The sequence below is a fragment of the Humulus lupulus genome, chromosome 1 (assembly GCF_963169125.1).
Source record: "Humulus lupulus chromosome 1, drHumLupu1.1, whole genome shotgun sequence".
NCBI classification, from domain to species: Eukaryota; Viridiplantae; Streptophyta; class Magnoliopsida; order Rosales; family Cannabaceae; genus Humulus; species Humulus lupulus.
Window position 1 is genome coordinate 120,229,430 of NC_084793.1, and position 72,089 is coordinate 120,301,518.

The following is a 72,089-nucleotide window of genomic DNA, read 5'->3' on the forward strand; positions in this document are numbered from 1 at the left end:
TCAGCCTTGATCTGTTGATATGTCAAGCACTTAGCCACATACTCCACTACATCCTTCTTCATCCTCGGCCACCAATACAACGATCTCACATCCTGATACATGTTCGTGGTTCCTGGATGCAAAGAATAAGGAGTAGTATGAGATTCATCCAGAATCTCTCGTCTCAAAGCAGTGTCTAACGTAACACATATTCGATCCTTGTATCTCAACAAACCCATCTCAGACACTGTGTAATCTCTGGATACTCCAACCAAAACATTTTCTCTGATCTTGATCAACTGTGGATCACCCAATTGACCCTCCTTAATTCTTTCCAACAACGTAGACTGTATCGTAATAGTGGCCATCTGGCCCACCAGCAACTCTATACTAGCTCTAGTCATATCTTCTGCTAATTATCTGACTATCAGCCTCGCACTGTAAATCTATCCCGGACCCTTCCGGCTTAAAGCATCAGCTACCACGTTGGCCTTTCCTTGATGATACAAAATCTCACAGTCATAATCTTTTACTAACTCCATCCAATGCCTTTATCTCAAATTCAAATCTTTCTACGTGAAGAAGTACTTCAAGCTCTTGTGGCCAGTGTAGATCTCACACTTTTCCCCATAAAGGTAATGCCTCCATACTTTCAAAGCAAAGACCACAGCCACCAACTCTAAATCATGAGTGAGATATCTCTCTTCATACCCCTTCAGCTGACGTGAGGCATAAGCGATCACCTTCCCTGACTGCATCAAAACATAGCCCAAACCCTGATGTGAAGCATCGTAGTATATCACAAACTTCTCCTGATCTATTGGAAGACTCAAAACTAGAGTTGTAATCAACCTCTGCTTCTGTTCCTGGAAGCTGTTCTCATACCTGTCTGACCACACAAGCTTCTGATTCTTGTGTGTCAGCTCAGTCAATGAAGTAGCAATCTTAGAGAACCCTTCCATGAAACGTCTATAATAACTTGCCAAACCAAGGAAACTCTTGACTTCAGAAGCATTCTTTGGCCTTAGCCAATCTCTGACTACCTCAATTGTAACGCCCTACTACCTTAGAGCCGTTACTAAGTGAGTTTAAAACAGAAATTGTGCATCTAATTGACTCAAGTGGTTTCTAAAACCAAAAGTGTGAATAGACCAGAGTTTAAGGCTGTACTCTTTGAAAATGTTTAGTTTCATTAAAAACGTTAATTATAAAACATCTGGGATCCCAAAATAAGGTTTACAAAATATTTACAACTCAAAATAGATTTACACTTGATCAGCTATCAAAAGAATGGTTAAATACAGCCATATACAAAATGCCCCCAACCAAAGCAGTCGGGCAGGCCGAACATGTACGCGCCGCCCCCACGCTCTCCATACTCATGGCCGGTTGACTGACTCCTTGCTTTTACCTGCCACACGGAGCACCCGTGAGCCGAAGCCCAGCAAGAAAACCCAAATAACACATAACATATGCAAAGTAAATAGCTGGCAATAATTCACTGATACATAGGAAAACCACCATAATAAACAAGTACGGCCATGCCGCTCCCAAGGCCTTACCAAAGCCTGGAGTTTCGGTTCTCACCGCGAGGATAACTCATGTATCCCTTGGGTCCCACCCTGAATATAAGCATCCCATGTGCTGTGTTACTTTCGGCCCACGGCCGCCCCGGCCTATGCCGTACCCGGCCTCTGCCGCTCGTTTCATCATAATAACACATATAGTGCATTCAAAATAAACATTCACACACATCATGGTTCATTTAAGTTTATGTATTTGCACGTAATACAATCCGGGGCCACGCCCTACAATCACACAGTGGGGCCATGCCCTAAACTCGGGTGTTACGGTTTTCTTACCTGTATCCCGTGCTTTCCAAAGTACCACGGTCACGAGCACGGTCCTTTAGCACGAGCCTCTCCGAAATCCTAGTCACAACACACATAAAACACTTTTAATACTAACCAAACCCAAAACCACTTCCCGGGACCAATCCCGCACTCTCGGGACCTCTAAAACCTTAAAACAACACCCCGGAGGCATCCCACGAACCCCCGGAGCTAAGACCTAAAATTGCCAAAAAGAGCAACCCTGAAAATTGCCTTGTGCCGCGGCACCACATCCTTGTGCCGCGGCACCCATCAGACAGAAGCTCTCTTGCCGCGGCACACAAAAGCCCTGCCGCGGCACGCCTTCGCAGACCCAGAATTCTGGGTTTTTCCTGCAATTTTCCCCGAGCTTTAACCTCCCCAAATCATCCCAAACCAAAACCTAAACCCCAAAACTCAAATCCAAACCTCATATGAACAATCTAACACCCCATAAACACTAGAATCAAATCCAAAACATCAATACACACAAGATCCACTCCTTTGATTTCAAATTCAACAACCCAAATCAAAACCCATGAAAATCTTAACTCAAGCATTAAATTCCTCAACCAACACAGAAAACAAACTTAAATAAGCATAAGATCCTTACCTCAAGAGTAGAATCCACCCTAAAAGTTCCCTTGATCTCCTTCTAAGCTTCCCACTTCAGCCCTTTTTTACACCTCTTCTTCTTTCTTCTTCTTTGCCCTAGCCTTTCTCTCCTCTTCTTTTCCTTCTCTTCTAATTTATCAAAGCCACAAGTGACCCAAATGCCCAAACCGTACCCCCCCTAAATCCCAGCTGCATAATGTCTATTTGCCTTGCCAAAAGACCAAATTACCCCTCCTTACTAATCCTTCTAAGCTAAACCTTCAAGGGTACTTAAGTCTTAACACTTTCATTTCAATTCTACCACTTCCTATCTTAAAACTTGTTACTCACAGCAGTTACAAATGGTTACCAAATTACCAATACTAATCACTCTTTCTAAACTCAACTTACAAGATTCCCGAAGTACCCCTGGGCTCCTCCCGAGCCGGGTACAACAACCCGTTGTGACTTTTAGACTAACTGGCTCACTAGGACCGTCCCGATGCGTGCATCCTGGTAAAACATCACACTCACATGGCACAATTCACATAGTATAATTATCACAGTTATGCCCTAACATGGCCAAGTTACAATCATGCTCATTTTAAGACAATCAGTTCTACATGCATACTGATTCACATAGTCATGCATCTCAAATAATCCAATAGTCATATAACGTGCAATAAATCATAATGATGCATTAAACTTAATAAAGTCACACACAAAATCCCATCATGCCCTCCAGGCACACTACTCCAGGCCCTTAAGCCTTAACACTGAATTTGGGTCGTTACAACTATCCCCTCCTCATGAGAATTTCGTCCTCGAAATTTACCTGAACAACTCGGGATGCCGCTCCCGCATATCTGATTCCAGTTCCCATGTCGCCTCTTCGACCTTGCTGTTTCTCCACAATACTTTAACCAAGGGGATGGTCTTGCTCCTCAAGACCTTGTCCTTCCTATCAAGGATCTGAATAGGCTTTTCTTCGTATGATAAGTCCCGATCCAACTCCAAGTTCTCATAGCTCAACACATGAGTAGAGTCCGAAACATACTTCCGGAGCATGGACACATGAAACACGTCATGAACTCCTGATAAAGCTGGAGGCATTGCTAACCTATAAGCCACCTCCCCAACTCGTTCTAGAACCTCAAATGGGCCAACAAACCTGGGACTCAGCTTGCCCCGAACGCCAAATCGTTTTACTCCTCTCAGGGGTGAAACCCTGAGGAATACATGATCACCAACCTGAAATTCTACGCTCCTGTGTTTCTGATCTGAATAACTCTTCTGGCGACTCTGGGAGGCGAGCATACGAGCTCTAATTTTCTCAAGTGCCTCATTGGTCCTCTGAACCATCTCAGGACCTAAATACCTTCTCTCACCTGTCTCATCCCAGTGAATCGGTGATCTGCATTTTCTACCATACAACATCTCATACGGAGCCACTCCGATAGTCGCCTGATAACTGTTATTGTACGAAAACTCAATCAGAGGGAGATACTTACTCCAAGATCCCTCAAAATCCAAGACACAAGCTCGTAACATGTCCTCCAGTATTTGAATTGTCCTCTCAGACTGTCCATCCGTCTGAGGATGATAAGCGGTACTAAACCGAAGCTGCGTGCCCATTGCCTTCTGCAGGCTCTTCCAAAACTTGGAAGTGAAAGTGGGGTCTCTGTCGGATACTATTGACCTCGGAGCCCCATGAAGTCGAACGATCTCCTTAACATAAAGCTCTGCATACTGCTCCACAGTATAAGTCGTCTTCACAGGTAAGAAGTGGGCGGACTTGGTATACCTGTCCACAATCACCCATACCGAGTCATGCTGACCCACGGTCTTTGGCAATCCTACCACAAAGTCCATGGCAATATCTTCCCATTTCCACTCGGGAATCCCAAGAGGCTGTAATAATCCTGCTGGCCTCTGGTGTTCCGCCTTAATCTGCTGACAGGTTAGGCATCTAGCCACATAGTCCACCACGTCCCTCTTCATGCCTGACCACCAATACAAAACCTTCAGGTCATGGTACATCTTCGTAGAACCTGGGTGCAAAGAGTAGGGAGTGGTATGAGACTCGTCCAAAATCTCTCGCCGAATGTCTGGATCAATCGGAACACAAATCCGTCCTTTGTACTTCAACAAACCCATCTCAGAAATAGAGAAGTCCTTAGCTGCTCCCGATAGGACGTTCTCTCTACGCTCAACTAACTGGGGGTCCTTTCCCTGTGCTTCCTTAATCCTCTCGAGGAGTGTTGACTGAAGAGTAATGTTGGCTAACCTCCCAACCACTAGCTCTATACCTGCTCTGGTCATCTCTCCTGCTAGTCTGTCAGATATCTGCCTCGAACTATACAACTGTCCTGGGCCCCTTCGGCTCAATGCGTCAGCCACCACATTAGCCTTCCCAGGATGGTATAGGATATCACAATCGTAATCCTTTACCAGCTCAAGCCACCGTCTCTGGCGCATGTTCAAGTCCTTCTGGGTAAAGAAATACTTTAGACTCTTGTGATCAGTGTATATCTCGCACCTCTCTCCATACAGATAGTGTCTCCAAATCTTAAGTGCGAATACCACTGCAGCTAATTCCAGGTCATGCGTGGGATACCTATGCTCGTACTCCTTTAATTGCCTTGATGCGTACGCTATCACTTTCCCAGCCTGCATCAACACGCATCCCAGACCCTGTCTGGAAGCGTCACAGTAGACCACAAACTTCTCATTATCTGTTGGCAGGCTCAGCACTGGTGCAGTAATCAACCGCCGCTTCAGCTCTTTGAAGCTATTCTCGCATCGATCTGTCCACACAAACTTGGTCTTCTTCCTTGTCAATTCTGTCAACGGAGTAGCAATTCTGGAGAACCCCTCTACAAACCGCCGGTAGTAACCTGCTAGTCCAAGGAAACTTCTAACTTCAGGAACATTGCTGGGTCTAGGCCAAACCCTCACTGCTTCCGTCTTACTTGGGTCGACCAGTAACCCATCCTTACTGATAATATGGCCCAAAAATGAAACTTGCGATAACCAGAACTCGCACTTACTAAACTTGGCATACAGCTTATGCCCTCTTAACCGCTGCAACACTAGACGCAGATGATGCTCATGCTCTGTCTCTGTCTGGGAGTATACTAGGATATCATCAATAAACACAATCACAAACTTATCCAAGTAATCCTTAAAAATTCTGTTCATCAAATCCATAAATGCCGCCGGGGCATTGGTTAATCCAAAGGACATAACCAGAAATTCATAATGCCCATACCGAGTCCGAAATGCAGTCTTTGGTATGTCCTCATCTCTGATCCTCAATTGATAGTAGCCTGATCGGAGATCAATCTTCGAAAACACTATACTCCCTTGAAGCTGATCAAATAAATCGTCGATCCTAGGCAATGGATATTTGTTCTTGATGGTCAGCTTATTCAACTCCCTGTAATCGATGCACATCCTGAGCGATCCATCCTTTTTCTTAACAAATAAAACTGGAGCACCCCACGGCGAGAAACTCGGTCTGACAAACCCCAAATCAAGTAGTTCCTGCAGTTGAATCTTCAATTCCTTTAATTCTGCTGGAGCCATTCTGTAAGGTGCTTTGGATACTGGCTCTGCTCCCGGAGCCAACTCAATGACGAACTCGATCTCCCGCTGTGGCGGCAACCCCGGCAGATCTGCTGGAAACAAGTCTGGAAACTCGCAGACGACTCTGGTTTCATTCGGTCCCACTGCCGCCACCTTAGAGGAATCCACTATACTTGCTAGGAATCCTATGCAACCCTCTTGCATCAGGTCTCTAGCCTTTAGTACCGAGATCACAGGTACCCGCGGTCCATCCACCGATCCCACGAACACAAAGGGTGCCTCGCCCTCCGGTTCAAAGGTCACCATTCGTCGCCTACAATCAATTGTTGCTCCATATCGCGTCAACCAATCCATCCCTAGTATTATGTCAAAATCGTCCATATCTAGTTCAATCAGGTCAACAAACAATTCTCTACCATCTACCACTACTGGTAAGGCTCTAACCCACCTCCTAGAGACTACCAGCTCTCCTGTAGGCAATACAGTCTGAAAACCCCTAGCATACAAAATACTAGGTCTACACAGCTGATCAATCACTCTAGCAGAAACAAATGAGTGCGTAGCACCAGAATCAATCAATGCAGTAAACAAGGATCCAGCGCTAAAAATCTGACCTGTGACCACTGATGGGCTGGCCTCTGCCTCAGTCTGAGTCAAGGTGAAGACCCTAGCAGGCGCGAGGCTGTCACCCTGCCTAGGCTCCTCCTTCTTAGCCTGCGGGCAATCTTTCTTCAAGTGGCTGGTGCTTCCACAAACAAAACATGCCCTGATGCCGGTACCCGCTCCAGAGGCGGACCGGCACTCGCCCTGATGCCGTCGCCTGCATCGAGGACACCATGGATAACTCCTCCAGTTGTCATTACCGCCCTGGCGGCCACCCACGGAACCGCGAACCCTCCTGTCGGAACCATAGGGAGTAAATGAGTCTGGTACTCTCCTCTTCTGCTCACTGGGGCCGCTGCCCCGACTAGGCCCAGAAGAAGAAGGCATTACCCTCCTGGTATCACGCCTAGCAGCGCTATCCTTCCAGATCTGATCCTCAGCCCTCTCAGCAGTGAGGGCCTTGTCTACCACTTGCGCATAGGTAGTCTCTGGAGCCATTGTAATACTCACGTCACGGGCGATCATTGCACCTAATCCTCGTACAAATCTGTCCCTTCTGGCCATATCAGTCGGCACAAGCTCTGGCGCAAACTTCGCCAATCTATCAAATACCAAGGCGTACTCAGTGACAGATAACCTGCCCTGAGTCAGACTGTTAAACTCATCCGCCTTCGCCGCTCGAACGGCTACGCTGTAATATTTCTCGTTGAAAAGGCTCTTGAATTCCTCCCAGGTCATAATAGCAGTATCCCTTCGCTGCCCCACCACCTCCCACCATATTCGTGCATCATGTCTAAGCATATAACTGGCACAATCAACCCTATCCCTTCCTTCAACCCTCATGAAGTCCAGGATTACCGACATTGTACTCATCCACTGCTCAGCCTGCAGTGGGTCTGCTCCCCCCTCAAAGGTAGGAGGTTGTTGTTTTCTGAATCTTTCATATAGAGGTTCCAACCTGTTCCCAGTCACAGGTTGAACCGGAGCCGGTACCACACTAGGCGGTGGTGGTATCACAGTGGCCGGTGGAGGAGCTGGTTGCCTGTACTGACTAAGCTCATCCTCTGTTTTCTTCAACCTAGCCTCCATCTCTGCTAAAATCTGTTGCCAGTTCTGAGGAGCAGGTGGAGGGTCCTGCCCCTGGTTATCATCCTCGGCCTGAATGCCGCGGAGTCTCGATGATTGGCGAGGCATTGCAACTAAATGCCTGCAATCAATGACACCGCTCATTAGGCATGATAACAAGGTCCAATTTCCACCTCTCAATCTCAACAACAACCAAGATCAATCGACCAAAGTGCCATACAAATATCATGCAGCATACAACGGGCCTTGCCCTGGCATCATGCATATGTTATTTCAATGATCATGCTCATAATAATTTAGGCAGGCACACAAAGCATTAAACACATATTCATGAATATATCAACCGATCATACCAAACTACCCTGAGTCGAGCTTTTCAATGGCAGCGTGCGTACATGTTCGGTCGATCTCCAGAACCAATAAACCTTGGCTCGCTCTGATACCAAGTTGTAACGCCCTACTACCTTAGAGCCGTTACTAAGTGAGTTTAAAACAGAAATTGTGCATCTAATTGACTCAAGTGGTTTCTAAAACCAAAAGTGTGAATAGACCAGAGTTTAAGGCTGTACTCTTTGAAAATGTTTAGTTTCATTAAAAACGTTAATTATAAAACATCTGGGATCCCAAAATAAGGTTTACAAAATATTTACAACTCAAAATAGATTTACACTTGATCAGCTATCAAAAGAATGGTTAAATACAGCCATATACAAAATGCCCCCAACCAAAGCAGTCGGGCAGGCCGAACATGTACGCGCCGCCCCCACGCTCTCCATACTCATGGCCGGTTGACTGACTCCTTGCTTTTACCTGCCACACGGAGCACCCGTGAGCCGAAGCCCAGCAAGAAAACCCAAATAACACATAACATATGCAAAGTAAATAGCTGGCAATAATTCACTGATACATAGGAAAACCACCATAATAAACAAGTACGGCCATGCCGCTCCCAAGGCCTTACCAAAGCCTGGAGTTTCGGTTCTCACCGCGAGGATAACTCATGTATCCCTTGGGTCCCACCCTGAATATAAGCATCCCATGTGCTGTGTTACTTTCGGCCCACGGCCGCCCCGGCCTATGCCGTACCCGGCCTCTGCCGCTCGTTTCATCATAATAACACATATAGTGCATTCAAAATAAACATTCACACACATCATGGTTCATTTAAGTTTATGTATTTGCACGTAATACAATCCGGGGCCACGCCCTACAATCACACAGTGGGGCCATGCCCTAAACTCGGGTGTTACGGTTTTCTTACCTGTATCCCGTGCTTTCCAAAGTACCACGGTCACGAGCACGGTCCTTTAGCACGAGCCTCTCCGAAATCCTAGTCACAACACACATAAAACACTTTTAATACTAACCAAACCCAAAACCACTTCCCGGGACCAATCCCGCACTCTCGGGACCTCTAAAACCTTAAAACAACACCCCGGAGGCATCCCACGAACCCCCGGAGCTAAGACCTAAAATTGCCAAAAAGAGCAACCCTGAAAATTGCCTTGTGCCGCGGCACCACATCCTTGTGCCGCGGCACCCATCAGACAGAAGCTCTCTTGCCGCGGCACACAAAAGCCCTGCCGCGGCACGCCTTCGCAGACCCAGAATTCTGGGTTTTTCCTGCAATTTTCCCCGAGCTTTAACCTCCCCAAATCATCCCAAACCAAAACCTAAACCCCAAAACTCAAATCCAAACCTCATATGAACAATCTAACACCCCATAAACACTAGAATCAAATCCAAAACATCAATACACACAAGATCCACTCCTTTGATTTCAAATTCAACAACCCAAATCAAAACCCATGAAAATCTTAACTCAAGCATTAAATTCCTCAACCAACACAGAAAACAAACTTAAATAAGCATAAGATCCTTACCTCAAGAGTAGAATCCACCCTAAAAGTTCCCTTGATCTCCTTCTAAGCTTCCCACTTCAGCCCTTTTTTACACCTCTTCTTCTTTCTTCTTCTTTGCCCTAGCCTTTCTCTCCTCTTCTTTTCCTTCTCTTCTAATTTATCAAAGCCACAAGTGACCCAAATGCCCAAACCGTACCCCCCTAAATCCCAGCTGCATAATGTCTATTTGCCTTGCCAAAAGACCAAATTACCCCTCCTTACTAATCCTTCTAAGCTAAACCTTCAAGGGTACTTAAGTCTTAACACTTTCATTTCAATTCTACCACTTCCTATCTTAAAACTTGTTACTCACAGCAGTTACAAATGGTTACCAAATTACCAATACTAATCACTCTTTCTAAACTCAACTTACAAGATTCCCGAAGTACCCCTGGGCTCCTCCCGAGCCGGGTACAACAACCCGTTGTGACTTTTAGACTAACTGGCTCACTAGGACCGTCCCGATGCGTGCATCCTGGTAAAACATCACACTCACATGGCACAATTCACATAGTATAATTATCACAGTTATGCCCTAACATGGCCAAGTTACAATCATGCTCATTTTAAGACAATCAGTTCTACATGCATACTGATTCACATAGTCATGCATCTCAAATAATCCAATAGTCATATAACGTGCAATAAATCATAATGATGCATTAAACTTAATAAAGTCACACACAAAATCCCATCATGCCCTCCAGGCACACTACTCCAGGCCCTTAAGCCTTAACACTGAATTTGGGTCGTTACATCAATCTTGGCTAGATCTATCTTAATCCCCTCCTCACTGACAATGTGCCTAAGGAAATTTACCTGGGATAACCAGAACTCACATTTCTTGAACTTTGCAAACAATTTGTGTTCCTTCAGTCTCTGTAGAATGAATCTCAAATGTTGCTCATGTTCTGACTTTGACTGAGAATAAACTAGGATATCATCGATGAAGACGATCACAAACTGGTCCAGATAATCCTTGAACACCCTGTTCATTAAATCCATAAAAGCAGCTGGGGCATTAGTCAATCCAAGGACATGACTAAGAACTCATAATGCCCATATCTAGTGTGAAAATCAGTCTTTGGCATGTCTCGACCCTCAACTGATGATAACCAAAACGAAGGTCTACCTTTGAGAATACCCTTTTACCTTGCATTTGATCAAACAAATCATCTATCCTTGGCAGAGGATACTTGTTCTTAATTGTTAACTTGTTCAGTTCTCTGTAATCAATGCACATCCTCAGAGAACCATCATTCTTCTTTACAAACAAAACTAGTGCACCCCAGGGTGAGAAACTAGGTCTGATAAAACCCAAATCTAACAGCTCTTGCAACTGTACTTTCAATTCTTTTAACTCAACTGGGGCCATTCTGTAAGGTGCTTTATACACTAGCTCCGTCCCTGGTGTCAGTTCTATCACAAACTCAATATCTCTGTGTGGTGGCAACCTTGGTAAATCTTCTGGAAACACGTCCAGGAATTCACAGACTAGTCTGGTCTCACTGACATGACCTGAGTGGTGTCAACCACACTGGCTAAGAATCCAATGCAACCTCCTTGAAACAGATCTCTAGCCCTCAAAACAGAAATCATAGGTATACGAGGTCCATGCACAGTGCCAATAAACACAAAAGGATCCTCACCTTCAGGCTCAAAGGTGACCATCTTCCTACTGCAATCAATGGTTGCCCCATACTTCACTAACCAATCCATACCTAGAATCATGTCAAAGTCAGTCATAACTAACTCTATCAAATCCGCTGACAAATCTCTGCCCTCCATTGTCATTGGAAAAGGTCTGACCCATCTCCTGGATACCACTAACTTCCCAGTGGGTAATAAGGTCCTGAACCCCACATCATAATAATCACATGGTCTACATAGTTTATCAATAACTCTACTAGCAACAAAAGAATGTGTAGCATCAGAATCAATCAAAAGAGAATAAGGGGTTCCAACAGTAAGAAGTTGATCTGTAACTACTGAGGGTGAAGCCTCAGCTTCTGCTTGTGTCAATGCGAACACTCGAGCTGGGGTCGAGCTGTCCGCTTTTCTGGGTTCTTCCTTTCTTGCTTTAGGGAAATCCTTCTTGAAATGTCCCACTGCCCCACATAAGAAGCAGGCCTTTGCCCTACACTCTCCCAAATGGCGCCTCTTGCACCTAGGGCACTCAGGATATGTCTTCCAGGCCTCACTACCACCTTGACGACCCCTTGAAATACCACGTGGTTGCCTGTCAGGACCTGGAGCTGGTAAGGTGTCAGGAACCTTCCTCTTCTGATCACTGGGGCCTTCACCCCTACCAGAACCCACAAATGGAGAACCTGTCCTCCTAAACTCTTTTCTGGCTGCATTGTCCTGCCAGATCTTGTTCTCTACGCTCTCAGCTGTCTGCGCCTTCTCAACCACCTGTGCATAGGTAGTAACCCCTGCCACAATGGTGATACGAACGTCCCGGGCTAATCTAGGTTGTAGCCCCCGGAGAAACCTCTCCCTTCTGGTCCCATCAGTGGGCACCAGCTCCATGGAAAACTTTGCCAATCTATCAAACTTCAGAGCATATTCAGTCACTGTCAGACTCCCCTGAAGTAATATGATGAACTCTTCAGCTTTAGCAGCCTTGATGGCATCATTATAATACTTCTCATTAAATAGAGTCTGAAACTCTTCCCAACTCAGGGCATTGATGTTTCTAGTCTGAGATATAACCTCCCACCAAATTTGGGCATCCTCCCAAAACATATACGTGGCACATGCAACTATCTCATTACCAGACACCCTCATGAAGTCAAGGATGGTGGTAATCATACTCATCCATTGCTCTACCTTAGCAAGATCTGCACTACCCTAAAAAACTGGAGGTTGTTGTTTCCTGAACCTTTCATAAAGAGGCTCCCATTTATTTCCAGCCTTAGGCAGCTGCTCAACTGTTGGCACTGGTACAGGTGGTGCCTCAGGCAAAACGTTCCCTGCAGGAACTTGTTGTAGTCTCAGAAGGCGGATTTCTTCTTCCTGCCTCAAAACTCTGGCCTGCAGGTCATTAAACAACTGCTGCCAGTGATCAAGAGCTGGCTGTGGAATCTGACTCTCGTCATTCTCTTGACCCTGCCTGTTATTCTGGCCTTGATCATCCTGGCCAGCTGATGAATCTGTCTGTCTTGGAATCATTCTTACAACTTAAACCTTTCTGCAATAGTCAATACAGCTAGTTTGGCAGTGATAACTAATCCTCTTGCTGCCTCATGGTCCAAGATCGACAGATTATCACCCACATTCCACAATTATACAGATATACAGATGGATACATGATTATAATATTTAGCATTTAACACATATAAGTTGATAATTCACCATGAACAATACTAATAAGCATGTTCTAGCAATATTAGTACTAATAAGCACGTTCTTGTTGATGATGCAGTAGTCAAGGCCCAGGCTTATCAATGTATTTCATGTAGACAGGTACAGCATTTATACGTTATTTAAGCAGTTAAATATATAACCACATAAATAGTTACCAAACCATGAGTCAAGCTTGACTTCACTGACGAGTGTACATGCCCAGCCAGTCTACAGGAACCCTAAACCTTGGCACACTCTAATACCAAGTTGTAATGCCCTGGTTACTCCAAGACAGTTACTGTGAGCTTTGAACTGTGCTTAACTCGCTAATCGAGTCATTTGGTTATAAACGTGCATCTAGGTGTTATTAACAGGCTAAGGTAAAAAATTTGATCAAAAAGGAAAGGATATATTTTATTTAAAACATAAAACTATTCATGGGCCCATAAAAGCGTTTACAAGTTATTTACAATCTAAAATGGTCATTACAGTGTAAAATTACAACTCGCCGACCTAAGCGGCAAAAATAGGGTTAACCCCTAGTTCCTCTGAGAAACTCCTTGGCCATGGTGGTCAAGCGGCCACATATGTACACATCGCCACATAAGCTCTCCACTCAAGACTGGGTGAGCTTTTCTTTCCCTTTACCTACACCACATAGCACCCGTGGGCCAAGGCTTAGCAAGAAAACTCATAACTGCATGTATATAATTTCAAATGATAATTATGATAATCATCCAGAGCTTATAGCCCTAAACAGATGAGTGACTGTTGTGTAAGTCACTAATGTGGGTTTCGTACCCTTAGCAAATGAGTGACCATGGAGTCACTAGCTTAAACCAGATGAGTGACTAATGAGTGAGTCACTAATGTAAACCAAATGAGTGACCATGGAGTCACTAATGTGGGTTCCGCACCCTTATCCATGTGACGATGCGGTCACCTGGGCCTTCTGGCCCTAGCTTTGAGTGACTAGCCATTAGACTAGACAAGCGCTTTTAGTTTCCATCGAACTTGAGGTCGGTTAAGCATTAATGCTCATGAGGAGTCATTCAATGCTTATGTTGATTAGATCTAATCTTTTTGGCTTGCGTTAAACATGCTAATATTGTTCTTGACTCTTAAGCCAATACCATATGACTAGTGCTCAGTACTACTACCAAACTTGACTAGTAAGTCACAGCTTCACAGTTAATACCGACACCATTGCTGATGCTGACTAATAAGTCAGTGCCATTCACAAGTAAGCAAGATTTTCTAAGCATTCGATATGCAATCAATGTCCACATTTAAACCCTCAACATGCCTCATGAATAACCATGCATGTCACATATAGGGTGCAGTTTTCTTACCTCTGCTTCGAGCGAGAAATAATACAAGAACGACCCTCAAGAATGATCGACCCTTTGATTCCTTAGCGGTCACCTAGTCATAACCAAATATAACCTCCATCAATAAAAATCAACCATAAAAGGTTCTTGACCTAAACCTCACTCCTGGGACCCTGAATTGTACCCAAACGGTGAGTAGATTCGATCCCAAGCCTTAGGAATTGAAACCCCGAGCCAAAAACCCTCAAAAGTGCTCAAAATAGGAATCAGGAAAAGCAAGGTAGCGCTACAGCGCTGCCCTCTAGTGCCCCAGCGCTACAAGCAGGGGAGTTTTGCCATGGCTAGCGCTGTAGCGCCGTCCTTTGGGCGTTGTAGCGTTAGGACCAGGCAGAACTGCCCTGGTTTTTCCCTCCTTTGACTCTTCCATTTCCAACCTGAAAAACATACTCCCAAACCTCATTCAAACTCCCAATTGAACCCAAATAACCACTCTACAAGTCCTAGGCATCATAACTTAAGCAATCATAGCAAAAAACTCCCATCAATCCTCAATATCTAATCTAGAAATCCAATAGAAAAACAGAGCAAAACCTGAGTTTTAATGGTTAAAAACTTACCTCAAGCTCAGTATAGAACCCTCTTCAATGGTGGAACACAACCCTAAGCCCTCAAGGTCCAATTCCTTAGCTTGGATCCTCAAATTAAGCTCAAAAACTCAAAGAGAAAAGGAGAAGAAAATGGAGTACGGGAGAAGAATAACTATGCTCTATTTTACTTAAGCTTATACAGCCTTCAAATGGCTATATCTATCCCTAGGGAGAAAAGACCATATTGCCCCTAAGCTTAATTAAAACCCTAAACATCCTCTAAGGGCAAAATCATCATTTCCCGCCTATCTCGTTAATCATAATTAACACCCTCCAATTCCCATTATTTCCAATATTCTCATATACCAATAAACCATATCCCATTACCCTTTTGTTCCCGGTAATGTTCCAATCACCAAATTACCCCGAGACTCATCCCGAGCCTCGAAATCAACCCCGTTATGACCAAACCACTAATCTACATTAAAAAATCATCTCATGCCGAATGGCTCGAACAAATCCACATTATAATGTGGCCTCATCAATAGTTCACCAACATGCATGAGAATACACAACTATGCCCTCAACGGGCCAAATTACCAAAATGCCCCTATCATGAAATGTGGACCCACATGCATGCATTTAACATCATATAATAATATAATTCACATAAACATGCATATAATCATTTAATGGCATAATAAATCAATTATGGCCCTCCCGGCCTTCTAATCCAACCATTAACCCTCATTAGGGATTTTGGGGCATTACATTAACCTATCAGCATGTAAAGGCTGAACACCAGCGACCAGCGGGGTTGTTACAGTCTTTGGGTATTCTCGAGTGGAAGTGGGAAGATATTACCATGGATTTTGTGGGTGGTTTGGCCAGGACGGTGGGGCAACATGACTCGGTGTGGGTGATAGTAGACAGGTACACCAAGTCAACTCACTTTTTACCAATGAGGTTAACCTACATTGTGGATTAATATACAAAATTGTATGTGAGGGAGATTGTATGACTGCATGGGGTTCCTAAGTCCATAGTATCGGACCGGGATCCCATATTTACCTCCAATTTTTGGGTTGGTTTACAGAAGGCTATAGGAACTCAGTTAAAGTTCAGTACAACCTTCCATGCTCAGACAAACAGACAGTCTGAGAGGACAATTTAGACATTGGAGGACATGCTTAGAGCATGTATGTTAGACTTTGAGGGGTCTTGGAGTAAGTACCTTCTATTGATTGAGTTCTCGTACAACAATAGTTATCAATCAACGATTGAAGTAGCTTCATATGAAATGTTATATGGAAGGAAGTGTAAATCGCCCATTCATTGAGATGAGATGGGAGAGATGAAGTATTTGGAACCAGAGATGGTTCAGAAGACTAATGAAACTATTGAGAAGATCCGAGCTCGAATGCTCGCTTCGCAGAGTAGACAGAAAAGCTACGACGATCCTAATCATAGGGACGTGGAGTTCCAGGTAAGGGACCACGTATTTCTGCGAGTTTTGTAGTTTAGAGGGGTAAGGAGATTTGGGAAAAAGGGCAAGTTGAGCCCTAGATTCGTAGGATCTTTTGAGATCCTGGAGAGGATCAGGCAGGTAGCCTATAGATTAGCTCTGGCACCGTCATTATCAAGAGTTCATGACATATTCCATATCTCAATGCTTCAGAAGTACGCCTTAGATACAACCTATGGGTTGGGATATGAGGATCTAGAGCTACAGATCGATTTATCATATAAGGAGTGACCAATTCATATCCTAGACAGAAAGGACAATGTTATGAGGAATAAGACGATTCCTCTAGTCAAAGTGTTTTGGAGGAATAGCAAGGTCGAGGAAGTGACTTGGGAGCCAGAGTCGGCTATGCGGGATCAATATCCTGAATTATTCAGGTAAATTTTGAAGATGAAATTTTCAGTCGAAGGGGATAATTGTAACGTCCCAAAAATGCTAATAGGATTTAGTGCCTTGATTAGTGTGCCGAGAGGGCATAATTGGATATATGTGTGATGAATTGATTAAATACATGACTATGTGGCATGCCTGATTTATATGACTATATGAATATATATATGTATTTATATGCATGTTTATGAGTATTAAATATGCATGTGGGCCCATTCTTGTTTATAAGGGCATATTTGTAATTTTGGCCTGTTGCGGGCATAAATGTGATTATATGTGCTAAATGATTGAGACCACATTATTATATTTGGAGTATTCATCTCGAGACGATCCTAGTGAGCGTATTAGCGGAATAGTCACAGCGGAGTTTAATACCCGGCTCGGGGTGAGCCTACGGGTATTCTGGGAACTTACTGAATATTTGGATATTTATCAAGTAACAGGTAAGTATTTGGTGATTAGTTGGGATTGATTGGGAATTTGTAAGGTGACTCGATGAATTAGCGCGAAACGGGGCAAATGACTGTTTTACCCTTAAGGGCAATTACGGAGCAAGGTTAATACCAGGGGTATTTTGGTCTTTTGTAGGGGGATAAGCTTGAAAGACCTTAGGAAGTGATAAGAACTTAACAAAAATTTCTCAAACACACACTCTCTATCTCTCTTTTGCACGTTCTCTCTCTCTCTCCCTGTCTTGTGCTTTAAAGCTAAAGGAAATTCTTGAAGGAAAAGCCTGGGGATTTAGCAGGGAAGTTTGGGGAAATTAAGCTAGGAACAGTCAAGGAATTGATGAGGATTAAAGCTACTAGCTGAGGTAAGATTTCAGGTTCTAAGCTATTGAATTTCTAGTTGGTTTTGATCATGTTGAGGGATACTTGAGGGGGTTCTGAATTTGGCATTTAAGGAAGATTGAACTAGTGTTTTAGGCTATATGTGTTGTTTATGAGGTGATATTGGGAATTTTGGACCTAGTTTTGGCTTGGGTATATATTTAAGGTTGAATTTTGAGGCTTGGAGTTTGGAAAAATGTAGAAAACCCAAGGATTTCTGGGTTCACGGGGGCACGCCGCGACTCTCGTGACCCAAAAGGCCCTGGGGGCTTGTTGACTCGTAGGCGCGCTGCGACCCTAGAGGGCAGGTCGCAGCCCACCTGTCTTTAGGACAAGAGGCTGGCACCTCTGACTTAAGGCACGCCGTGACCCTTAGGGCCAGGTCGCGGCCCGCCTAGGTAGCCATAGCCAAGAGTGGTTTGTAGGCTCGGGGATTTAAACCTAAGCACTCGGGACGAATTCTACTACCCGGTTTAGTAGAATTTGAGGTTCTGGAGGCTAGTATTTTATTCCAAAGCATTTAATTGGATTACATTTTTGATAGATTATCCATTGTCTCTTGTGACTACGGTTACCATTAAGGCTCAGGATTGAGGATCGTGCTCGGGACCACTCCACATCCTCCGCTTAGGACTCGAGGTAAGAAAACTACACCCGAGTTGTGAATGGGAATGAGATCCCCTGTAAATGAACATATGTGTTCTGCAACTTGTATATCTGTTATGTGTGATGTGAAAGTATGGCCTAAGGGAGTCGGTGCCGACATCTAAATACTTGTATTAAGATTGAATTATATGTTTGGTGCCTAATTTATTAATTGTACTTTGTTGTTGGTGGAACTAGTTGATCTAAAGTTTACTATGCACTTCGTTATGTATGCTTGTTGAATTTGGTTTTCTTGCTGAGCCTTTGCTCACAGGTGCTATGTGGTGCAGGTAAAGGCAAGGGAAAACTGAGCAATCCATGAGTTGGAGAACTTTGGGGGCGGAGTGTACATCGGCAGCCGCTCGACCGCCATGGCCGAGGGATTTACAGGGACTAGAACCAAAATTTGTATTTTGCCATTTAGGCTGGCTGCAGTTGTATTTATTTTTTGAGGGTTATAATCGCCATGAAAACATTAATTTTTGGATCCCATGTGTCAAACTTTTACTTTAATGAAAGTTTACAATTTTACGATCAAAATCTTTTAACCGTAATATAAATTGATTTTGTCTTATTATTATCTTTCTCTATATATACATATATATACTGTACACTTTTAACTTTTTTGTTTTGTTTTTTTAATGTTTCTTTATTTCTCTCTCTTCTCATTAACTTCAAAAATCTTTTCCGGGCATACTGCTAGTCGGTTGGGCTCAAAAGTGGTATCATCACGACATACTCTTCAAGGTGATCATTTTGATATGTGTAAAGCATATGTTTTTTGGCCGTCACTTGAGAAGATGACTAGAACAAAAGGCAATATTTTAGTTTCTTTTTTATATTGTGTTGACAAAAAAGTATCTAAATTTTAAACTTGATCAAAATTTAATATACTAAAATTTGTATTCTTATTTTACATTTAAAATATATTATATTGTATTCTAAACAACTAAAATTTATTTAAAAATATTCTAAGTAACTTTTTTAAAATAGATTCTTTAGGATATTGTTTGGTAACGTTTAAATAGAATATAAAAAAGACTTTTTTTGATAACTCACTAAGTTTTTTTGTTATTTTAAATTTGTGGCATACTAAAAAATTTAGTCATATATCAAATGGTAATCAATTGGTATCTTAAATGATTTATAAAAGTGAAAATTACATCTAATATTGATTTTTTTTTCACTACACTTTTACCATCGCGACCTACTCTTGAAGGTGATCAATTTGGTATATGATAAACATGAGTTTCTTGATGTCGCTGGAGAAGATGATGGGGATGGGGTAGTGTTTGTGTTGTGTTTGAAAATAACGTTTAAGTTTCTTTTTAGCTTTGTTTATTAAAAAAAATGGAAAAGTTTCTTAAAAATTGGAATAAGTAATTTCTGTGTTGTATTTAAAAAGTAACTATGTAGTTGCTTTTTATTTTGATCAATGAAGACTTAATAATAAAATACCGAAATGTGTATTTATTATTATAATTCGAAAGTAACTTTTAAGTTTATTTTTTTGTTTGATTAATAAAAAAACCACTATTACTCCCATATAAATTACATTAGTGACTAAAGAGTGCATTAAACTTTTCATTAAAAAAATTACATTATAGTATATTAAAAGTAACTTTTAATAATAAGCTATATAGTAATTTGTTATATTTTATTGTAACTTATTAGTTTCTAAAAAATGACTAATTGACAACGTAAAAGTATCTTAAGAAATAAGACACCATAATATAACTACAAAATGACTAATTAGTGTCTTAAGATAAAAAAGTTTCAAAAAATAAGTATTGGAGGTAACCAAAATGTATTTAAAATAAATTTTTTTCATGAAAAAAGTAACTAATTGGCAACTTATTAATATTTTAAGTAATCAAAATGTTACTTTTTTAAACCCAGAAAAACAGGAAAACCGAGATTTCGAGAAAGTTTCAAATTCAGGTATATTACTTTTAAAAACTGGTATTTTTTTTATAACATGGCAAGGTATTTTTGTAAATAAAATTTTGTAGGTGATTTTTGCTATTATTTTATAGTATAGGTATATAATTGTAAAGTTCCCTTTCTTTTTTTTTTGTTGCGCTTTCTCCAACCCAAAACCGCCCCTAACCGACCTAAGAACTCCAACACTCATCAATCCAAGTTTCCAACCAGACTTTAACAACTTTGACCAAAATATAAGTTACCCAAGTGCCAAAGAACACAAAAACAACATTAGAACGTTTAGAGACACAAAAGTTCCAATACCATCACTTTGAGTTATTGAAACTCAAGCTTTTCTTCAATTCAAAAATTCAACAGCCAAATCCAAATCCCAGAACTCAGAAATTTAGCCAAGACCCACACATTTCCTCAAGAACAAGACCAAGAAATGAAGAATAGAGAAAGGTTTCTTACCTCCTCTGAAATTTTGAAAATCCATGCTATGAGGTTGGCTTTGATGGCTGCTAACTTCAACAGCAAGCTCCAATTCTTCTTAGGGCCACCAAAAATTCAAGGCGCCAATTCTAATCTTGGCCTCTTGAAACTTTGTGTATACCTTGAGAAGAAACTAGAGCAGAGGAATATGGAGTTGAATGTGTATATCAGATAGACTTCAAACCTTGTTCAGTTTTATCTATTTTAATGGTCAGAAGACCATTTTGCCCATAGCTCAACTTATCATCAAAATTAAACCCATGGGCATTTTGGTCATTCTGCCTAAATCACCACTAATCCTAAAATTGTACCACTAATTCCCAATTAAATCATTAATCCCAATTATTCTCCCAATTATTTCCATTTACCAATAAACCTTGGTAATTTGCCCAAATTACCAAAATACCCCTAGGCTCGCCCCAAGTCAGGTATTAATCCCCGTTGTGACTTTTTGGGTAAATTGCTCAAAAGGACCGACTTATGCCAAATATCTCAAATATATCCAGATAATGATGTGGTCTCAAGCACACAACATATAAAATTACAATTATACCCTCAACGGGTCAAAATTACGAAATGCCCATTTTTAACAAAAGCGGGTCTTTAAGCACATTTAATACACGTAAACATGCATAAACAGTCATATCATAATATAACTCATATAATTTACATAATCACATAATTTCAATTGTGCTCTCCCAGCACACTAACTAAGGTACTAAATCTTATTAGAAGTTTTGGGACGTTACAAAAGGGTTCATCGCGATCTGGTTATATCCAGAATACGCATTCATGAAAGACATGAGCTCATGACCAGCCGTGGCATCCATGAGTTGATCAATTCTGGGTAAAAGGTATAGGGAAATAGTCCTTTGGGCAGACTTTGTTGAGATCGAAGAAATTGATGCAAGTCATCCACTTTCCATTAGTTTTGGAACCAAAACGGGATTTGCTATCCGTGTTGGATATTTTACCTCTCTAATGAACCTGCATTTTAAGAGACGAGTATTCCTTCCTCTAGAGCTTCTCATCTTTCCTTTCCCAACAACCTTCTTTTTTTTTTGCTTGGCAGGTATGATTCTGTCCAAATTTAGTGTGTGCATGATCATGCTTAGACTGATTCCTACCATGTCGGCATGCGACCATGTGAAGACATCAAGGTTCTTTCTTAAAACTCGATCAGATTCATTTTTTGTTTGGCACTGAGATTTTTCCCAATCTTTACAACCTTTGAGGTTGCTTCCTGGTCGAGAATTACCTCTTCTAGCTCCTCCAAGGCTTGGAGCTCAGATCAGTATTCGTCTATCCTTGGGTCAATTTATTCTCATTGTCAACCTCAAATTTTGATATCTGAGGTTCTTTCGCCCCTTCGATGACTACCATTTCCTGGGGCTCCTCGGTTTCCTCGATTACCTCAACTATCACCATGACTTGCTACCCGCGTTGTGATCTTCCCTCCATAGAAATGCTATAGAATTCCCTGGTAGCAAGTTGATCCCCTCTTATGGTGCATATACCTGTGGGTGAAGGGAACTTCATAGTCAAATTTCAAACATAAGTTATGGCCTCGAACACTATCAAGGCTGGTCGCCCTAAATCGGAGTTGTAGGCAGTCGGGCAATCTATGACAATGAACTCAAGCATCTTTGCCACAACTCGTGTTTCATCACCAATGGTTACAATGAGCATTATCGTTCTAATTGCTGCCATTCCTTCTCTTGAGAACCTGAATAGAGTTGTGGATGAGGTCTTCAAGTCTGTCACTGATAGTCCCGTCTTCTCTAGACTGGCCCTGAATAACACGTTTACGGAGCTCCCGTTATCAATCAGGATTCTCCAAACTCTCTTGTTTTTTAGATGAATGGTTATGACTAGCGGATAATTGTGCGGGAATTGGACATGACTCGTGTCCTCTTCCGTAAAAATGATAGACTGCTTGTCCATATTTTGCTGCTTTGATAAGCGATGCTCGTGAGTGAGTACCACACCATCATGGGTCTTCAACTCCTAGATATACATTTTATGTGTCCCATTTCTTGTGCCGTCCAAATGAGGTCCACCTATGAATGTGTCAATATCTCTTCCCTCAACAGGAGGGATGAGTGGGTTTTCCGGAGCTGGAAGAGTTGGTGGTGGGTTCGCTGGATTTCCTGGAGCTGGTCATGGATTCTGCATGGCCAGTTGGTTGGAAGCCACCTGATTTTGGGCGTATTGTACTAATAGTTTAGCTCGAATGAGAGTCTTGATCTCATCCTTTAGTTCACAACAATCGTCAGTATTATGGCCAATGTCATTGTGGTAATAACAGAACTTGGGCGAATCTATTTTTGCACATTGATTCCTCATGGGTTTTGGATTTTTCCACGGAAGGCGAGCATAATTTGCAAGATATATGTTTTCCCGCGTATCTGTCAAGTCGGTATATGCGGTGAATATCGAGGCATACTTCTCCTCAGATTTGTTTTTCTTGGACCCTACCTGATCACCTTCGTTGTTTCCATTCCTCTTGTTTATTGTCCCCCTCTTGGTTGTTATGGGTAGCGATCTGAATAGTAGCTACAATATTTGCTACCACTTCAACAGGCTGGGTGGGAATTTGGCTAGTTCCGGCCATTGCGGATTTGACCTCCTCAAGGTTTATCCATTCTTGAGCTTGGGCCAGGAACTCGTTTGTATTTTTCACTCATTTCCTTTGGAGTTATTTTCACAATTCATCTCCCACAGTGATTCTAGATCGCATCGCCATGAGTTTTCCATTGTCAACGACGTCTTTAGCTCGACCTACTATCTTGCTGAACCATTTTATGCAAGCTTTTAGAGACTCACCCAACTGATGTTTTATATTGGCCAAGGATTTGGCTTCAACCCGTACTTCTTTTGCAGCTTGGAACTACTTTTTAAATTCTATCAAAAACTGTTTCCAGGAGGTGATTGAATGCCTCTTAAATTTGTTAAACCACAGTTTGGCTGCCTCTGTCAGTGTGACTGGGAGCAGGACGCAGCGCAAGTCGATACTGACATTATGGGCTCTCATCAGGGTATTGAAAGTCCTAATGTGGTTTGACGGGTCGGTCATTCCATCATAGGTAGTCATGCGCAGCATCTTGAAACCTATTGGATACGGAGCTGCAGGGATATGAGGAGCAATAGATTTGAGATTCTCGTCAGAATCGCAATCATTTTGATTTCTCCCAGACAAGAGACACCACATTTGCCCTTCCATCATAGTAAGCTGCTGGAGAGTTTGATCCTGTACTACCAAGTTGTTTGGGAGTTGAATATTAGCTCCCATCCTAGGCTACGTATGATACGGGTTCTTATCCCTCCAAGCTTGAGCTTGGTTAATCAGAGCATTCTCAACATCACACATTATTGAAGGGTTTTCCCTAGCCTGATTATAATTCTGATTGTTGTTGCGAGCTTATCGTCCCTGTTGGGCGTTTAAGTGATCGCGTAGGTCGGAATGATGGTTAGAGCAAAAACTCTGAGTTGAGTTTAGATGATTTCTTATGTCGTCCTCCTGCCTTTGAGAGTGTATTGCAAACGCTCTTCGACCTCCTCTCATGATGGCTTTCAGTCCAATAACTTCCTTCTATTAAGCTCACCACCCTCTGGTGAGGTCGTTGAGCCTGGTCATTCACACGAACTCGAATTCCACTATCCCGAGAACATGAAACATAGGCAACTTTTCTGTGGGCAGAGTTTCTTCAGTTGTCTCCGCAAGCTGGTGCATTCCCCTACGCTTGCGAGAGTGTTGGGTAACGAATTGGTGATGGTGGGTGTCTTATTGGTGAGGCGATCCGCCACCCATTAGGACGCACCAATATAGGTCGCCTATCAGCCACTCCAATGTCCCCGACTGGTGGTAATGCCTCCTCATTTCTTTGCACTTGACTACCCAGTCAGACTAGAGCTCAAGGATTCAAAGGGACTTCGGTATGTTTGGAAGTAGTCCCTGCTCGCCTTGTCGGATTGGGCTGAGTTCTAGAAACATGAGTCGCCTACTCATTCCTGTGATTGTGAGTGGGCTAGTCATTCCTGGGGGTCTGTTCTGATGGCACAGAGCTCGTGGTTACAGTCAGAATAGGATGGCTTACATTAGGATGATTACGCCTGTGGGACCCACTTTTCCTCCTTCTGCATTATGATCGATTACAGAAAGGGGTAACCAAAACATTATCTTGTCAATACGCCTGTTGGTGTGAGAGAGATGGCTCCGCACCTAAGCATTCTCTAGTTCAACAAATCTGATGTAACTTGGATCGTTACAACAATGGTGGTACAATGAACTGCCAGTGTCGTGGTGATCCCCGTCCTGGTTTTGGGATTATTTTCCAGAACAATGGGGTACAAAAGTGCCTTCTCCAGCAGGGCTAATTTCACAAAATTCTCCATGGTCCCCAAGCCTTTTCGACTTGTTGTGTTTAAGTGCACCAGTTTTTAGGATGAGCCTATGAAGGAGTCAATCCAAGAATTGTGGAAAGTGTTCATTGACAGGTCCTCAAACGAGCACAGGTTCGGAGCAGGAATAGTTGTGATTACACCCTGCTGCATCATCTATTATGGTACGAGTAGTACCATTCAACCAGCTATAAAAATTGTGGACCAACATACACTTCTCTATACCATGATGCAGACACATTCTTAACAACTCTTTGAATCTCTCCCACGCATCATACAACGATTCCCCTTCTGTCTGGTAGAAATTATTAATTTCCCCTCTCAACTTTGCAGCATTTGCTGGAGGGAAAAACTTTGCTAGGAACTTCTGGGCTAAATCCTCCCATGTTGTGATAGAATTGGCTTGAAACAATATTAGCCAACTTTTTGCTCAGTCTCATAGATAAAATGTGAATAATCTTAGTCTGATTTCATCATCATTCACCCCATTCATCTTAAACATTGTTCCACAAAGTCTGTTATTAACCACCAACAATTAATCTTTAATTCTAATTGATTCAACAAATAATGAATTATGAATTTATAAAACTAAGGGAATAAAACAATAAAGCAATAAAATAGAACAATAAAGTACTCAATACTTAATATTAATTCAATGGAATAAGAATTAGGTTTGTCAACTTCATCAACTATCTACCTATGCCTCTCTAATGTGAATTTAAGAATTCCTATCTCTATTGTGATAACAGATTATAATTGTAAATTATATTCTTACTAGGACTTATAATTCTCTACAATAAGCAATCTCCTACATCTCTATTGAAAACTAACATATTGCAGGCATTGTTGCGATATTTTTATTACACGCAAGTGCACGTATCATACAAATAGTAACTCACACAGGTGAGGTCGAACCCAAGGGAATTGCAGCTAAGTACTAACCAAATTGGATTTATATTTCTATTTGGCAACAATAAAAATTGGTTTTAAAATAATAATGCAGAAAACACAACAAGAAAAACAACAAATAAAAAGAGTTTAACAATGGATGTGAAATTAGGGATATGATTTCAATTGCTTTGATTACCCAAGTGTTAATACTAGTCAACTATTCTTCTTCCTCCAATGAGATGACAGATTATAAAATCACCTAAACTCTTTTCAGATCATGAAGGTACTAAATTGCATGTCAACTACTGCATCTCTGAGATAGTACAACAAACAATTCGCATTAAGCAATAATCTAAAAGTCACATAAGTTATGCAAATACTTTCGTTTCACATCAAAACCTATGTTCATTCATTTAGAGCATTCCTAATATTCACTTTTCAAATTTCATATTAGGATCATGAATCATTCTTAAGGTGATCAATCTCAAACATGTATTAAGCACAAAGATGAACAAATCACATAAACAAGGAAGAAAGAACAATCAAATAGCATTAAACCATGGAATAATCTCAGTCAATATCCATCAAATCCCTAAATAGGAGTTTAGCTCATAATCTCAGTATTCATATCCATAATCAAACTAAACATAAACAATAACATAGAAAATTAAAGAAAAAGAGAATGAAACTAGATTGGGAATTGTCACAGATCGCCCACGCTCGCTCCAAGCTTCTTCTTCTTCTCTAGCGACTTGTTTTCTGTCTCTCCCCTTTCCAAAAATCGCGATCCCCAATTAAAAATGAAGACCTCATTCTCTCTTTTTCCCAAAATGACAAAATTGCCCTTAAAATTCTAAGGCGTACGGACGTCAGCGCCGCGGCGCCAATTCTTGTGCCGTGGCTCTACTCGGAAATTGCGAAATCTCGGGTTTCTGGAAAAGGGCTCGCCGTGGCTCTAATACGCATTAGCGCCGCGACTCTAATTCTTGCGCCGCGGCCCTAATACAATTTCAGCAAAAACTTGAATAACCCTTTAGTTTAGCATATTTTCTCCACAATTCACTCCAAATGCCCAAAACATATGCTTAACCTGAAATCAAGCAAAAACAAGCATAAATCCGCTCCAAAAACACATAAACCATTAAAAAGACACTGATAAAGACACTTAAAAAGGGAGGCTAAAATTAGCCTAACAGGCATTAAACACATAATCTCTAAGCTACACAAATCATACAGGTACTTTGGTCCAATATAAATCTATGATTATTTGACTATAGCATATTTATCCTTCACTTCTCAGATCTCAAGTTAAAATCATATACATCATGTAAATGTTGATGAAGCATTCACAAGCATTAAACACAAAGCAAACAATTCACAATATTGATAGGAAATTCATAAAAACTACATTAGATAATCATAAAGTTTCAAGAGAATCCATTAACACTCTAAATAAGAAAATTAGTTCATTCTAAACATAATCAAATCCATCAAACTAAATATAAACATCATTACAAGAGAAAGTAAAAGAAGAAAAAGAAAAAGAAAAAGAATGATATAACTAGTTGATCTCCATGATTTTGCCTCCACAGAGTGTTCCTTGAGTCTCTTCTTAGGGTTCTTCTTTAAAAATCATCATCATATTACTTATATAGTTGTTTTGTGTTTTTAATGTGAAATTTCATTTTTTCCCCTGCGTAAAATACCATGATTCTCACTTTGACCGCCTCAAACACCGCGACCCATAAGTATACGCCGCGACCCATGTCCTCAACTGCAAAACTCACCGGTCTCTGACTTAACAAGCATCGCGACTCTACTATGCCTGCCCCATGGCTCTAATTCCTCAAGTAATAGTGCCGCGACTCTAAAAGGTTGCACCGTGGCTCTTGACTTCTCAGGATTTGGCGTCTCTGTCTAATCGCAGCGCCGTGACTCTAATACTCAGAGTCGTGGCTCGAAAGCCTTTTATTCACCAAATCACATCTTTTCGAAGCCAAACACGATCATTTATCAAATTTTCCATAAATCCTGAAATATTAACAAACAAAGGCAACAAAAGCGTCATACAACACAAACTTAACTAAATAAGCTTGAAAATTCCCTAAAATTACCCTCTAAAACACTATAAAATCTACTATATCAAACTCCCCCAAGCTTAACTTTTGCTCGTCCTTGAGTAAAACATTTGACATTTCTAAAAAAAATAAAAACAAACCTAAATTAAGTTATAACCTAGCAAGCCTCAACCTCAAAAACACCATGCAATACAAACTCAGAATTTTCAACTACATTTCATCCAAAATTTCAGTAAAATCAATTCAATAATCAACTTCAATCTTTGCTACACCAATCAAACTTAACCAATAAATAACACACAATCAAAATACCATATACATGTCGAATCTTCCAAATCATTCCATCGAAACCAAGTTTTTCATATGCTTGCATAATTCATCAATCTCCTCTAATATGATAACACATGCTCAAGAATCAAAATGACTTTTTAAGTGTATAACGAAAGACTTAGGCTCAGGTCGGTAAATAAAATGTCATTTAGGCTCAACTATACCATAAGCATACAAATCAACAAACCAATCTTTCTCAACTTGAAAACCCACAAACAATCCTTAAATTTCCCCTAATTTCCTACTTTGAGAGAATTCGTACTTCTGAATTTCTTTTTTTTCTTCTCATTTTCTAATGATATTACACTCCCCCAAACTTATTTCTTTATATTCTTATTTGGAGTGCAGTTCATTTTCAATATATTTTTCTCCCTCAATTTTTATTCTTCTATTGACACAAATTTCCAAATATAAACTACATTACAAACCATCCCCCAATCACTTTTCATATGCTCATGGTATATCAAAAGGAAAGATAAATAACAAAGTTTCAATAAGGCTCAAAATAAGTGTCAAACAACAAAAGAATCATGTTAGGCTCAAAATTGGGTAACTAGGGATTTAGTACATTAAGATTTTCTTGAAGGACTCAATAGTTCCAAATAATTGCCTAAATCATCTTCCTAAGCATGCATCATTCCAATTTTAGCTCAATCAACAAACTATGCAAGTTCTAGAATATTTTCAAATCTTGATCCACAAATCCACAAACCCACTCAGCATGCATATATTAATGGACAATAAATTTAATATTAATTCAGGCTTTCATGGCAATTAAAACTCAGATCAAAGTTAATCACTAAATTAATTTCACCAAGCACACAGATTCACATAGTTCTAAAAACATCACTCACATCACATGGTTATAAGTATCATCAGCTTCAAAACAACTTGATTCAAAACTATTAACAACTAAAAACAACAAAACAAACTCTCCCCCAAACTTAATTGACACATCACCCCCAATGTGACACAAAAAGAGAAAGAGAAGAAGACTTACCAAAACATGCACCACATCAATATGGTGATTTTTTTTCTTTCTGGGTAGGTGCGCTGCGGCTCTATACTTTGGCGCCGTGGCACCTAGGTCTCTCCAAAATCCTTGGGGCCTCTGACTTCTCAAGCGTTGCGACTCAAATGTGGGGTGCCGCGACGCAAAAATCGGTACCTGCTTAAATATTTTTGCTTTCAAGTTTTCACGATTTCCACGATTCAAAATTGACAAATTAAAGTCTAAAATTCTAATAATGTCAAAAAAAACATAAAAATTAAAACTAAACATAGAAAATTTGTCTAAAATTTAAATGAAAATAACAAAATAAGAAAAATATTGAGATGCCTCCTAATGGCGTTGTCATTAACGTCATTTAACCGAACACTAAACCTCCTCTTCAAAATTAACCAAGATCTAATCCACCAATTAAATCATTTTTCACATTAAACACAAATGAAGACACTTGATTTTTAAAATTGAAAAAATTACGAGTCCCTACATCCTCATATGTCATCTTTCCATAAAAAATTTGACGCATTTTGTAACGAATAGAACGAGCACCCCTTTGAGATTTTACCTTCTTATTTTTCATACTTGTAGGACTCCTATAAACATCTAATGCATCAACTCTACAACAAGTAGGAATTTCAGTTGCTGCAAGCACCTTAAAGGTCACTTCCTCTTTTTGCACTTGCAATTGTTATTCTCCTTTCTGCACATCGATTAATGCTCTCACAGTAGCCAAGAATGACCTTCCAAGAATAATTGGAATATTTTCATCTTCCTCCATATCAAGAATAATGAAATCTGTAGGGAAGATGAATTTGTCCACATTTACTAGAAAATGCTCAATCACTCCGCGATGGTGTTTGACTAAGCGATCCGCCATCTGAAACGTCACAGTTGTTGGCTTAGATTCTCCCAATTTCAGTTTTCGATAAATAGATAGAGGCAATAAATTCACACTTGCCCCTAAATCACAAAATGCTTGCTCAAAAACCACATTCCCTATAGAACAAGGAATGTTGAAACTACCTGGATCCTTGAACTTGGGAGGTAGCTTCTTTTGAAGTATCGCACTGCACTCCTTAGTAAGTGTCACTATCTCATAATCCTCCAATTTCCTTTTCTTTGATGATATCTCCTTCATAAATTTAACATAACTTGACATCTGTTCAAGTGCCCCAACAAACGAAATATTGATGTGCAGCTTTCGAAATATATCCAAAAATTTAGAAAATTACTTGTCAAGCTTATTATTTTGAAGCCTTTACGGATATGGAATCTTGATATGGTGATCTATGCTTATTTCCGTTTGCTTCTTCTCAAGATTCTCAGTAACCTCTTCTTCTACTTTACCCTTCTTCTCATCAACCACTTTTGGCTCTTTTAACTGTTTACCACTTCTCAAAGAGATTTCATTGCATTTCTCTTTAGGATTCACTTCAATAGTGCCCGGTAAGTTCCCTTGAGCATGATTTGTCATTAAAGTGGCTAACTAACCAATCCGAGTCTCCAAACTCCTAATAGATGCCCTTGTCTCAATCATAAATTGATTCAATACATAAGATTGTGGTTCGAGTTGCTTCATTAAATTTTGTTGTTGTGAGGGTCTAGCCTGTGGTTGATAGAATTTAGGAGGAGGTTGTTGGAAAGATTGTTGTGGTTGTGGAGGTGGGAACTGTTGCTGATTTTGAGGGAAAGGCTGTTGTGCGGCTTGTTTATTCGTCCATGAGAAGTTAGGGTGATTCATCCACCCTTGGTTGTATGACATTGTAAAGGGGTTGTTGGTTGGCCTTCGGAAATTCCCTATGGATTACACTTGTTCCATGGGAATATTATTCATATCTAGGGCAAGGCACTAATTTGGTGGATGGGCACTACCATATGTCTCACATAAATTCTATACATGCATGGCTTGGGATGGGAGATTGGTCTGTTGTAATTGTTTTGTTAAAGTTGTCCCCTCTCAGTTGGCCACTGGTAGTTATTCATCACCATCTCCTCTAACAATTCATAAGCTTCATTAGCACTTTTGCACATGAATGCACCTCCTGCTGCAGCATCTATTATGGTACGAGTAGTACCATTCAACCCATTATAAAAGTTGTGGATCGACATCCAATTCTATATACCATGATGTAGTCATTTCCTTAACAACTCTTTAAATCTCTCCCATGCATCATATAACAATTCCCCTTTCGTCTGGTAGAAATTATTAATTTCCCCTTTCATCTTTGTAGCTTTTGCTGGAGAAAAAAAAAACTTTGCTAGGAATTTCTTGGCTAACTCCTCCCATGTTGTGATAAAAATTGGCTTGCAGCAAAATTAGCCAACTCTTTGCTCAGTCTCGTAGATAAAATGGGAATAATCTCAGTCTGATTGCATCATCACCCATCCCATTCATCTTAAATGTTGCACACAGCTTCAAGAAATTGGGTATGTGCAAATTAGGATCTTCAGCATGCGACCCCCCAAACTGAACAATAGACTACACCATTTGTAATATTGTCGGCATGATCTCAAAATTATTCACAGAAATAGTGGGGTGTCTGATGCACGAATGCAATCCAGTGATAGTAGGAAGCACATAGTCTCTAAGCGTCGTTGGTCCTTGTTTCATTGGGACCTCTACAACATTTGGAATATTATTAACATTAGCAGCATTGTTTGCTGCATTCCCTTAATTCTCAACCATGGCAAAGTCCACCCTTCTCTTAATTTTTTGGTTTTGTCTGCAAGTTCTTTTAGTTTCAAGATCTATCGGTATCAATTCCTTTTGTCTACTTCGTCGCATATACCAATATTTCCTGAAAGCACAATGTCAGCCGCAAACCAAATGAGTACTACAATAAATACCAATTTAGAATAAAAATCAACTATATTGATATTAATAATACAGTCCTCGACAACGGTGCCAAAACCTTGTTGTGAGAATTTTGAACTATGCACGTATACACAATCGTAACAATTAATAAAGTGATAAGTCAAGTATCGTTCCCATGAAGACTATTATTAACTACCAACAATTAATCTTTAATTCTAATTGATTCGACAAATAATGAATTCTAAATTTATAAAACTAAAGGAATAAAACAATAAAGTAGAACAATAGAGAACTTAATACTAAATATTAATTCAATAGAATAAGAATTAAGGTTATTAACTTCATCAACTATCCACCTATGCCTCTCTAATTTCAATTTAAGAATTCCTATTTCTATTATGATAGCAGATTACAATTGTAAATTATATTCTTACTAGGACTTATAAATTTCTACAATAAGCATTCTCCTACATCTCTGTGGTAAACTAACATATTGCAGGCATTAAACAAGTAATCTCTAAGCTACACAAATCATACAGGTACTCTCATCCAATATAAATCTATGACTATTTGACTATAGCATATTTATCTTTCACTTCTCAGATCTCAAGTTAAAATCATATAAATCATGTAAATGGTGATCAAGAATTCACAAGCATTAAACACAAGTCAAACAATTCACAATATTGATAGAAAATTCTTAAAAACTGCATTAGATAATCATAAGGTTTCAAGAGAATCCATTAACATCCTAAATAAGAAAATTAGTTCATGCTAAACATAATCAAATCCATCAAACTAAATATAAACATCATTACAAGAGAAAGTAAAAGAATAAAAAGAAAAAGTATGATAGGACTAGTTGATCTTAGGGTTCCTCTTTAAAAATCTTCATCATATTACTTATATATTTGTTTTGTATTTTTAATGTGAAATTCCACTTTTGCCCATGTGTAAAATTCCCTGATTCTCACTCTGATCGCCTCAAGCGCCGCGACCCCATAAGTATGTGTCGCGGCCTGTGTCCTCGACTGTAAAACTCACCGATCTCTGACTTAACCAGCACCGTGACTCTACTATGTTTGCGCCGCGGCTCTAATTCCTCAAGTAATAGCATCACAGCTCCAAAATGTTGTGCCACGACCCTTGACTTCTCAGGATTTGGCGTCTCTGTCTAATCGCAGCGCCGCGACTCTAATGCTCATAGTCGCAGCTCAAAAGCCTTTTATTCACCATATCACATCTTTTCGAAGCCAAGCACGGTCATTTATCAATTTTTCCATAAATCCTAAAATATTAACAAACAAAGGCAACAAAAGCGTCATACTGCACAAACATAACTAAATAAGCTTGAAAATTCCCTAAAATTACCCTCTAAAACACTATAAAACTACTCAATTAGACTCCAACTGGGGGACCTGATGCTTAAAAGGGTGTCCCTGGCTAACAAAAATCCTAAGGATGGCGTCCTGGGTCCATTTTATGTTGTAAGGCTTATTTATAAAAGCCATTTTCTTTAATTTTACTTTGATTTAATAAAATAATGGTTGTTGTGTAGTTTAAACATGCTACCAGATTTTTCTCAATTTTTGTATAAGCTCGTTGTGTAAGAGCGACCTAGAATATACATAAATTCTAATTGCTTGGGGAGATATGCCCTCCGAGAGTAAGATGTCTTTGAAAAATTCTGCAACTTAGAATTTGGAAATTTTGAAATTTTGCAGCTTGATGAAGTTCGGGTTTTCAAAACAATTTCGAATATGAACTAAGTTAAGAAAATTCAAAGTATAAAGAAAAAATCATGGACTAAACCAGGTACGAGGCTTGAATACTAACATGTATGCTATTAAGCAGTTAAAATTGTGGATATGACTAGGTTCGCGACTTGAAAAATAACTGGTCGACTATCAAGCACATACCCCGATCTAAAACAATCCCCTATAACTATGCAAGTGTACAAAAACTAAAAGGTTTAAAAACACAATAATAGTAGGGAATGTATAAAGATCAAAGTTAGGTTAATATAAAACGAGGACAAATAACCTCTAACAGAGCCATTCAGGAAAATTTTCTCGACCTACTCATCATTTGGAGCATTTTACGTAACTGTACGACCCTAAAATACCGCTCAGGTGATGTATCGCTTGCATGCAAGCGATACATTGCCTACTAGCAAGTGATGCATTGCATGTTGGGGCTTTTCAAGCGCTTCACATTTTGGCAATGCTACGCCACTTAGGGGGCGACGCATAGCCACCCCCTTTGACTTTGGACCCCTCCAATGGTACTAAAATTTTTCCAAATGCTACCAAAATTTTTGGGAATGTTTGGATACCTCATTATACCACTTTAGACCATAAAAGTCACTTTTAGATGCCTTTTATACAATCTCATGTTTTCACTTCTCCTTCAGTGGAAACCGTAAGTGTTTTGCACCTCAACGTGTAAACATCTTAACCATTATATTTAACCAATCTCAACATTCCCCCACTTGGTTAAATATAATCCTCTCTTCTTGGCTCAACAGTTTTGGCGCATAAAATAAAGTATCTTTTGATTTGAACTTTACCTTAGTGAAAGTATTACAAAGCCTTATCGAAGTCATTGGTGTCTAAGAGATTGAACCAAGTACTCCTTAATGATAGGACAGGTAACACCTCACACACCTCCACTAGACCATTCATTTTCCCATTGTTGCGCTTAATACTTTTCATGGCCTTGTGCTCTCCATTTCATGAACTTTCCAGGGAGAAAACTCCAACTCCCATGAGAGGCGGCACCACCTCTAAGTTCACATAATGAATTTCTTACAGTATCTTTGCTACCTTTATAGATGCTCGTTTCACACAACTGAAATTCATTAAAATCCCTAGGCTTAACCCTCACTCGGTAGCAACCAACACTAACCATCCTTGGATGGAACTCACGACTTTGTTAGTGTTGAAACTATTCACCCACTAACTTGTTCTTACCTATTAAACTCTTGGCCTTGATGTTCACAAGTTTGGAATTGGGTTGCCATCATTGGTGAATATATTATTCTAGGAGTTTCAGTCTCATCCCTTTTGAAGTGGAACTTACTAACCTCTTCACAAGAGGTTTTGTAAATGGATCCTCTAAGTTCTCACTTGTATTAACATATGAGATTGATATGATTCCTCCTCAAATCAATTGTCTCAAATATTCATGTATGTCTAGACTTCCCATTATTTATATGCCATTATAAGCTATAGCTAGTGTGGCTTGACTATCACAATATATCAAGATCGTCTATACCTCATCTGCGAAGATTGAGATATCCAACAAGAGATCTCTAAGCCACTCGGCCTCTTTGTCGATTGCCGCCAAAGCTATAAACTCAGCCTCCATTGTTGAGTGTGAAATACATGTTTGTTTCTTGGAACCCCAAGAAACCACTCCTCCTCCAAGCATAAACACCCAACCACTCATGGAGATATTATCTCCCACACTCGATATCAAACTTGCATTAAAATATCCTCTAGTATCTCCGAGAACTTTGAATATTGGAGGCCTAGCTAGTTGGTCCTTTTAAGGTGCCATAGAACTCTCTCAATTGCTTTCCAACGTTCCATACTTGGATTATTAGTAAACCTACTTAGTTTACTAACCGCATATGAAATATCGCTCTTGTACAATGAGTGGGGTACATTAGACTCCCTAATGCACTTGCATACTCATGTTGAGCCACTGATCTACCATTATTCTTTTCAAGCTTTATGCTTGAATAAAATGGTGTATTTGCCTCATTGATTTTGAGATGATTAAACTTGTCAAGTACTTTCTCAACATAGTGTTCTTGACTTAATACATAACCCCCACTATTTCTTCTCATTTTTATGCCAACGAAGGTATCAACCTCTTAAAGGTCCTTCATCTAGAAAGTGGAAGATAGAAACATCTTCGTTTCTATTATACCTCTCATCTCATTACTCAAAATCAACAATCATTAATATATAGACACACCAAGATGACATAGTCATCACAAGCCTTAGAGTATAAGCACTTATTTTCATTATTGTGTCTAAACCCATTCAAAATTATGGCTTTATCAAATTTCTCATGCCATTTTTTCAGTGCTTGTTTTTAAACCATATAATGATTTAACAAGCCTATACATTTTATGTTCATTTCTCCTTAAAATAAAACCCTCTGTTTGTTCCATATAAATCTCCTCATTGAGATCTCCATTAGGAATGACATTTGGACATCCATTTGATGAACATAAAGGTTATATATTGATGATAAGGTAAATAAAATTCTTTTGTGGTTGTCCTAGCAACCAGTGCATATGTGTCAAAATAATCTATTCATTCCTTTTGTTTAAACCCTTTAGCTACTCATCTAGCTTTGAAGGTTTGTATGTGCCATCAGTGTGATATTTCCTCTGAAATATCCACTTGCACCCAATCGATTTTGAACCTTGTGAAATGTCTACCAATTCCCATGTTTGGTTTTACATAAATGAATTCACCTCATCATTTATTGCCTCCTTCCAAAAACATAGTCTCTAGAAGACAGTGCTTCTTTGTTGGTTTTGGGAGCATCCTCAACTTGAAGAATCATAGGAAATTTCCATGTGAATTTTTAAAGTTTATCGTAGAGTATTTCTACTTGAGAACATTTCTCAATTGATCCCAATCTTTAAGCCTTTGGCTTCTCCGAGGCAATATAGGTTGCTCATCAACCTTTGGATCTTTCTCTTTAAGAGATTCTCCAACACCTGTGGGTCCTTGAGAGTTGCTATCACAATATAACATATTCTCAAAGAACTATACTTCTCTTGATTCAATTATCACATTAGACTCCAAGTCTAATAGCCTATAGGCCTTGCTATTTGAGGCATAGCCAACAAATGCACACTTTACGACCCTTGGACCCAACTTGGTCCTTTTAGGCTCCGTGCTCTTGCAATAAGCAAGACACCCCCACACTTTAAGATAACCTAAGTTAAGCTATTTTCCTCTCCATAACTGATATGGAGACACATTGTTCTTTTTCATAGAAATTTGATTCAATTATGACATGCAACAAGCAAAGCTTCACTCCACAAATTATAACACAGTATAGAATGTAAAAGCATAGCATTAATCATCTCAAGAAAATTCTTATTCTTTCTTTTAGCTATTCCATTTTGTTGTGGAGTGTATGGTGCAGTGCATTCATGTATAATGCCACGTTGTTCACAAAACACATTGAAATAATTTGAAAAGTATTCACCACCCCTATCACTTCTAAGAGTCTTTATTTTCCTTTCCAATTGATTTTTTACTTCAGCTTTACAAATTTTAAATGCATTAAATGATCCATCCTTACTCTTAAGTAAATACACATAAATATACCTAGAGCAATAATCTATAAAAGTCATGAAGTAAAAAGTTTGAACATGTCATTCAATTCACATAAATCACTATGCATTAAATCTAGCAAGTTTGAACATCTATCAACACTTGGAAAAAGTTTCTTTACCATTTTAGATTTAACACGTAATTCACATTTATCATGCTCATTCACATCACAATTAATCAATCCATATTTAATGTAACGACCCAAAATCACTAATAAGGCTTAAGGGCCTTGATTAACGTGCATGGAGGGCATAATTGTTTTATGTGTTATTTAATGATTAAATGCATGATTATGTGGATATATGAAATGCATGTTTATAAGTATTAGATGCATGTGGGCTCTGTTTAGCTTATAAGGGCAAATTTGTAATTTTGGCCCCTTGAGGGCATAAATGTGATTATATGTGATATTAGTGCGAGACCACATTATTATGTGGATGTATTTGGATTATTCGGCACGAGGCGATCCTAGTGAGCAATTAGCAAAAAAGGTCACAACGAGAACGAACACTCGGCTCGGGGTGAGCCTAGGGGTATTTGGTAAATTAGTACATTACCGGGGATTATTGGGTAGTGGTTATTCATTTGGTGTTTAGTTGCGAAATTGGTAACTACTAGTAAACCTTAGAATTAGTGTTGTTACTGACATACTAGGTAAAATGTGGTATTTTTGCAAATGGTGAAAGGACTAGGTTGCCCTTAAGGTTTAGTAAGGAAGTGAGTTAGAGAGAGGGGTAGAATAATCTTTTGGGCAGTAATTAGATAACCTTTGGCTGAAGGAAGCCATACACGTTTAACACCCTTCCACTCACCCATTTGGTTCTTAGGAGCTCTAGAAGGAAAAGGAAACCAACAACAAGCTTGAGGCAACTAAATTTTTGAGGAATTGGAAGTAAGTTCAGGTTGTGGAAGGGATTTACAGCCATTCACACTTAGGAATCTCAGAATTTAAGAGGAGGTAAGAATTTCACTTTTGTTGTTTGGGTTCTTTATGTTGTTCTTGAGAAATATGAGTTTGATTTCTTAGTTTGGGTTTTGGGATGAAGTTTTAAGGAACTTAAGCTTGGGAATTTGAGGAATTGAAGCTTGGAGTGGCATTGGAGGCAACCTAGGGTCGAATTCCTCTCTAAAGGTATGGATTCCTTCAATTTTCTAAGAAGTTTTATGGTTTTTAGTTAGTGTTCTTGAGCTTCAAAGCTCAGTTTTGATTTCTATGTTAGATGAGGTTTTTAGCTAAGTTGTGGTGTTATTATGTTGTTTTGGGTGAGCTATAATGATTTATGGGCTCAATTTTGTGTTTGGCTGAAGGTTGGGGAGGATTTTTGGAGCTTTGGCTCAGGGAGATTCGAAGGGAGAAACCCTGAATTTTGAAACTCTTGGATCAGCACTAAAGCGCTAGGTTGGGAGTGCTACAATACTAGGTTGTGATTTTTGGGGGCTACAGTCTCTGACTCTAGCACTGTAGCGCCCAATAGGTAGCGTTGTAGCGCTAGTCAGCTTTCAGAACTTGGTTTTTGGGTACTTTTTAGGGTTTTTGCTCAGGGGCTCGGGGGACAGTTTCACCACTTTGTTTGGTGGAATTAGGGGACCCGAGAGCGCGAGATTGGTCCCAGGATTGTTCTTTGGAATTTAAACTCATCGAAGTACCATTTATCGATTGTGACTAGGTGTACGCTAGGCCTAGGAATGGGATCGTGCTCAAGGGTCGTTTTTATTAACCAAAGCACGTTTAGGAGGCCGGGAGGGCCATAATTTCCTAATAAGGCACCTTTTTTTTTGTGGCTGTGGTAACGACCCAAATTTCCTAATAAGGCTTAAACCTTGATTAGGAGGTCGGGAGGGCCATAATTAATTTATTATACCTATAAATGATTATATGAATGATTATGTGAGTTATATCATAATATGACTTGATATGCATGTTTAGGTATATTAAATATGCATGTGGGCCCATTTCTGTTTGATTGGAAAATTTTCATATTTTGGTCATTTTGGGCATATTTGGCATATATGTTATATGTGTGTGGTGCGTCATTATTATTTGGTTATGCATGGGTTACTAAGCACGAGACAATCCTAGGAAGCAAGCTAGTCGGAAAGTCACAACGACATTTATGCTTGACTCGGAGTGAGTCAAGGGATATTTAGCACATTACCGGGATATTGGGTAATGGGAATAAATATTTGATGATAAATTGGGAGTTAGTGAGATCAGGGGGAAATTATGGGAGTTTTGACTATTTTATCCCCGGGGGCGTTTTCGGGACCCCGAGCATTAGGATTTGCTTGAGGTTGCTTAAGCTTGAAGTAACCTGTTAAGAAATAAACAGAATGTTCAGAACGTTCTCTCTCCCTCAAGACACCCGATCACATTTTCGAAGGAAACTAGTTTTAGGACTCGGATTCAAGCGAGGATCGAGGCATAGCGATTCTAGGGGAGATTAGAAGCTTTTTGGCTGGAGGATTTAGTTGGGAAACGACTCAATCGGAGGTAATCCAAGTTTTAAGTTTTCAGTTTTTGAGTTTTTAAGCTTCGATTGGATTTTATGTTTTGATGAGTTTTTGGATGATTTGAAGCTTGGGTTTTATTGGTGTTGGATAATTAGGATGTTTGGGAACTTTGATTTTGGGATTTGGAGATGTTTGGATAGGTTTTTGGAAGGTTTTTAAATGGAGAAAATGAGGTTTTTAGCTGGGTTCGTGGTTGGGCCGCGACCCTGTTCTTGGGCGCCACGGCCCAGGCTTGACAAAGAAGGTGAAGGATGTTGATGGACAGTTAAGGCCGCAGCGTAAGGTGGTGCGCCGCGACGCTAGGCATAGGTAGAGATGGGTTCAGCCTCTATTTGGAGGTGAGCTGCAGTGCAGGTCTGGTGTGGGGCTGCGACGCTAAAGGGCAGTTTTGCCCAGATTTGGTTTTTAGTGATGGGAACTTAACTCTAAGGGCCTGAGATCGATCCTACTACCCAGTTGAGTGAGATTCGACATCCCGGAGGCTTGGGTTGGGTCTGGAAGTATTGATTTACTCATTTTGATGAGGTTTTATATTATGGTTGTGACTAGGTTATCGCTAGGGGCTTGGAAACAGGATCGTGCTTGTGGCTTGTTTATTGGTAACCTGTGCTTGGACCAAATGTAAGAAAACTGCATCCAGTATGTGATGCATAAGATACATGAGATTAGGGCATGGCATGAATGTTGAATATGAGATTGATCAGAGCTTGAGTCTCTGTATTTGAGCATGATTATAATTATGCTTCTGATTATTGATTGAGCATGATAAATGCCTTATATCTAAATTTTTGACATATGATATATGCTTGTTTCCATTACCTCATTGAGGAAGCATTGACTTATTAGTCAGGTAACGACAATGGTGTCAGTATTGATGGTGAAGCTGTGACTTATCAGTCAAGATCGGCAGTAGTACTGAGCAGTGGTCGTATGGTATTGGCTTACGAGTCAAGAACGGTATTAGCGTGTTTAACGCAACCCGAAAAGATTAGATGTAATCAACATAAGCATTATCAACATAAGCATGAAATTCTTGACCGACCTTAAGTTCGATTAAAACAAAAGCGCTTGTTTAGTCTAAAGGCTAGTTATTTAGGGCTAGAGCAAAAAGGCTAAGGTGACCTACATGTCACATGGCTAGGAGGGTATGGGACCTCAGAGATAGACTTATCAGTCATCTACACAGAGATAGACTTATAAGTCATCTACTCATAGATAGACTTATCAGTCATCTTCACAGAGATAGACTTATCAGTCATCTACTCAGAGATAGACTTATCAGTCATCTACACAGAGATAGACTTATCAGTCATCTACTCAGAGATAGACTTATCAGTCATCTACACAGAGATAGACTCATTAGTCATCTAATCAGGGAGCATATACCCAGAGATTGACTCATTAGTCATCTATTCAAGAAGCAGGTCCCCAGAGATTGACTCATTAGTCATCTATTCAGACGCAGGACCCCATAGTCATTTATTTGGAATTGCTTTCATGCCTGAATAAGGCTATTATTGCTAGGTGTGTTGTTATGATTCAGTGACATGTTATTACTTGTTCATAAGCATATTGAGTTTTCTTGCTAATCTTCGGCTCACAGGTCCTATGTGGTGCAGGTAAAGGCAAAAGAAAGTTGGACCATCCTTGAGTTGGAGAGCTTAGGTGACGATGTGTACATATGTGGTTGCTCGACCGCCACGGCTGAGGGTTTAAAGAGGAACTAGGGTTAAATCCTATTTTTCCGCTTAGGTCGGCTGGTTGTAAATATTTGATTGTATATAACCTTTAAATTATATTTTTGAGATCCCAATGTATACAGTAAACGTTTTAGTGAAACATTGTATCTTAACCAAAAATGTTAATCCTAAACTGTTAATCATACTTAGTTACACGATTATGGCCAAATGACTCGATTATCGAGTTTAGCACTGTTTAAAATGTACACCGTAACGGTCCCTGGGTATTAGGGCGTTACAACTTGGTATCAGAGAGAGCAAAGGTTAAGGGTTCCTGAAGACAAGCTGGGCATGTACACTCGTCACTAAAGATAGCTTCACTCAGGGTATGGTAACTATTTATGTAGTTAAGTGCTTAACTGCTTAAATAGAATATAAATGCTTTACCTGCATATTGTACTAAGGAGCATGAGATTCTGATCGAGCCTGACTCTTGACTATTAATATGATTATATGATTACATGCTCTGTGAATATATATATATATATGAATGTGATAATTGTATGCTGGAGTTGGAGGCATGGTGTGAATGTTGGAAGAGCAGGGGCTATAAATTGATGAACAAATGGTGTGGGCATGTTTTTAGCACTGTAATGGTTTGTGTTTGTGGTGTGGCATCATTGTTCCCATGGGGAAGGCTTTTGAATATGCTCATCATGTTTAATGGGTCGAGTTATTGACTGCAGATTCAATCAGCAGGTATGTATCCAAGGCAGATAATAAGACTTGGCGGTGGTTATACCGGGGCTGGGGATTACAACCAGGGTTTAAGTTCTTCAACGACCCCTTGGAATTTCCAGTAGGTGTTTACAAATATCCAATTAATATTACAGAGGCAAGAGGAAGAGATTAGGTGTTTCAAGCAACAACACAATATTTTAGGGAACACCTCTTCCTTTGTTATGCCAGGAGTGGCACCAGTTTTGGCTCAGCCTAGGGTTGAGAACAGGTGGGAATTTCTTCATGGAAGATTCCAGGAGTATTACCCTCTAGTCTTCGAGGGAGGCCTAGATCCATTCAGAGCTGAGCAATGGATGGGCATGATAAGTTCCATCCTTGACAGTATGGGGGTGGTAGGTCACGATAGGGTGATCTGTGCCACATATGTATTGCGGGATGATGCCCGGACGTGGTGGGAAGTAGTATCCCAGACACGAGACACAGCTGTGATGGACTGGAAAGAATTTATGCAACTGTTTAATGAAAGATATTACTGTGATGCAACCAAGACTACTAAGATGAATGAGTTTTTGAACCTTGTTCAGGGAAATGCAACCGTAACAGAGTATGTTAATAGATTCGATGGGTTGTCCAAGTTTACTTTTGATATGGTACCCACAGATGTGGTTCGAAAGGAAAGGTTTATCTAGGGATTGAATCCCAGTATAGCTCAGGGCATCAGAGTTGCCCCTGTGCATGAAATCTCTACCTATGCTCAGGTGGTAGGGAAGGCTCTTGCTATTGACAGCATAGGAAATCAAATTGATAAGGAGAGTGCTGGAGAGCACAGAGCTCAGATAGTGACACCTCCGTTTATTGGTTCGAGAAAAATAAGAACTGGAGGACTTATCCAAAATGCGCTTGGTGCAAGAGGCGTCATCTGGGAGAATACTGAGCAAGGGCATGTTTCTTTTGTGGAATGGTTGGGCACTTCATGAAGGATTGCCCAGGACGGAGGACTAATGAGCAAAAGGGGGTGGATAACTCGACTCCAGTTCGAGTGTTCGCTCCGATGCAGTCAGAGTCAGAGACTGAGGCTGGTTCCGTAGTGGCGGCAGGTCAGCTATCTAGTCTTGATTTTTGTATCGTGCTAACTGGATTTTGGTGCCATGTTGTTCTTTGCTTGTTGCATCTAGAGAGACATAGACTTGTTATGTTGATTGCATGGTTATGTTGTGATGAGTTAGATTATGGAGTGACTCATTAGTTGTTTTGATAAAGTTGGTTATGACTGACTTCAGTATGATCCTGGATATGGATTGGTTAGCCAAGTGTGGAACAATGATGGTTTGCAAGGAAAGAATAGTGACTCTTGAGCTTGAGAGTGGGGAACCCTTGTTGTAGTTGGCACTATGCTGATGACATCTGTATTTAGAGCTAGATATTTATTGCAGGAGGATGCATAGAACTCCTAGCTAGTGTGGTGGATACCACTTAGGTTGTGTTAGTGGGATCATGACAGACTGGATTAGTCTATGAATTTTTGGATATGTCTCCAAGGGATTTGTGAGGATTACATTTATGCAAAGAGATAGAATGGTGATTAGATTGGTGCTAAGGATGGAATCAGGTCTAGGGCACTGTATTGTACGGCTTCGGAAGAGCTGTAAGAACTAAAGGCTCAGGTATTGAGTAAGATAGTATTATCCAAGGTGGATCTTCGATCTGGTTAGTACCAGCTAAAGGTCAGGGAGAAGGATAAGCAGAAGACTGCTTTTTATATCAGATAAGGGCACTGGGAGTGTTGAGTTATGTTTTGAGGATTTGGTTAATGCCAAGTTCTTTTTATGAATTAGATGAACAAAGTATTCAAGGATTATCTTAATTGAATTTGTGATTGTCTAGATCGATGGTATTGTGGTATATTCTCGGTTGGAGAATTTCCAAGGTCAAGGAATGCCTTAGAGGGCAAGGATTTCCTTGGACGGGCAGGATATTACATGTACTTTGTGGAAGATTTCTGAGTCTTCTTACAGATCAAAACCAGTTAGTAGGTTTTTATGACACCTCAATGATAGGAAAAGGTGATTGCCTATGCATCATGTTATTTGAAGGATATGACCAAAACTAGAGTAGAGTTACTGGTGGGCCAGGTGGCTATCATTATGTTTGAGTTACTCTTGTAGAAAGGATTAAAGGAAAACAGTTAAGTGAACCATAGATTGGAGAATTGAGGGGAATGTCTTAGCTGGATTACCTAAGGATTATACAGTGTCAGGTATGGGTTTATTGTGGTATAAGGATCGGATTTGGAATCCGATGGACACTGGGATTAAATGGGGGATTCTGGATGAATCTCATACTACCTCTTATTCTTCCAGGCATCATGAAAGATTTGTCAAGATATGAAAGTTTTATATTGGTGGCCTGGGATAGAGAAGGACACAATGGAATACATGACAAAGTTCTTAACCTGTTAGCAGGTCAAGACATAGTATCAGAAACCAGTTTAAAGTCAACTCATTTCTATCAGTAAGGAAAAGTAATACAGTTGATCAATATACAGACCTCTATGTGAGAGAGGTAGTACGCCTTCATGGAATTCAAGGTCTATCTTATCAGATAAGGACTCTACTTTTATTTCTAAGTCTTTGGAAAGGTTACAGAAGGCGATGAGTATACAATTGGAATTTAGTATAGTTGATTATCCTCAGACTGATGGTAAATCAGAGAAAGAGTTATCCAGTTATTGGAAGGGCACTTTATGAGATGTTGTATGATAGAGAATGTATATCACCATTCATTGGAATGAGATGGGTGAGATGTTATATTTGGATCCTGAGGTAGTTCAGGGGATCATTTAGATTATTAAAAGGTTAGAGCTTGGATGCTCGCTTCTCAGAGTAAATGGAAAAGTTATGATAATCTGAAATGCAAGAACATGGAGTTCCAAGTGGAAGACTGTATCTTTCTTAGAATATCACCATGGAAAGGGGTGAGGAAATAAGGGCAAGTTGAGCTCTAGATTAGTAAGGATTGTTTGAAATCCTGGAAAGGATCAGCCAGGTTGCCTTTGGGTTGACATCAGTTTTGGCGCTGTTGGCTGTATACAATGTATTTTATATTTCCATGTTGAGGACATGGGTTACAAGAGACTCATGTGATGAGTTACGAGAATCTGGAGATTGAGGCTAAGTTATCCTGTGAGGAATAGCCAGTTCATATTTTGACAGAAAGAATAAGGTTCTGAGGAACAAATTTGTACCTTTGATTAAGGTATTATACAGAAACAGTGAGATCGAGGGAGAGACATGGGAACTGGAATCAGATATGCGGAATTTATATTCTGGGTTGTTCAGATAAATTTCGAGGACGAAATTTCTGTAAGGAGGGGATAGTTGTAACGACCTAAATTTCCTAATAAGGCTTAGGACCATGATTAGGAGGCCGGGAGGGCCATGATTAATTTATTATACCTATAAATGATTATATGAATGATTATGTGAGTTATATCATAATATGACTTGATATGCATGTTTAGGTATATTAAATATGCATGTGGGCCCATTTCTGTTTGATTGGAAAATTTTCATATTTTGGTCATTTTGGGCATATTTGGCATATATGTTATATGTGTGTGGTGCGTCATTATTATTTGGTTATGCATGGGTTACTAAGCACGAGACAATCCTAGGAAGCAAGCTAGTCGGAAAGTCACAACGACATTTATGCTTGACTCGGAGTGAGTCAAGGGATATTTAGCACATTACCGGGATATTGGGTAATGGGAATAAATATTTGATGATAAATTGGGAGTTAGTGAGATCAGGGGGAAATTATGGGAGTTTTGACTATTTTATCCCCGGGGGCGTTTTCGGGACCCCGAGCATTAGGATTTGCTTGAGGTTGCTTAAGCTTGAAGTAACCTGTTAAGAAATAAACAGAATGTTCAGAACGTTCTCTCTCCCTCAAGACACCCGATCACATTTTCGAAGGAAACTTGAGTTTTAGGACTCGGATTCAAGCAAGGATCAAGGCATAGCGATTCTAGGGAAGATTATAAGCTTTTTGGTTGGAGGATTTAGTTGGGAAACGACTCAATCAGAGGTAATCCAAGTTTTAAGTTTTTGAGTTTTTAAGCTTCGATTGGATTTTATGTTTTGATGAGTTTTTGGATGATTTGAAGCTTGGGTTTTATTGGTGTTGGATAATTAGGATGTTTGGGAACTTTGATTTTGGAATTTGGAGATGTTTGGATAGGTTTTTGGAAGGTTTTTAAATGGAGAAAACGAGGTTTTCAGCTGGGTTCATGGTTGGGTCGCGACCCTGTTCTTGGGCACTGTGGCCCAGGCTTGACGAAGAAGGTGAAGGTTGCTGATGGGCAGTTAAGGCTGTGGTGCAAGCTTGCGCGCTGCGGCGCTAGGCACAGGCAGAGATGGGTTCGACCTCTGTTTGGAGGCGGGCCGCAGCGCAGGTCTGGTGTGGGGCCGCTGCGCTAGAGGGCAGTTTTGCCCAGATTGGTTTTTAGTCATGGGAACTTAACTCTAAGGGCCTGAGATTGATCCTACTACCCAGTTGAGTGGGATTCGACGTCCCAGAGGCTTGGGTTGAGTCTGGAAGTATTTATTTACTCATTTTCATGAGGTTTTATATTATGGTTGTGACTAGGTTATCGCTAGGGGCTTGGAAACAGGATCGTGCTTGTGGCTCGTTTATTGGTAACCTGTGCTTGGACCAAAGGTAAGAAAACTGCACCCAGTATGTGATGCATGTGATGCATAAGATACATGAGATTAGGGCATGGCATGAATGTTGAATATGAGATTGATCAGAGCTTGAGTCTCTGTATTTGTGCATGATTATAATTATTCTTATGATTATTGATTAAGCATGATAAATGTCTTATATCTAAATATTTGACATATGATATATGTCTGTTTCCATTACCTCATTGAGGAAGCACTGACTTATTAGTTTAAAATGACAATGGTGTCAGTATTGATGGTGAAGCTGTGACTTATCAGTCAAGATCGGCAGTAGTACTGAGCACTGGTCGTATGGTATTGGCTTACGAGTCAAGAACGGTATTAGCGTGTTTAACGCAACCCGAAAAGATTAGATGTAATCAACATAAGCATTATCAACATAAGCATGAAATGCTTGACCGACCTTAAGTTCGATGAAAACAAAAGCGCTTGCCTAGTCTAAAGGCTAGTTATTTAGTGCTAGAGCCAAAAGGCTAAGGTGACCTACACGTCAGATGGCTTGGAGGGTATGGGACCTTAGAGATAGATTTATCAGTCATCTCCACAAAGATAGACTTATAAGTCATCTACTCAGAGATAGACTTATCAGTCATCTACACAGAGATAGACTTATCATTCATCTACACAGAGATAGACTCATTAGTTATCTACTCAGAGATAGACTTATCAGTCATCTACACAGAGATAGACTCATGAGTTATCTACACAGAGATAGACTCATTAGTCATCTAATCAGGGAGCTTATACCCAGAGATTGACTCATTAGTCATCTATTCAAGAAGCAGGTCCCCAGAGATTGACTCATTAGTCATCTATTCAGACGCAGGACCCCATAGTCATTTATTTGGAATTGCTTTCATGCCTGAATAGGGATATTATTGCTAGATGTGATGTTATGATTCAGTGACATGTTATTACCTGTTCATAAGCATATTGAGTTTTCTTGCTGATCTTCGGCTCACAGGTCCTATGTGGTGCAGGTAAAGGCAAAAGAAAGTTGGACCATCTTTGAGTTGGAGAGCTTAGGTGACGATGTGTACATATGTGGTTGCTCGACCGCCACGGCTGAGGGTTTAAAGAGGAACTAGGGTTAAATCCTATTTTTCCGCTTAGGTCGGCTGGTTGTAAATATTTGATTGTAAATAACCTTTAAATTATATTTTTGGGATCTTAATGTATACAGTAAACGTTTTAGGGAAACGTTGTATCTTAACCAAATTTTTTAATCATAAGCCATTAATCATACTTAGTTATACAATTATGGCCAAATGACTCGATTAGCGAGTTTAGCACTGTTTAAAATGCACACCGTAACTGTCGCTGGGTAGTAGGGCGTTACAGCTGTGTTGGGACTAGGGTTCCCTATACTTGAATAAAAATGTTATATGATTAGGATATGCCATGTGAGCATGAAATAAACGACCTAAGAGTGCCAGAACTGATATTTGCGCATAGGACGCAGCTCGACCACTAAGAGCTGAGGTTAGCTAAATAATCACTAAGCTCGACCGAAGCGAGCCGGAGTTAGTGGGTTAAATAGAGGGTGTGGCCTAAGGGCTGCGACCCTGAGTATTGTATGATGAGTATTGATATGTTTATGATTGTTAATTTGTTGCTTATAGCTTGTTAAATACTGGACGAATGACATGCTGAATAATTGGTTAACTATATTTATGAATTATTTGATTGTCTGTATAATTTATGCTTTATGGTTTTCTTGTTGGGCCTTGGCTCATGGGTACTACGAGGTCCACGTAAAGGCAAGGGTAAGGTGGACCAATCCTGAGTTGGAGAACTCTGAGGGCAGGATGTACATAGTCAGTTGCTTGTCCGCCACGGCCGAGGGACAATACAGGGACAAGTAAACCTAAAATGCATATTTTGCCATTATAGTGGCTTATGATTGTATAGAACTTTTGATATTTTGTAAATTGTCCTTTAACCCTGTTTTTGGGATCCCATGTACCAAACGTTTAATTAAATGAAAATTTATTTATTTATTGCCAAAATCTTTTAACCCTAACTCGATTATGACTTTAGGATCATGTTTTCAACTAAATTGCTTGATTAGCGAGTCTTGCACAATTATAAACACACAGTGTAACGGTCTTAATTATCCAGGACGTTACAACTTGGTATCAGAGCCATCTAGGTTTAAGGGTTCATGAAGACTGGCTGGACATGTACATTTGTCGCTAAAGACAAGCTCGACTCAGGATTTGGTTATTGTATATTCATGTTTATATGCTTAAGTGTTTGAAAGGAATATGAATGTTGTTATCTGTTTGATTAATAGGGAGCATGAGATACTGATAGGGCCTTGCCCTTGACTATTGTATGATGATTTTGAGGCGTGCTTATTAGCATTACTGTTGTATGTGGATGAATAATTGGATAATTGTTATATCTTGATTGCTTATGATTGGTTGTGTTCCAATGATGGATCATGGAAAGATTATTACCCTGTCATCATAGTTTGACCATCGAGTCATTGATTGCAGATTAAATTGGATAGCTATGCATCCAAGGCGATCTATACGACTAGCCGGCACTGGGTTTGAGGCTAAAAATGATGACCAGGGCCATAACCCTCCACCAGTCCTTGAGAATTGGCAGAAAATATTGGCAGACATGCAAGCTCAGCTTCAGAGCCAAGAAGAACAGATTCATCTACTAAGACAGCAGGCTCCGTCAGGGAGTGCTGCATCTATTGTGCCACCAGTTATGGCACCAGCTGTTCAAGTACCTGAGATTGGGAACAGTTGGGAGCCGTTGTATGAGCAGTTTAGGAGACAGCATCCTCCAACCTTGGAGGGAGGACCAGATCCACTAAAGGCCAAACAGTGGATGAGTATGATTACTGCTATCCTAGATTTCATGAGGGTAGAAGGTAATGACTGGGTGGCCTGTGCCACATATATGCTGAGAGAGGATGCCAACATCTGGTGGGAAGTGGCATCCCAGACTAGAGATGATACTACTCTGGGTTGGGATGGATCCAAGGATTTGTTCAGTCAGAAGTATTATAACGTTGCCGTCAGGGCAACAAAAGTGAATGAATTTGTGGGGTTGGTACAGGGCAATATGACAGTTATAGAGTACGCCCTGAAGTTTGACAGACTTGCAAGTTTGCACCAGATCTAGTGCCTACTGGCGCAGCTAGGCAGGACAGGTTTATCAGAGGGCTTAATGCTATGATAGCTCGAGATGTGAGAATTACAACAGTACCTGGGGGGACGGCTTATGCCCAGGCTGTTGAGAAGGCTCTTACCACTGAGGAAGCAAAGAACAAGATTTGGAGGGAGAACACTGCGAGACGGGAGGTTTGCAAGGCAGTGCCTCCATATTCAGGTTTTGGTAGGGGTGGAGGCCCCAGTGATCTGAAGAAGAAGACCCCTGACACTTCGACCATTGCTGGCCCTAATAGGAAGGGTCGGGCTATTCAGGGTGGCCGTCAGGGAGGTGGTGACACATGAGGAGCTACCCAGAGTGCACGCGGTGCAGAAGATGCTATCAGGGCGAATGTCGGGCCAAGGCCTGTTATGTTTGCGGGGTGGTGGAACACCTCAAGAAGGACTGCCCGATAGTGAAAAAAGGAGAAGCAGGGAAGGTGGACAGCTTGACTCCAGCTCGAGTGTTCACCTTGATGCAGCCAGAGGCCGAGGGTAGTCCCTCGGCGGTGACAGGTCAGCTTTCAAGCGCTGGCTCTCCTTTTACTATATTGATTGACTCTGGTGCTACGCATTCATTTGTTTCTAGTAAGGTGATTGACAGATTGTGTAGACCTAGTGAGTACTGTACTACGGGGTTTGGGACTATACTGCCTACCGGAGAGTTGGTGATATCTAGGAGATGGATTAAAGCATTGCTAGTGGTGGTTGATGGTGGGGAGTTGTTAGTAGACTTGATTGAGTTAGGTATGGATGACTTTGACATGATTCTAGGAATGGATTGGCTGGTCAGATTTGAGGCTACCATTGATTGCAGGAAGAAGATGGTGACTTTTGAGCCTGAGGGAGAGGATCCCTTTATTTCCGTGGGTGCGGTATATGGACCCCACACACCTTTGATATCAGCGCTGAGAGCTAAGTACCTATTACATGGAGGATGTATAGGTTTCTTGGCTAGTGTGGTGGATACTACCAGAGTGTTGCCAATAGGGCCGGGAGAGACTAGATTAGTTCGTGAGTTCTTGGATGTGTTCCCTGAGGATTTACCAGGGCTGCCGCCGCATAGGGAGATTCATTTTGTCATTGAGTTGGCATCGGGGATCGAGCTAGTCTTGAGGGCACCATATAGAATGGCATTGGCAGAATTGAAGGAATTTAAGATACAACTACAGGACCTTCTGGATTTAGGGTTTATCAGGCCTAGCTACTCGCCGTGGGGGGCTCAAGTTTTGTTTGTGAAGAAGAAGGACGGGACTCTGAGGATGTGTATAGACTATAGAGAGTTGAACAAGTTGACCATCAAGAATGAGTACCCTCTACCAAGGATTGACGACTTATTTGATCCGTTGCAGGGAAAGACGGTGTTCTCAAAGATTGATCTTCGATCTGATTATCACCAGCTAAGGATCAAGGATGAGGATATACCGAAGACGACCTTCCAAACGAGGTATGGGAACTATGAGTTTCTGGTTATTTCATTTGGTCTGACCAATGCCCCAACAGCCTTTATGGACCTAATGAACAGGGTGTTGAAGGACTTCTTGGATTAGTTTGTGATTGTCTTCATCATCGACATCTTAGTGTACTCTAGTTCAGAGGCAGAGCGCGAGCGACATCTTCGACAAGTCTTGTAGAGATTAAGAGAGCACTGGTTGTACACCAAGTTTAAGAAGTGTGAGTTTCGGTTACCAGAAGTGACATTCCATGGACATATTGTTGGTAAGGATGGGATTAAGGTGGATCCATCGAAGGTGGAGGCAGTGAAAGATTGGTCGAGGCCAAGGAACGCCTCAGAGGTTAGAACTTTCCTCGGATTAGCGGGTTACTACAAATAGTTTGTGGAAGGGTTCTCGAAGATTGCTGCACCGATGACAGAATTGACACAGAAGAATTTGAAGTTTGTATGGTCAGACAAGTGTGAGAACAATTTTCAAGAATTGAAGTGATGACTTATTACAGCACCTGTGCCGAGTCTTCCTTCGGAGGAAGGAAAGTTTGTGGTATATTGTGATGCATCGAGGTTGGGTTTGGGTTGTGTGTTGATGCAGAACGAAAAGGTTATAGCTTATGCATCACGACAGTTGAAGAAATATGAGCAGCGATACCCTACCCATGAGCTGGAATTGGTGGCGGTGGTATTCGCACTGAAGGTGTGGTGACATTATCTGTATGGAGAGAAGTGTGAGATATACATTGATCACAAGAGTTTGAAGTACTTCTTCACCAAGAAGGACCTGAACATGAGGCAGAGGCTGGAGTTGGTGAAGGACTATGACTGTGACATTCTTTACCACCTAGGGAAAGCCAATGTAGTGGCTGATGAATTGAGCCGGAGAGGCACGGGACAAGTGTTTAGTTCTACTCAGATATCGAGAGAGTTGGCAAAAGAGATGTCCAGAGCAAGGATAGAGTTGGTGGTGGGTTGGTTGGCCAATATTACTTTGCAGTTGACCCTACTAGAATGGATTAAGGAGGGTCAGTTGGTTGATTCACAGTTACAGGAAGTTAGAGGGAATGTCTTAGCGGGAGCGGCTAAGGATTATTATATTTCAGAGGTTGGTTTGCTACGGTATCAGGGTCGGATCTGTGTTCCGACTAATGTGGGGATTAGATGAGAGATACTGGATGAATCGCATACTACGCTGTACTCACTTCATCCAGGCACCACGAAGATGTATCAGGATCTACGGACATTGTATTGGTGGCCTGGGATGAAGAAGGATGTGGTAGAGTATGTGGCCAGGTGTTTGACTTGATAGCAGGTGAAGGCTGAGCATCAGCGACCAGTGTGGTTGCTACAACCTTTAGGTGTTCTCGAGTGGAAATGGGAGGATATTATGATGGAATTTGTGGGAGGTTTATCCAGGACAGTGGGGTTACATGACTCGGTATGGGTGAAGTAGATAGATACACCAAGTCAGCTCACTTTCTACCAGTTAGAACGACTTATACTGTGGATCAGTATGTGGAGCTGTATGTGAGGGAGATTGTACGTCTCCATGGGGTTCCCAAGTCTATAGTGTTAGACCGGGATCCTATCTTTACCTCCAAGTTTTGGGGTGGATTGCAGAAGGATATGGGGACTTAGTTGAAGTTCAGCACGACCTTTCATCCTCAGACTAATGGACAGTCTGAGAGGACGATTTAGGTGTTGGAGGATATGCTTAAAGCATGTGTTATCCAATAAATTCGCATTAGTGACGTGGCAAGTGATCCCTGGACACGTGGCTGACACCTGGAAATGTTCGGCTAGAGTATCGACCAGAAGATGTGCTGAAGGTAGTAAACGGCCCAGTCCTACCTGCGACCAGGCTGGTCGGTAGTTCCGCATACACGGCAACATTGATGGGAAGATATTTGTAATCCCGAATTTATCTCAGTCAATCTCCTGAGTACTCGATTATTCAGGGGAGAATATCTGTAACAATCTTTTGTAATCCCCCTTGAGCCTATAAATAGAAAGAGATAGCTCAAGGGAGGGACTTTTGGCTTTTGAATCATTTGAAACTATAGTAATTCTCCTAGTAAACTTGTATTGTTCTTCAGAAATTAGTGAAACTCATTGAACCCCAGTTCTTTGATCACTCTTCTGATTGTTATATCAATATCATTCTAAGTGGACGTAGGTCATTACCAGATCCTGGGGCTGAACCACTATAAATTACTGTGTTTTATTTACTTTTGTCATTACGTTCTTCTCATCTCTTTCACTCATATCAAGCATATTTTGACTCCGTGTCAGTTGTCCAAATCTTGGGTCAACATTCTGGTGCTTTCATTGAGAGCTTGATCTATCGTCGTTGAGAAAACTAATGGCGAAAGCTGGAAGGAAAACTGGACAGGCGGCCACCGCTGCACCGTCAAACCCGCCACCTCCTCCTCCTCCTCCTCCTGCGAGCATGGCGGAGGATGAGCCACAACTGGACTTTGAAGAGGAGGAAATGGACGATGCAACGCTGAAGAGTACTCTGGGCACGTTGCAGGAAGAGCTGGCTAATCTGAGAGCCAGTCAGGAGATTGCCGCTGAAGTTATGGCATGGCAGCAGTAGGAGATTGAAAGGCAGCGCGCGGAATTGAGCGAAAGGCAGGCGGAGGTGGATCGCCGCCATAACGAAGCCATGGCAGCCATGGAGGCAGCCTTGCTGTTGGCTAGAAATCAGGCTGCACCTGCCTCGCAGCCTGACCAACCGGTGAATGGGCCACCCCAGAGGGGTCCTAATCTGAGCCCACCGATTCAGCCTTCGAGTCCGCAAAGGCCCGAGCAGCCTCAGATGCCCCATGATGATGTCCCACAAGATCCTGAGGCGCAGCCACCATCCCAAGCTGCTCGGGGTAATCCCCCGCAACAGAGGCAGAATAGGGCCGAGCATCAGCCTCGCAGCCCTAGACGCCATAGGGATGATGGGCCGAACCTACCGAACAGAGGTCAGTACCCTCCTGGCAACAAGAGAGACTCAGAGTTAGGCTCTGCGGTCCGGGGGCCCCCACGGCACGATGGTGCACGGGGACACCACGACCAGTGCAGACCACCCTCTAACGCTCGGGATGGTTCAGCCAGGAACGGGCATCGAGGGAACAGTCGATCTCACCATAGCCAGTCAAGGTTCAGAGATGGCCATGGATACAATGAGGCTGACTCAGGCAAGGGAAATGCCGGTGGGAGGAATGGAGAAAGAGGTAAAAGCAAGAGCCAAGTACCTCAAGATGACCAACCAAATAGACAGGATGCTGGGGGGCAGCCCAGACAAAATAATGTCTTCAACCGGCTCGGTGGTAGCGAGCAGCGAAGAAGAGAAGAGGACCTGAGAGATGTACTCAATGATCGCCGCAAGAGGCACGGCGAGAACGTCCCCCCAGCAACAGAGGCCACCGCGATTCCTACCGCAGTGCAGGCCCAGATACACGCACTCAACCAGGCTGTTCAACGGCTGGTCGGAGGAAGGACTTCTTACATCGACCACGATAGGAGGAAAGGCACTCCTTTCGTCCAAAGGATAGCTAACGCCGAAACTCCCAGCAAATTCAAGATGCCTACGCTCCCAAACTTTGATGGATATGGGGACCCAGTTTCGCATGTGAATAAGTTTGAGATTCAGATGGACATTCAGAAAGTGTCCGAAAACGCTCGGTGCAGGATCTTCCCTACAACGCTTTCTGAAGCAGCGCAGGAGTGGTTCTTTAAGTTCCCGCCTGCAAGCATAGTTTCCGGGGAAATGTTCATAAGGGAGTTCTACGGACAGTTCTATGCGGGTCGTGTGCACCCAACCGAAGCAAACCAGCTAGTCGAAATTCGCCAGCAGGACGGGGAGTCAATGAAGGATTACGTCCAGCGCTTTATGCGAGCGGCAGCTGGAGCAAAAACAGTAGAAGATGAAGGCAAGATGATGGCCATTACCGCAGGGGTTAAACGTTGCTCTCCCCTCTGGAAAAGTCTCCGAAAGGAAGGAGTTAGAACCACCCAGGAGTTCTTGGACCGAGCTGATCGTTACATCAAGCTCGAAGAAGCCATTGCTGATGATGGAAAACACTTGAACAAGGGTAAGAAGGTCGCCGAACCCGCCAAAGCCGCCAATGGTTCCAAACCTAATGGCAACGGCAAAGGAAACGGAAACGGCAACGGTAATGGCAAGAATGGTGGAAAACGACCGTATAACGAGCCTTCCACCTTCGACAACAAACGAGCCAAGGGTAATCGTTATGAACCTAGGTTCACTAACTACACTGCCCTCGTTGAGTCTCGGGGAGAGGTTTACCAGGCCACAAGCTCTAGTGTGCCTTACAAGAAACCTGGACCCATTCGAAAGGACATTTCGAAAAGAGACACTACCAAGTTTTGTCGTTATCATAACGACTATTGACATGACACTAATGAATGCAACCAGTTAAAAGACGAAATCGAGTTCCTTATTAGACAAGGACACTTGAGAAGATACGTACGGGCCTCGGGAAATTCCCAACGAGAAGCTCTAGGTGGCAACGAGCAGGCGTCCACACGCCAACGCTCGCCACCATTACAGCCTGCCCCCGTGGCTGGAACACTCTTAACCATCTGTGGAGGCCCGCACCTCGCGGGAAATAGCGGAAAGGCCAGAGAACGATATGCTCGGACTCTGCGCCACGACCAGGACATCGAGATGATGACTGTGGAGGACCATGCACCAAAAAAGGCTCGGTCAGAGGAAGGTGAGATAACCTTCTCTGATAGCGATGCCCAACACGTCCGGTTCCCACATTACGACCCGCTGGTCGTGGACATCCAGATGGCCAATATGATGGTGAAGAGGGTACTAGTCGATATAGGAAGTTCAGTGAACATCCTGTATAAGTCAACACTGGAACGCATGAAATTTTCCATAAAGGACTTGGAGCCCTGCAATCAAACGATATACGACTTCTCTAGAGAAGGACTCGCCCCAGCCGGAATGATCAAACTCCCAGTAACGACGGGTACAGCGCTTGCAACAAGGACATTACTCGCCACTTTTGTAGTGGTCAATTGTCCTTCGGCGTACAACACCGTTATCGGAAGGCCCATACTGGATGATCTACGGGCCGTCATCTCTATGTGGCACCTAGCCATGAAGTTCCCAATAGACGCGGGGGTAGGACGCGTTTTAGGAAACCAAAGGGAAGCCAAGGAGTGCTACAACGCCTCGATCACAAAGGCGAAAAGTGGAACGTCGAGGAGCACTACCCCAGACCGATTGCAGATGGCAGTAGATACGCAAGCCCAATCAGGTAGTGAAGTCACCAAATAGGGTGTTGCCCAAAGTGAGGATGGAGATTTGGATCCTCGCTTTGGGGATTTTGAAGAGAATGTTGGACCCGTCGAGGACCTGGAGGAGGTCCAACTCGACAAAAAAGACCCGACCAGAGTCGTGAAGGTTGGGAAAAACTTAGAGCCTACCACGGAGCATGCACTGGTGGAATTCTTACGAAACAACCAGGAAGTTTTCGCCTGGTCACACAAGGACATGGTTGGGATAGATCCTACAGTAATCAGCCACGTCTTGAACATAGATAAAACTTTTCCACCCGTACAACAAAAGAGAAGGCTGCTCGATAAAGATAGATCAAGAGCCTTGAAAGAAGAAGTCGAAAGACTCAAGGAGAATGGGTTTATCAGGGTGGCATTTTATCCATCGTGGGTCTCAAATCCGGTGCTGGTCCCCAAGCCTAATGGCAAGTGGCGGACCTGTGTGGATTTTACAGACCTCAATAAAGCCTGCCCAAAAGACTGCTTCCCACTCCCAAGGATCGACCAGCTGGTCGATGCGACTGCAGGACATGAGATCCTCTCATTCATGGATGCATATTCAGGCTACAACCAGATTAGCTTGCATCCCCCTGACGAGGATCACACCAGCTTTCGGACCGATACGGGCTTATACTGTTACAAAGTCATGCCCTTCGGACTGAAAAACGCAGGTGCGACTTACCAACGGTTAGTCAACCACATGTTTAAGGAGCTGATCGGTACAAACATGGAGGTATATGTGGATGACATGCTGGTAAAGTCTAAGAAGGCAGAAGGACATGTGAGGAATCTACAAGAGTGCTTTGATGTGTTAAACAAGTACCAGATGAAGTTGAATCCCCTCAAATGTTCCTTTGGATTCGGATCAGGGAAGTTTTTGGGGTTTATAGTAAATTCAAGAGGAATCGAGGCCAACCCTGACAAGATAAAAGCCCTGATCGACATGAAGTCGCCGGAGAGGATCAAGGATGTACAAAGTTTGACCGGAAGGATCGCTGCCCTAAGTAGATTCATCTCAAAATCAACTGACAAATGTGTCCCTTTCTTCAATCTACTCAGGGGCAATAAGAAGTTTGAATGGATGGGAGACTGCGAGCAAGAAATCCAGGCCTTGAAAGCTCATATGGTGCAACCTCCCATCTTGTCAAAACCGATCGAAGGAGAAACTTTGTTTATTTATCTGGTGATTACTGAAGTTGCTGCTAGTGCAGTACTTGTACGGGAGGAAGAAGGCGTACAGAAAGCAGTCTACTATGTCAGCAAGAGGCTAATCGGTGTAGAATTAAGATATCCACCGATCGAAAGGTTAGCATATTGCTTAACACTAGCCTCCAAGAAGTTGCGTCCTTACTTCCAAGCCCATCCGATCACAGTTCTAACCGACCAGCCCCTTTGGCAAGTCCTACAAAAACCTGAGGCGACTGGGCGATTGTTAAAATGGGCGGTCGAACTAGGGCAGTTCGATATAACTTATTCACCGCGAGCAGCAATAAAGGGACAAGTCTTGGCCGATCTTGTTGCGGAGTTCACCGAACTCCCAGATAGTGAGCAGTGCGAACGACCTGAAGCGCCCGTGCCTCAAGACAAAACTCCTTCGTGGAAGCTATTCACGGATGGTTCATCCAACGAATCCCCCGCTGGAGCGGGAGTGATATTGATAACGCCGGAAGGGCATCGATTTCACTGCGCAATCAGGTTCGACTTCACCGCGTCAAACAATGAAGCAGAATACGAAGCACTCCTCGCTGGATTAAGAATGGCCAAAGATATGAGCATAAAGACGCTTGATATTTACAGTGACTCACAGCTAGTCGTGAATCAAGTCCTGGGAGAATATCAAGCACGAGGCTTAAAGATGATGGCCTACCTGAATAAAACGAAGGATTTGCTAGCCCAGTTTGCAAAGTACACCCTCCAGCAAATTCCGCGAGACCAGAATTCGAATGCAGACGCCCTGGCTAAACTCGCAAGCGCAAAGGATGCAGACACCTTGAACATAGTTCCAGTAGAAAGACTGAATAAGCCGAGCATAGAAGCGGCCGAAGCCAATATGGAGATTCGTCTAGAAGATACATGGATGGCGCCTTACTTGGAGTATCTAACGAATGGTACACTGCCAGTAGATAGAAACAAAGCCAGAACTCTGCAAAGGCGAGCCGCTAGGTACATACTGGTCGATGGTGTTATGTACCGAAGAGGATACTCAATGCCACTACTCAGGTGCATTACACCAGAAAAAGCTAAGGAACTCATGAAGGAGGTGCATGAAGGCTTCTACGGGGATCACGCTGGGGGCAAAGTTTGGCAAAAAAGATTCTAAGGCAAGGCTACTTCTGGCCAACAATGAACGAGGATTCGATGGAGTATGTACGAAGATGCGACAAATGTCAAAGGTTCTCCAAGATTCCACGAGCAGCTCCAAATGAACTAAAGCAGATGCAGAGCCCATGGCCTTTCGCAATATGGGGGATAGATTTGATTGGATCCCTGCCTACAGGGAAAGGTGGAGTAAAGTACGCAGTTGTGGCAGTTGATTACTTCACCAAATGGGCCGAAGCTGAACCACTCGCAACCATCACGACCAAGAAAGTTCTTGACTTCGTCATCAAGAACATTGTATGCCGGTATGGTCTGCCCAGGAAGATAGTTTCAGACAACGGGACCCAATTTGACAGCGACTTATTCACCGATTTCTACGAAAGGCATGGAGTTATTAAAAGCTTTTCTTCAGTCGCACACCCCCAGGCGAATGGGCAAGTCGAAGCCGTGAACAAAACTCTTAAAGACACCCTGAAGAAAAAACTTGAAGAAGCTAAGGGAGCGTGGCCAAAGCAGCTGCCTGAAGTCCTATGGTCGTATAGAACGTCCCACCGAACAGCAACAGGCCATACCCCATTTTCCTTAGCCTATGGATATGAGGCCATGTTGCCTGTCGAGTTAGATCCCCCCTCACATCGGCGCTTAACTTACGACCAGGATCAGAACAGCCAGCTAATGATGGACTCCCTAGACTCAATCGACGAGATGTGAGAGAAATCTCAACTCCGAGTTGCTGCTTACCAGCAAAAAGTCGCCCGGTACTTTAACTCCAAAGTTAAAGAAAGAAAATTCAACGTCGGTGACTTAGTGCTACGACGAGTTTTCTTAAATACCCGCGACCCCACTGCTGGAGTGCTCGGACCCAATTGGGAGGGACCTTACCAGATTGAAGAAGTCCTTCACCCAGGCACCTACAAACTTGCACGCTTAAACGGAGATCTCGTTCCACGCTATTGGAATGGAGAACACCTGCGCAAGTATTATCAATGAACAGTCCTTTTTAAAGAACTGGCTTATGTTAAAAAAATTTAATTTTTACAAGTTTTGCAAAGAGGGTTAGCCACGCTGTATGGCTAACTGCTCGTATATGTAAGGTTCTATTAAAGAATCACTCGTAAAGACATGTTTAGTCCATTTTTAATACGAGAATATGAGGGACTGTGCGCAACCAGTCATTCTTGCCAACCATTGTGAATTTACATTTGCAAGTATTTGTTCATTACGTGTGTTGTTTTGCTGTATTACAAGTATCATTTTTTCCCACGAACAGGAATGTTCGAACAGGCCATGGTCAGGGCAAGTGACCAAGGACCTAAAGCTCCTCGATCACTTAAGGGGCAAATAAGGCACATCGATAGCAAAGCATACTCTCAATGTATGTAAACACATGAACAAAATGAGTGAAAGCATGCTACAGTACTTAGAGTATTTTTCAAAATTTATGTTTTGTTAAATCATGCCAAAGTACTATGCTAAGTTCGGTCATTCGGACATATGTTATAATAAGTAAAAATATTATAGCATCAAGATTTAAGCTTTTACACCACAAGCATCGCTGCTTGGATGTAACTGTTCAAGTAAAAGAAAAAAGATCTACTGCCCATGCAGCAAAGTTTAAAAAAAAAAAAAAATTATTGTCTTTACATCACGACCCGTGGGTCGTATATCCAAAAAGAAGGAAAAATAAATGAGAAGATTTCAAGAGGCATTTGGGGCCGGAGGGTCCTGAGCAGCATCCTGGTTGGTCGCGTCCTCGACAACTTCTTCTTCTTCACCAGCGACGCTTGGAGAGGCGGGGATTGCAGCTCTTGCCTCCTCTTCGGCCAGTTGGGCAGCACATCGAGCCAACTCCGCAGTTCTGACTTCCTCTGAAAGGTAGCTAAAGTCAGCACCCTGATTATGTTTCTAGAAATTGTAGAAACATCGGAGTGTCGTCCTCTTGTACTTTTCCAGATTCTTGGAGTTGTCAAGCTCCAACTGCTTCACCTTGCCCCCGAGAGTGACAATAGCCTCATCCTTAGACTTGAGTGTCTCTCCCAAATGCTTGATTTCGCGAAGATGGGCTTGGTTGAAATCTCAATACTCCTACCTCAACTTGACTGTTGCATTCTTCGCAGCTTCAGCCTCTGACAGCTTAGTCACCGCCGCATCCCTCTCTCGGACCATGGCCTCCAACTCCTTGGCATGCCTAGCCTCAGCAGCCGAAAGCTCCTCGGCCGCCTTCACCTGGTTCCTCTCGATGGCCTTTGCCTTAGCCTGCTCGAGGTAAGCCTAGGTGCGGGTACGAGCAGTAGTGGCAGACAGCAAGGCTTGTAAATAAAGCAGAAAGGAGTTAGAACTTATCATGAGGACTAAAAGACTAAAGCTTGAAATACAAAGAAATACTTACGCTGGAGATTTTGTTCAGAGTCCTGTTCAGGATCTGGTCGGCTGGCATGTCTTCAGCTTCGACCATTGCAGCTCTAACACGGTCGCTTTTGCCGATGCGATCGAGACGATCCCTGGCAGATCGAATGGCACGGCTCATGAGTTTGGCCCCAAGAGCTTCTTCACGAGTAGGTTGCTCTCTGGCAGGCGCGGCTGGAGGATTCGACGGGGCAGGGGTAGTCTACTGCTTGGAAAGAAATGGAGGAGGGGTAGAAGTTTGCCCTGTCGGCGCGGGACTTTGCCCAGTTGGCGCATCCTGAGGAAGGTCTTCTGATCGACCCTTCTTGGCTGGAGGGCCTCGGCTGGATTCACCAGTTCTCTTCTTAGGCTTCCGTTGGAGTTGAGGAACCTCCTCTTCATCCTCGGCCTGGTACATGTCGAAGATGTTGGGAGTAGACATATCTGCATGTAGGTAAACACAGCAAGTTAATAAGAAAGGAGGCAGGTGAAAGTATGTTATACAACTGAAAGGAGGTAACAAAGTAAATACCCGAGCTACAACTACTGGTCGCTACACTATTGACTCTATTAGTCATATACTCATTATCTGGCATGAAGAAGTCTGGCCCTAGATTTGGAGCATATGTAAAGTTACCATCCCCGTCAAACAAGTGACAGGGAATCGGTAAACCATTTAAAAGCGAAATAACTTTACCATTATCATCAGAGGATTCTCCCAAGTCAACAATAGGCTCTTTGGCCTTTTGTTTCCCCTTGCCTTGGGGAGCAGAAGGCCTTTCTGCGGAAGGGCTACCCGTGGGTTCCCTGATTGTAACCCTCGTTGGCCTCCTCCTCTGAGGAGGCACAGGAGGTTGCTGCTCGGGAACCCCCTCGGCAGTGGCTTCATCCACCACGGACCCTCTAGTTTCATGGCAAGGAGCCAGGAGGCCAGACAGCCTCAAGTTTGTTTCAGTTATCAGGGTCTTGACACTTTTTGCTGCGTCAGACGTCCTGGCCAGAGTGTTGGATCTCAACACCATGTCTGGTGTTGGGGTCGGATGTAACCAAGGACCTGAAAAACAGAGTACAGTTTGAGAAAAATAAAAGGAGACACCTTAGGTTAAAGTATCGACCAGTCAAAGACAAGCTCCTACCTCCTCGTGCGAAGGCCAAGTTGTTGCTGGTTATGTCTGGAGTACGGAAATACTCCTTATTGTAGTGCCCCACGTTTGATATATGGGTAGTGCCACTCAAGAACGTCCGGCCGGTCTCCTGGTGGCAGAAGTGGAAGAAGCCCGTCCTGTTGTGCTGTGGGTTAGATTTAAGGTCAAAAAGATAGTTGACCTCGTGGGGCGAATGCTCTAGCCATTTGTTAAGTTTATACAGGATATAGAGTACGGCCAGCATCCTATATCCATTTGGAGTTATTTGGAAGGGGGCGACACCAAAATAATTGGCCACCCCCACAAAAAAGGGATGAAGAGGGAGGTAAGCTCCCGCCTCAATGTGATACCGGGACCAGGCGCTATTTGCACCTCCTAGGAGGTTAGCCCTCTGGTCTGCGGTAGGACGTATAATAGTAACCCCCGTGAGGGGGAATTTCCTGAAGCAGTTAGCGACCATTCGAGGGGTCACTAGACTGGCTGGGAAAGTATACCACTCGACATCAGGCGGATTCCGATGGCGAGGGCGAGCCCTAGTTTGGATATTAGGGTCAGGAACGAGATTTTCTCGACCACTGGTCGAGGGAACCCTAGCCTGCAGATCAGGCTGGGCAGGAGAATTTGGGTTGCTTTCGAACTCAGGTCTTTTCTTGCCAGAAGACTTGGAGCGGGCCATTGGAGAGGAAGGATGGGGTCTGGAAGAGGATCGCGAGAAAGGAATCTCGTGGACACGGTCAGCTGGTTGTTCTTCTCCCTCGAGCAGCTGGGCGAGAAGGTCGTCATCGATGGGTCTTTCACCTCCCCACAAATCTGGCATTAAAGTCTGCAAACAGAAGAATGGGGAGGTGAGGATATAGAACTTTAAAAGGCTTTTTAGAATAACGCTGGTCGAGTATAAAAGTTAGGCTTTTATACAACAGCATTCTAACCAAAAGCTAAATCTTTCTACACAAACAGTTTGAAAAACGGATCAAAGGGTGAAAGTAAAAAGTTTTTCTGGAAAAGCTTTTTCAACTCCCCTTAGGGCGGGAAAAATTTATTTTTCAACTAGCCTAAAAGATCGAATTTTTACTTCGATTTTACGTCCTAAAAAGCATGATCCTGAATTTTAAACTAAGTCATAAATTTATTTTGCCTACAAAACATTCTGTCTACAAGCACCTTAAACCAAAAACAGTTAATCTCAAATAGTCCACCGTCAGAAGCATGCACCACGAGAAATTAGAAGCATGGGATTTTGAAAACTTACCAAGAAGAGTGATCATGGAGGTGGAAGAAAGGTCTTCGAAGATCAAGGAGCTCACGGTCTGAGTCTTGGAAGTGCAGGAAAATGGTCTCCGGGGAAGTTTAAAACTCTGGTTTTTAGGGTTTCTTGCAAAAACAGTGGCGTGCGTAAAAAGAAAAAGGAGGCTTCGAAGGTCTTATATAAGTTTGTCTCTAATATTAAAAAAGTGTAATCATTAGTTTTCCTTTTTCAAAGTATGGGAAAACGGGATGGCCGTCGAAATCGTTTATGGGGAACCGAAAGGACATGATTAGACAGAAGTGGGTTACATTTTTCAAGAACACGCGAAGGGTTCTGACACGTCAGGTGGGGTTACCGAAGAGTCGTTCGTTCAAAAGTTTATTTACTGTTCGTAGTAAATAAACTTTGGGGGGCAAATGTTATCCAATAAATTCACATTAGTGACGTGGCAAGTGATCCCTGGACACGTGGCTGACACCTGGAAATGTTCGGTTAGAGTATCGACCAGAAGATGTGCTGAAGGTAGTAAACGGCCCAGTCCTACCTGCGACCAGGCTGGTCGGTAGTTCCGCATACACGGCAACATTGATGGGAAGATCTTTGTAATCCTGAATTTATCTCAGTCAATCTCTTGAGTACCCGATTATTCAGGGGAGAATATCTGTAACAATCTTTTGTAATCCCCCTTGAGCCTATAAATAGCAAGAGATAGCTCAAGGGAGGGACTTTTGGCTTTTGAATCATTTGAAACTATAGTAATTCTCCTAGTAAACTTGTATTGTTCTTCAGAGATTAGTGAAACTCATTGAACCCAGTTCTTTGATCACTCTTCTGATTGTTATATCAATATCATTCTAAGTGGACGTAGGTCATTACCAGATCCTGGGGCCGAACCACTATAAATTACTGTGTTTTATTTACTTTTGTCATTACGTTCTTCTCATCTCTTTCACTCATATCAAGCATATTTTGACTCCGTGTCAGTTGTCCAAATCTTGGGTCAACAGCATGCATGATAGGCTTTGAGGGGTCTTGGAGTAAGTATCTCTCGTTGATTGAGTTTTCATATAACAACAGTTATCAATCAACGATTGGAGTAGCTCCATATGAGATGTTATATGGGAGGAGATGTAGATCGCCCATTCATTGGGATGAGATGGGTGAGAGGAGATTTTTGGGACTGGACATGGTTCAGAAGACTAATGAGGCTATCGAGAAGATTCGAGCTTGAATGCTCGCCTCACAGAGCAGATAGAAAAGCTATGATGATCCTAAGCGTAGGGATGTGGAGTTCCAAGTAGGGGACCACGTGTTTCTACGAGTTTAACCACTGTGAGGGGTGAGAAGGTTTGGGAAGAAGGGCAAGCTGAGCCCTAGATTCATTGGACCCTTTCAGATCTTGGAGAGGATCGGGCATGTGGCTTACAGGTTAGCTTTGCCACCGTTGTTGTCGGGAGTTCATGACGTATTCCATGTTTCTATGCTTCAGAAGAACGTCTCAGATACAACGCATGTGTTGAAGTATGAAGACTTGGAGTTGCAGACAAATTTTTCTTATGAGGAGAGACTAGTTCAGGTCTTAGACAGGAAAGATAAGGTTCTACGGAACAAGACGACTCCTCTAGTTAAAGTGTTATGGAGGAATAGCAGGGTCGAGGAAGCGATCTGGGAGCTTGAGTCAGCAATGCGGGATCTGTATCCCGAGTTATTCAGGTAAATTTCAAGGATGAAATTCTCAGTAGGATGGGATAATTGTAACGACCCAAAAGCACTAATAAGGCTTAAGGGCCTTGATTAGCGTGTCGGGAGGGCATAATTGGTTTATGTGTGATTTAATGATTAAATGCATGATTATATGATTATGTGGATATGTGAAATGCATGTTTATGAGTATTAGATATGCATGCGGGCCCTGTTTAGCTTATAAGGGCATATTTGTAATTTTTGCCCCTTGAGGGCATAAATGTGATTATATGTGATATTAGTGCGAGACCACATTATTATGTGGATGTATTTGGATTATTCGACACGAGACGATCCTAGTGAGCAATTAGTGAAAAAGGTCACAACGGGAACGAACACTCGACTTGGGGTGAGCCTAGGGGTATTTTGGTAAATTAGTACATTGCCTGGGATTATTGGGTAATGGTTATTCATTTGGTGTTTAGTTGTGAAATTGGTAACTACTAGTAAACCTAAGAATTAGTGTTGTTACTGAAATACTAGGTAAAAGGTGGTTGTAACGCCCTACTACCTTAGAGTCGTTACTAAGTGAAGTTAAAATGTGCAACCAACTCGCTAAACGAGGTTTTTAAAACAAAAGTGTGATTAAGTGAAAGTCTAGGCTGTAATCCTTAAAAATTTACTCTATTTCATTAAAAGTTTAAGAGTTTAACATTCGGGATCCCATAACTCAGTTTATAAAATATTTACAACTCAAAGCAAGATTATAAGTAATTAACCCTCAAAACTAGGGTTTATACAGCCATTTCTCAAAAACATCCTCAACCAAGATAGTCGGGTAGACCGAACATGTATGCGCCGCCCCCATGCCCTCCGTACTCATGGCTGGTTGACTTTCTCTTTGCCCTTACCTGCAACACAGAGCACCCGTGAGCCGAAGCCCAACAAGAAAACTCAAACAGTACATAACATATGCATAATATACAATCATCACAGCAGATATCTCAAATTTAGTCAAACAGTCCATATAACTAACACATACACGGCCATGCCATCCCAGAAGCGTTACCAAAGCCTGGGATCTCGGTCTACACCGTATGGATATCCCAGGTATCCACTGGGGTCTCACCCTAACCACGAGCACTCCATGTGCTAGGTGGTATTCTCGGCCCCACTGCCGTTCTCGGCCTTCGCCGTTCTCGGCCTTCGCCGTTCTCGGCCTTCGCCGTTCTCGGCCATTCACCATTCTTTTAGCTATAATTACATATAGCATTCGCATTCAACATTCAAACATATAATGATACATTTAGAGCTATAGCCTAGCAAAAATATAATCTAGGGCCGCGCCCTGCAACAATTCAATGGGCCCAAGCCCTGCAACACGGGTGCTACAGTTCTCTTACCTGTATCCCGAGCTTTCGATGCCCCAAAGCCGCGAGCACGGTCCTCTACCCCGAGCCTCTCCAAAGACCTAGTCACAACACACATGAAACATCCTTTATCACTAACCAATCTAAAACCACTTCCCGGGACCAATCCCACACTCTCGGAACTCCCAAATCCCTAAAACAATACATCGAAGACATCCCCCGAACCCCCAGAGAAAAGGCTCAAAATTGAAAAAATCTTGTGTTATGAAAATGGCCTAGCGCCGCGGCACTGCCCTAGAGGGCTGCGGCACCCAGCAAGTCAGAGAGCCTCCTTTGCCCAAAAATAGCCTCGCGCCGCGGCGCCCAAGAACAGGGCCGCGGCGCTCCTTCGCGAGCCCAGAAATCTGGGTTTTTCCCCTGCGTTTCCCCGAGCCAAAACACTCCCAAATCATCCCAAACTCACACCTAAGCCCCAAAACCAACTCAAAACCCCTAATAGACCACACAACAACCTAAAAACATCATAACCTAGCTCAATTACACAATCATTCCCAAAATTCACTCTTGAGTTCCATGCCTTAGTAATTCAAACCAGAAAGTTAAAAGCTTAAACCTAAACCCAAACCACACTTCAAATTCCCTAATTCATAACAGAAATAAACTTTACAATTACACAGAATCCTTACCTTGAATGAAGAGTCCAACCTCTAGCTTCCTTGCTTCCAACTCCAAGTCAAGCCTTATAATCCCACAAGCTGAATTCCCACAAAACAGCCATAACTATCCTTGAATTTCCACATTCAATCTCTGAAAATCCAAACTTAAATTCAACAAAGCAAAGTTCTAATCCTTACCTCTGAATAACCTTGGCCTAAGCTTGATTTTGATTACTTCAAACCCCTTGATTCTCCTTCCAAGACTCAAATTCAGCTTCCTTCTTCTACTTTTCTTTTGCTCTATTTCTAGGTCTCAAAATTCAGCATAAACCACCATCACCAAGTATTATACGTGTACCACCCTTTCCCTTCAGCTCAAGCTTATCTATGCCTAGCCAATTGACCATTTTACCCTTCCTTACATATCTTTTCCTAACTAAACCTCAAGGGCTCTCTTGTCTTTTCTTATCCATTACAATTCTACCATTTCTCCATCAAAACATGTTACTCTCAGCGGTTACTAACAGTTACACAAGTTACCAAATTACCAGTTACCATTATCCCTTAAGAACTAAATTACAAAATCCCCAGAATACCCCTAGGCTCCTCCCGAGCCGGGTATAAAATCCCGTTGTGACTTTTGAGTTATCTAGCTCGTTAGGACCATCTCGGCACGTGCATCACATTAATATCACCACACCCACGTGGTACAAATCACATAACATAATTATCACATTTATGCCCTCAACGGGCCAAAATTACCAATTTACCCCTATCATGCAACCGGGGCCCACATGCACATTTATACCATCTAAACATGCATTCTAATCACATATTCATCTAAATTCATATATTAACATATTAATTCACCTATTGCCCTCCAGGCACGCTAATCAAGGTCCTAAACCTTATTAGCAACTTAGGGTGCTACAGTGGTATTTTTGCAAAGGGTGAAAGGACTAGGTTGCCCTTGAGGTTTAGTAAGGAAGTGAGTTAGAGAGAGGGGTAGAATAGTTTTTTGGGCAGTAGTTGGATAACCTTTGGCTGAAGGAAGCCATACACGTTTAACACCCTTCCACTCACCCATTTGGTTCTTAGGAGCCGTAGAAGGAAAAGGAAACCAACAACAAGCTTGAAGCAGCTGAATTTTTGAGGAGTTGAAAGTAAGTTCAGGTTGTGGAAGGGATTTACAGCCATTCTCACTTAGGAATCTTGGAATTTAAGAGGAGGTTAGAATTTCACTTCTATGGTTTGGGTCCTTTATGTTATTCTTGAGAAATATGAGTTTGATTTCTGAGTATGGGTTTTGGGATGAAGTTTTAAGGAACTTAAGCTTGGAAATTTGAGGAATTGAAGCTTGGAGTGGCATTGGAGGCAACCTAGGATCGAATTCCTCTCTAAAGGTAGGGATTCCTTCAATTTTCTAAGAAGTTTTCTAGTTTTTAGTTAGTGTTCTTGAGCTTCAAAGCTCAGTTTTGATTTCCGTGTTTGATGAGGTTTATAGCTAAGTTGTGGTATTATTATGTTGTTTTGGGTGATCTATAGTGATTTATGGGCTCAATTTTGTGTTTGGCTGATGGTTGGGGAGGATTTTTGGAGCTTTGGCTCAGGGAGATTCGAAGGGAAAAACCTAAAATTTCAAAACTCTGGGATCAACGTTGCAGTGCTAGGTTGGGAGGGCTACAACGCTAGGCTGTGATTTTTGGGGGCTAGAGTCTCTGAATCTAGCGCTGTAGCACCTAATAGGTAGCGTTGTAGCGCTACTCAACTTTCAGAACTTGGTTTTTGGGTACTTTTTAGGGTTTTTTCTTAGGGGCTCGGGGGACGGTTTCACCACTTCGTTTGGTGGAATCAAGGGTCCCGAGAGCACGAGATTGGTCCCAGGATTGTTCTTTGGAATTTAAACTCATCGAAGTACCATTTATACATTGTGACTAGGTGTACGCTACGGCTCAGAACGGGATCGTGCTCGATGGTCATTTTTATTAACCAATGCACTCATAATTAAAGGTAAGAAAACTACACCCTTTTTTTTGTGGTTGTGTTGGGACTAGGGTTCCCTATACTTGAATACATATGTTGTATGATTATGATATTCCATGTGAACATGAAATAAACGACCTAAGAGTGCTAGAACTTACATTTGCGCACAGGACGCGGCTCGGCCACTGAGAGCTGAGGTTAGCTAAATAATCACTGAGCTCGGCCTAAGCGAGCCGAAGTCAGTGGGTTAAATAGAGGGTGCGGCCTAAGGGCGTTGATCCTGAGTATTGTATGATGAGTATTGATATGTTTACAATTGTTAATCTGTTGCTTATAGCTTGTTAAATACTAGATGAATGACATGCTGAATAATTGGTTAACTATGTTTATGGATTATTTAATTTCTTGCTGGGCCTTGGCTCACGGGTCCTACGTGGTGCAGGTAAAGGCAAGGGTAAGGTGGACCAATCCTGAGTTGGAGAACTCTGGGGGCAGGATGTACATAGTCAACTGCTCGTCTGCCATGGCCGAGGGATAGTATAGGGATAGTAAAACCTAAAATGCGTATTTTTCCATTAGAGTGGCCTGTGATTGTATTAAACTTTTGAAATTTTTTAAATTGTCCTTTAACCCTGTTTTTTGGATCCCATGTACCAAACATTTAATTAAATAAAAATGTATCTATTTATGACCAAAATCTTTTAACCCTAACTCAATTATGAATTTAGGATCACATTTTCAACTAAATGACTTGATTAGCGAGTTTTGCACGATTATAAACACATAGTGTAACGGTCTTTCTTGATTATCCAGGACGTTACATTTAACAACTATTTTAATGGTGCTATAACCTATATAAGCAAGTCTATTATGCCATAAGGTAATAGAATTAGAATGAACCACATTAGAAGATTTAGATGCCATATCATTATTGTCACTATCAAGAGCACAAAGTTTGATCATTCCATCACATGTATAACCTTTTCCCGCAAAAGGGCCCATATTTAGTCCAAGTGATACCGAATTTACTTAATAGACTTCCACTCACAATGTTTCAAGTCATATCAAGAACATAGGAAACATTAGTTAGGGTCACTTTCTTTCCACTAGTGAAGAACACATCAATGAAGCCTCTTCCAAGTACGTTGGATCTCTTTTCATTTCTCATTTGGACTTTAAGTCCCACCTTTGCACTTTCAAAGGTTTTGAAAAGAGTTTTATCACAGGTTGCATGAATGGTGGCACAAGTATCATACCACCATCCTTGCACCTTTCTTTGGGTTGCATTAACTTTACTCAAGGTTGCAATGATCTCAACATTAAACGCATTGGCCTTGGTATCCTTACTTAGGTTTGAAATTATCTCAACATCAAATGCATTGAATTTAGTATCTTCACTTTCTTTTGCAATGATTTCATCATCAATTGCATTGACATGTTCACCTTCTCTTAAGGTTGCATTAGTCTCATCACTATATGCATGAACTATGTCAATTCTCTTTAGGGTTATCATACATTCCTCATCAAATGCATTATTCTCAATTAGAGTTACAATGCATTGGTCATTAAATGCATTAAATTTAATCAAAGTCACAAATGTTTCATCATCAATTAAAGTGACTAAATTAAATTTATTTAGAAATGCAACGATCTCAACATCAATTGCCTTAACCCCAATCTCATTATGGTTAATTTTACAATTACCATATCTTATATGATGATCAATGTAACGCCCTAGGTAACCAAGACCATTACACTGTGTATTTAAAATAGTGCAAGACTTGCTAACCAAGTCGTTTGAACATAAATGTGTTTCTAAGGTCAACCAATAGGTTAGGGTTAAAATATTTTGATCGTAAAGTGGTTGTCTTTCATTAAAATAAGAGTTTGATACATGGGATCCCAAAAATAATGTTTACATGGTGGTTACAACTCTAAAAAATAGATACAATAGTAGCCAGCCTAAATGGCAAAATACAATTTTTGGCTCTAGTCCCTATAAATCCCTCGGTCGTGGCTGTCGAGCAGCTGCCAATTTACACACCGCCCCCAAAGCTCTCCAACTAATGGATGGCTCAGTTTTCCTTTGCCTTTACCTACACCATGTAGCACTCGT

At 41.7% G+C, this 72,089-nt stretch overlaps 1 protein-coding gene and 2 non-coding genes across 3 annotated transcripts; 2 read left to right on the forward strand and 1 right to left on the reverse strand.

The window, feature by feature from the left end:
* Window positions 1–25,318: 25,318 nt before the first annotated feature.
* LOC133813180 (small nucleolar RNA R71) lies at window positions 25,319–25,425 on the forward strand. The gene has a single exon (XR_009884218.1). It is a non-coding gene; the product is annotated as a small nucleolar RNA R71 (small nucleolar RNA).
* Window positions 25,426–30,090: 4,665 nt separating this feature from the next.
* Window positions 30,091–30,876, reverse strand: LOC133820963 (uncharacterized). Its single transcript, XM_062253518.1, has 2 exons — window positions 30,733–30,876; window positions 30,091–30,600 (listed from the first exon to the last, which is right to left on the reverse strand). The coding sequence occupies exons 1-2, from the start codon at window positions 30,874–30,876 to the stop codon at window positions 30,091–30,093; spliced, it is 654 nt and encodes a 217-aa protein (XP_062109502.1).
* Window positions 30,877–31,521: 645 nt separating this feature from the next.
* LOC133813127 (small nucleolar RNA R71) lies at window positions 31,522–31,628 on the forward strand. The gene has a single exon (XR_009884169.1). It is a non-coding gene; the product is annotated as a small nucleolar RNA R71 (small nucleolar RNA).
* Window positions 31,629–72,089: the final 40,461 nt, after the last annotated feature.

Coding starts and splice junctions, on each gene's coding strand:
- LOC133820963 (XM_062253518.1), bottom strand. CDS start 30,876: ATGACAAATCATGCTCAAGGGAACTTACCGGGCACTATTGAAGTGAAT. Junction 30,601..30,732: donor AGGGTAAAGTAGAAGAAGAG/GTTACTGAGAAT, acceptor ATATTTCGAAAG/CTGCACATCAATATTTCGTT.